This window comes from Rutilus rutilus, assembly GCF_951802725.1.
Source record: "Rutilus rutilus genome assembly, chromosome: 22".
Classification (NCBI taxonomy): domain Eukaryota; kingdom Metazoa; phylum Chordata; class Actinopteri; order Cypriniformes; family Leuciscidae; genus Rutilus; species Rutilus rutilus.
The window spans coordinates 8,811,063-8,883,151 of record NC_140227.1 but is presented as its reverse complement, the minus strand read 5'-3'; the positions used below and the strand labels follow the sequence as shown (position 1 = coordinate 8,883,151).

The 72,089-nt window shown below is 40.0% G+C and overlaps 1 protein-coding gene and 1 long non-coding RNA gene across 4 annotated transcripts; both read left to right on the top strand.

Annotated features, from left to right (window-relative positions):
• Nucleotides 1-12,106: 12,106 nt before the first annotated feature.
• Nucleotides 12,107-18,459, top strand: LOC311282376. Its single transcript, XR_014625930.1, has 5 exons — nt 12,107-12,723; nt 13,794-13,861; nt 14,866-14,978; nt 15,819-17,285; nt 17,516-18,459. It is a non-coding gene; the product is annotated as an uncharacterized lncRNA (long non-coding RNA).
• A 6,169-nt stretch (nt 18,460-24,628) lies between these two features.
• Nucleotides 24,629-69,933, top strand: draxina (dorsal inhibitory axon guidance protein a). Of its 3 annotated transcripts, none has more exons than XM_084395667.1 (7): nt 24,629-24,740; nt 40,531-41,023; nt 48,663-48,859; nt 63,186-63,306; nt 63,573-63,665; nt 65,019-65,108; nt 67,759-69,933. In XM_084395667.1, the coding sequence occupies exons 2-7, from the start codon at nt 40,549-40,551 to the stop codon at nt 67,869-67,871; spliced, it is 1,089 nt and encodes a 362-aa protein (XP_084251793.1). In that variant the 5' UTR covers nt 24,629-24,740; nt 40,531-40,548; the 3' UTR covers nt 67,872-69,933. The 3 variants fall into 3 exon arrangements, with proteins under 3 accessions (XP_084251793.1, XP_084251791.1, XP_084251792.1); XM_084395665.1 differs by having other exon boundaries at nt 48,663-48,895; XM_084395666.1 differs by having other exon boundaries at nt 24,663-24,740; nt 40,528-41,023; nt 48,663-48,895.
• Nucleotides 69,934-72,089: the final 2,156 nt, after the last annotated feature.

Sequence of the window (72,089 nt, the reverse complement as noted above, 5' to 3'; positions counted from 1 at the left end):
ATTACATTTGTGTTAAGTGGTTAGACAGTTTCCATGCTAACGTTAGCATTCTTAAATGATGTTCAGTCATAACTAGTGATGGGACATTTGAACCGAGGCGTCGGAGCGTGTGTCGAGAAAAAGTGGGCGTGCCAGATGAAGCCGCGATTCGAGGCTTGTGTTGTTAACGTGAAAATCACGTGACTAATGACAAACGAGGCCTCGGTTTGTGTGGATACGTCATCGGTTCGGTCTGAGTGTCGCTTCCGGATAAAAGGCGGTTCGAAACTCGCGCCACCTTGTGGGTGTTGTCAGGAGTAGTAGAAGAAGTTGTAGTAGTGTCAGAGAGTCAGAGAGTTAGATGATGTTGTGTCATATGTGAGGGCTGTATATTATTACATTATCAGGTTAGAATTGTTATAGTATATTATTATTATTATAGTAGGCCTAGCTATATTATAGTCTTGTTATATTAATTAGATAAGATTATTTGGATTGCTCTGGATTTTTGCATCTGGACTGGACTGCTTTTTGATTTGGATTGCCTTTTTGGATGTGTTTGCTTTTTGTGACTCTTCTTTTTCCTGGTAATGGAGCCAGCAAGAAAGAGGGAATCCTCCCCTGTCTGGGCTCAACAGAAGCATCAGTGTCCTCATTTGTACCACTGCCATTTTTACGTTCCCCTGCATCCCCTGTTCCTTGTGAAAGGATATTTTCCAAGGCTATATTTTGTCCAAGAAGAGGAATCGTCTAAACCCCAACACACTTGAAATAATTCTGTTTCTCAATAAAAAATCTATTGTAATCCTTCCTTCCGGACTATTCTGTTGCAGTTTACTTTAATCTGTTATCTATAATCTGCTAAATGAATAAATTTACTTTATTACACTCCCTCTAACATAAGCACTGCACTCAACACAGTGTCACTGTTGTTGTTCATACTGTCACTGACACTATCCAAAAAATGTATGAATAATTAATAAACTGCGTTGTGACTCTGCACAAGTAAATTCAGACAGAGAAAGATACATATTTTATATTATACACAGTAATGGACAAATGTCTGATCATGTCTTTTTATTAATGCAAATGAAAGGTTACAGACATCAACAGTGAGTAGCCTACAAAATAAATAAATTAATATTTGTATTTATACAAATATTTTTATAAAATATACATTTAAATAAAAATATACAAATAAATATAAATATTTATTTGTATATTTACATTACAAATAAATATTTTTATTTCTAAAAGTATTTTATAAAATATAAAAAAAATTATTAAAAAAAAGATTTTTTTATAAAATTAGGGAGGGGGGGGGGGGGGGGCGTGGCTCTGAACACTGGTTCAGAATGAATGAATTTGTCTGCTATTTCTTTGCACAGTAGCTAGGTGTCACTAGTGAGCAATGCTGAATGAAGCTTCGAGTAATGAACCTTTGGCTGAAGCAATGGACTGCGAGGTCTCAGTGGTTCAGGAAGCCTCATTTTGCCATCACTAGTCATAACTGGCGTTGAGGGCAAAACACTGAAAATGCAGCATGCGTCTTTCAATTATCGATCTGTGTTAAGAAAGATCAGTTGAACCCACATCTCTAACTTGTTAACTTAAAGATCTAAAACAAGCTTTAGTAGACTTGTTCCCTATCATCCGGTCACTACGACCAGGGGCGGACTTTACCATTAGGCAAAGGTCGGCAATTGCCTTGGGCCCCGAGCTACCTAGGGGCCCCCAAAATGCCCTATTAACTTATGCTTAAGTTTTTTTTTATTATTTTTTTTTTTATTATATATTTCTAAAACTCCATTTGTGAAAAATGGCATCAATCATTAGTGTCGCAGACAGGAGGGGGCCCCCCCGCCTCACAACATTGGACTATTCCATTATCTCACTTTTACTGCGCATCTGTGAAAGAGACAAGGCTGTGCCAAAAAAACTGACGGAGAAAAAGAAGTGATTGACAGACAGAGTGTACAGAGTAGTAGACAGAGTAAAAATGAAGCGAAGCTAGCTACCCAAGCGGTGCTGAAAAAAGGAGGAAGCGGGAGGAAAGCAAAAAGTCCGAAAAAGTGCGCGGCGCGAAAGATAAACAACACGCAGTAACAGGAGGACTGGGAAATAGAGCAATTGATCCCCAGAGCAAGACGAGTCTAAACGCGAAAATTTAAAGTTTCGAAGTTACCCAAGCGGCTCAAATACAAGAAAAAAAGTGAAAAGACGCTGATAAGTATTTGGAAACGCTGCCAAAGATGACAAACTTTTTTATGGCTACTGTTGGGGATACAGATCAGGAACAACAACGTCCAACGCACAGAAAAATCGTGAAGCAAAGAGGACACGGAGATCGACAGACAAAACTGAGCAGTTTATGAATCGTGATATTTAAAAAAATCTCAGCTCTCAGATTCTGTCAATTCTATTACGAAATTCAAAACAATAAATACCGTTTTGCCGTTTTAATGTGACGTGACAGATTCCTATAACGGCACGTGAACTGATCATCTCTACCTAATAGTAGCCTAAATAAACACGAATTAATTAACAATGTTGAAATATACCGTATAACTTACCAAAATGTATATTCCTCATTTATAATATCGATCAATAAGTGTTTTTCAACCGCGGAAAGAGGTAAAACAGCTGGAGAACACTCGTCACATAACATTTAGGCTACCTCAGGAAAGTCATTTAATTGGCTAGAAAAAAAGAGCTATAGAGAGTATATGGCTAAATATGTGTACTATATTACTTATTTTAACCTTAAATTATACCAGCTGATAGGGCTTTTTTTTTTTCTTGAGAAAAAGTAACGCCTGTCTTGTGAAACGTTACCTAATATTTATCCAAATGAGTCAATATTGAATCAAATCACAAGAATTGAATCGAAATGGTGAAATTTGCCAAGCAAAAAAAAACATAGCTTACCAATAGCAATAGAAATTGTACCATGTAAACATTGTAACATGTTTCTGTTTAGGAGTAAAGAAGTGTAGCCTATGCAGGGTTTAAAGGGGACGTTTTTTTCTCCTCTCTAACCTTTACTTCCCCGTAGATTAGCTTTACCTGCCTATCCACCATTCAGTCGGTAGGCCTACATATTTTTTTCGTTCTCTTTTAAACATTGGATGGGTAGGGGCCCATAGCCTACCTTCGCCTTGAGCCCCCGATTTGCTAAATCCGCCACTGACTACGACGTATGTCGTGGTGAACAATGAATAGGAATCTCGCTAGAGAGGCCAATCTACTTCGAATAATGAAAATAAACGAGCCAATGCATATTGGCGTGCAATCATTTGCATCAGCTGTGCAGCCTTGCAGCGCGGGTATTTAACCCTCTGGGGTCTGAGGGGTTTTCTGGGCCCTGGAGGTGTTCTGACATGCTCTGACATTTGTGCTTTTGTCAGTTATTTATAAACATGTTAATGACAAAGGTGTAAATTCACTCTATATAGCACAAACAGGGCTACCATAATATGTGATTAACATGCATGTATATGTTAGAATTTTTAAGAGAATAATGTTTATGCGTGGTTATTGAAAAAAATAAAAATGAAAGTTGCTGAAATAAGACCACAAAACACATAATAAATATGTGTCAACAAGACTTTTGACTAATGAATGTCGTCGCTTCGAGTTCTGGCTTCAAAATGATGTGAAAATCATCCTGCCTAATCGTTCACATAAAACAATACATTGATTTAAACGTTGTAAAACAGTTTTTTTGTCAGAAGAGGTTTATGCATGGGAGTGGTAATGGCCTATCAATATTAATGAGATTCAGACCAGGGGTGTGACATAGACACTCCCCCAATGACTAATGGCCCATTGCAGCCTGAACAAAGAAGTAGAGGAGGTTTTGTTTTTCAATCTGTTTTATTGTAATTCCTCTATGTGGAGGAACTAAATGTTCTAAATTTGCTCTAAGCAAATCAAATGTGAGCAAAATAAAAAAATAATCAGTCTGCTATAAACAAAGCAATTGTGAGCAATAAACAAAAGTAATTTGTACAATCCGACCCCCCACACATGAAAAGAGCTGAAAGAAGTTAAAGAGAAAACAAATAACGCACACTATAACCTTCTAAACAATTATATGTTATAAATTATATGCGATTTTTAATACTGTAGGGCAGTAGCCTATTCCCGGAAGCAACCTCCAGTGGCCCAGCCCATGGTCCCGTGTCGTCAAAAACGCATACGTAAATTCGAAATAGTGCGCGCAGAAGCACATGCGTAAAACCGTTTTGTAAAATGATATATGAATTGTTTTTATTTTATCATATGTCATTTTACAAAAGGACATTTTACAAACCTACGTTTTGCGCATGTGCTCCTGCACGCACTTTTTCAGTCAGAACACAGCAATCAGAGGAGGACGCGCTGAAAACTGTAATGCTGTTCTCTTCCTTCATAACTCTGAGAAGGTTTGAGTTGCAGAGGAATTTGTGACTGTTTCACCTGTTCAACCACATCAAAGTTTCGTAATTAGTAAGTCCGTGCTTTTTCTCTTTTTTTTTTTCTTATGTGCTGAAGGGCCGCTGTGCCTTGGTGAAACGGTGTTTGTACGTGAAGAGCTCTTTTCCAAAACGCCATAAACCTAAAAAGCTGCCTCAAAGATCCACCAAAAGTAATGATTATGAATATGTAAAATATTGCAATAAGACATTTGTTTATTAACTTCTGTGTCGGCTGCAAAGATGAAGTTGACGATAGGCTATCGCGATCTTCGCAGTAGGCTAGTGAACGCACCAGAGAAATGCACATTTATTAGGCTACATAGTTTTTTGTTTTGGATGGTTTTGTTTAGAACCAGCTTTCTGTAAATATATTTCACATTTTTTAGACCACTGAGGCGAGTAGGCTACGGTTCGGTTCATGAAAAGAAATAGACTAGCCTACTCTCTGTAATCCATGATGTGCATTTCTCTCTATCGTTCACTATGGAGATGGCGATCGTCAATTTCATTAAACGAAACAATTCAAAACGAAAAGAAATATAGTCTGATTAATCCATGATGTGCATTTCTCTCTATCGTTCACTACAGAGATGGCGATCGTCAATTTCTTTAAACGAAACAATTCAAAACGAAAAGAAAAAGGCCACTCTCTGATTGTGTAATGATGTGCATTTCTCTCTATAGGCGCGTTCACTACAGAGATGGCGATCGTCAACTTCCATCTTTGCAGAACATTTTTATTAATAAAAATCAATGGACACGCGTCACCGGATTACAAAGGCACTTCTTGCTTGTTGCACGCACACAGATATTATGTTGAATAATGGTGGGCTCAGGCTCATAATAACAGTTAATGCCGTCGGCTGGACTCAGACACAACGTGCACGGGTTGGGCTTGATTTTATTTTTATTTTTTTTGCCCGATCTGGCATTAAGTTTCTGAACGGTGTAGGCACAAGCCCACAGTTTGGTGACGCCGACTGAGCCCATTATGTCATAATTTTTAATTAGTCACGGTAATACCGTATACCCCGGTAAAATAGGGAGGAGGTTTGACGGTATCAAAATTCGAATACCGCCCAAGCCTACATCAGATACACATTGTGTAAGTAACTTCAACGTTTACTCTATTCTATTCCCAGTTCACCAGCCACTTACTTTTAAGTATTTCGGGAGAAGTGGATGAATTCACGTGTTGTAAACATAGAGGTTGTAAATCCAACAGATCCGATTCTCTGAACTGCGTCTGCGGCACAAACTAACACGGCGGCGCCCATCGCGCATACAGCTCAACTAACGCGATCGTTATAAAGGTGTTTAAACAACAATATACTTCCACTTGCATGTATTTGACAATCGGAATATCAGATATTTCATGCCATAGCTAACACATTTGTGAATATTCTGAATAAAAAAGGAAAAATGACATAAAAGCAGATCATCATTCATTCAGCGCTGTTGCTGCTGCGGTGTGTCACGTGACAAGCAATGACGCGTCACCATGGAAACGCCGCCCCCCCTCTCACAATATAGTTCCCACGTCCCTGGTAGTGTGTGCGCGCTGGCTTTAGCGGTGCATTCAAGGGCACTCGTAAAACTGATGTTTGTTGTGACTGCCAGAGTTGTATGCAGGGCGAGCGCGGAGAGGGGAAATCTATATCGTCTATATCGTTGCTTTTTTCGATAGTATTATCTTGAAAGTTTATATCTAGATATAGATACGATAACGATATATCGTTCAGCCCTAGTGTGAACTCATTACAGTTAATTAGATGAGACGGGAGAAACTGTACTTCTCTTTAGTTTCATACAGATTACATTGCAGGAGAACATTTGTTTTGAATGTGAATTGTTTTATTTAAAAGTAGAAATTTAAAGCTTTCTTTAGACGCATGTTTCATGGTTGTGTGATAAGTATTAGCTGAGTTTCAGTTCATTTTCCAGACTTGTTTCAGAAAGATTTTTGCGGAGACAGAGTGAGCTGAAAGCGCACCCTGTTTATTTTATTTATTTAAAAATAAAAACAAGGTTTTGATGTTAATGTGAGTGTACACAAAAAAAGAAGACCCTCTATAGTTTATAATCATGTATTTATTTTATTTATATGACCACAAATTATGGATTTTTTTAAGTTTATGTTGCTGCTATGTGAAAAAAATCCAGCAAAACGCGCCGGCGCGTTTGTCGACCTCAGAGGGTTAACGAGCAGCTGGTGCGATTGCACTTCAGCTTTTTGCTTCGGAGCCGAGCGTTTCGATGCTGTTTAATCTACTGAGTGATCAAACAACGAGCAAGCTCTTCAAGATGATCTCTCGTGTCTGGTGCGGGCGATACAGCGCAGCAGCGGGGTCGACTTCCTTTTTCTCTCTCTTTTGTTTTTGTGTTACTGACTGAGCAAAACAAAAAAGCTGTTTTCACAGCTGGTAACGGTGCGCCAAGAGCGCTGAATAGCCGTTCTTATGGCTGGTAAGACCGCCGTGAAGAGAGATATTGTTGCATATTCCTGTCTATATTCCCTAAAACCCGACGGATCTCTCGCTCCTCAGCGTGTCGTGTGCCGTCGAGCTGCCGGGCTGCAGCGCGGGTTGTCACGGCAACCCAGCGCTCGCTCGGCGCTCTAGGTGTGCGGTCTCCTTGTCTATTCTCTGTTGTAGCGCCCTCCCTGGTAGCCACCAGGAGAGGTCTACTTCAGTAGAATGGCTTGGGTGATCTGAGAGCTGAGGGCTTCTCCTTCGGGGAACCAACCCCCTAGGGCCCCTCCCTCTCCCTCCCTCATTACAAGTTGTGCAGCTTCTGGATGGGATTGCTGGTCCTTCAAAATTGGAGGAACCTAGCGTTTCATTCAGGGCTCCAGCTGAGGGCAGCCATGCTTTCCCGGGTCTTTCTCGGATGTGCATTGAAAACTTAGGAGTATGGAGCTATATTGGTGCCAAAATATGGAACGCCAAAAGTGCCAAATTCTGCTTAAGTTTTCACCTCTCTCGCTACCCTCGATGGTGGGGTGGCTGTGCCTCTGGTGAGCCACCTCTGCCCTGCATGCGAGGCCAAGGCACTTTTATTGCACGAGAGTAGTTCTGAGCCGGAGTTGAGCTGCACTTGTCGACTGACCGTGTTCAAGTCACAGCGCAGGCCCTCGGCCAGACGATGTCTACCTTGGTGGTCCAGAAGCGCCCCTGGCTGTCCTTGCAGAGGTGCGAGACGTCGTCAAAGTACGCTTTCTCGATGCTCCCATCTCACAAGGTGGCCTTTTCGGCGACACTATTGAGAATTGGCCCAGCAGTTCTCCGCAGTCAGCAGCAGACTGAAGCGCTTCCCCGACGTACCACCAGAGTGCCTCAGTCTACTCGTCGCCAAGGGTGTCATCCCCTGCAAAAAAACAAACAAAAAAACACTCCGGCACAGCCTGCTCTACTGTGTCCACTGCAGGAGGATGACACCGCCTGTCTCAGCCACTGTTTAAGTGGTCGGTGAAACAATCACCCCTGAGATGGGTGACCCGGAGATGGGTGGAGCTGCTCTCTTCCGGTGGAGGGCCGGGGAACGAATCTTTTGAGTGTTCCACCACTGGAGTCACAGTGGTACCTAAATTCTCCAAAAAAGAGCAGTTCTTCTATCCCTGGGTCTGAAGAGGGCCAGGAGAGCAGTGGGAGGAGAGAATCCTCACCACTCTCATCCACCTCTTCTATCGCCAGCAGGCAGCAGTGTGCAGTTCGAGAACACAACCAAGCCGCCTCCTGCACCTTCGGCCTCGTGGAACCAGGTAAGTGTTGCACAGCACACTCAGACTCCGCTACGGGCCGTCTCCCAGAGAGAGCCTCCCGAGCCGAGCCCCTGTGTTCCACCTCGCTGCCCCACTACGGGTACGCCTACGGTCCCTTTGGTCCCGCTTGTACGGTCTCTGCGAGCCTGGCTAGCGCTCCCCAGTCCGTCTCGCTGGCTCATTCGGACCATCAGGCTCGGCTATGCGATTCAGTTCGCCCGGCGTCCCCCCAAGTTTCGGGCCATCCACTCCACTACAGTGAGAGCAGCCGATGCCCATGTTTTGCGTGCGGAGATCGCAGTCCTACTGGCGAAGGACGCGATAGAGCCGGTCCCTCCAGCCGATATGAGGTCAGGGCACTACAGTCCCTACTTCATTGTACCCAAGAAAGGTGGTGGGTTACGACCGATCTTGGACCTGCGAGTTTTGAATCGGAGCCTTCACAAGCTACCGTTCAAAATACTCATGCAGAAACGCATTTTCGAATGCATCCGTCCCCAAGATTGGTTTGCAGCGATCGACCTGAAGGACGCGTACTTTCATGTCTCGTCTATATCGTTGCTTACCAACCCTTCGGGCTGGCCCTGTCTCCCCGTGTCTTCACGAAAGTCACGGAGGGAGCCCTTGTTCCCATGAGAGAACAGGGCGTTCGCATTCTCAACTATCTCGACGACTGGCTCATACTAGCACACTCTCGAGATCAGTTATGCGAACACAGGGACCTCGTGCTCAGGCACCTCAGCCAGCTGGGCCTTCAGGTCAACTGGGAGAAGAGCAAACTCGCCCCCGTGCAGAGGATCTCTTATCTCGGTATGGAGTTGGATTCGGTCACACAGACAGCGCGCCTCACAGAGCAACGCGCTCAGTCGGTGCTGAACTGCTTGAACACGTTCAAAGGCAGGACGGCGGTCCCACTGAAATTCTTTCAGAGGCTCCTGGGGCATATGGCAGCGGCAGCAGCGGTAACTCCGCTCGGGCTGCTCCATATGAGACCGCTTCAGCACTGGCTTCACGGCCGAGTCCCGAGATGGGCGTGGCATCACGGCACTCACCAGGTGGCAATCACACCGGCGTGCCGCCAGACCTTCAGCCCGTGGTCAGACCCCTCGTTCCTTCGGGCAGGAGTCCCCTTGGAACAGGTGTCCAGGCATGCTGTGGTATTCACAGATGCCTCTGCCACCGGCTAGGGTGCCACGTACAACGGGCATGCAGTGTCAGGGGTGTGGACAGGCCCCCAACTGCACTGGCACATCAACTGCCTCGAGTTGCTAGCAGTACGTCTCGCTCTGAGCCGCCTAAAAAGGCCGCTACAGGGCAGAGACGTGCTGGTCCGTACGGATAACACTGCGACCGTTGCGTACATCAACCGTCAAGGTGGTCTACGCTCCCGTCGCATGTCGCAACTCGCCCGCCATCTCCTCCTTTGGAGTCAGAAGCATCTGAGGTCGCTTCGAGCCATGTATGTCCCCGGTGTGCTCAACCGTGTGGCCGACGAGCTATCACGAGCTGTGCTCCCGGGAGAATGGCGACTCCACCCCCAGGCGGTTCAGCTGATCTGGAGAGAGTACGGAGAGGCTCAGGTAGACCTGTTTGCCTCCTCAGAAACCTCCCACTGCCGGTTGTTTTACTCCCTGACCGAGGGAACACTCGGCACGGATGCACTGGCACACAGCTGGCCCCGGGGCCTCCGCAAATATGCATTTCCCCCAGTGAGCCTACTTGCACAGACCCTGTGCAAAGTCAGGGAGGACGAGGAGCAGGTCATTCTGGTGGCTCCCTATTGGCCCACCCGGACTTGGTTCTCAGAACTCATGCTCCTCGTGACAGTCCCTCCCTGGCCCATTCCTCTGAGGAAGGATCTTCTGACTCAGAGACGGGGCACCCTATGGCACCCGCGTCCAGGCCTCTGGAAACTCCATGTCTGGTCCCTAGACGGGATGCGGAGGTTCTAGGTGACTTACCCCCAGAGGTACTTAACACCATCACTTCTGCGCGAGCGCCATCTACGAGACGTGCGTACGCCTTGAAGTGGAACCTGTTCGTCTAGTGGTGTTCCTCCAGCAGAGAGGACCCCCGAAGATGTCGATAGGGTCAGTGCTTTCCTTCTTGCAGCAAGGGTTGAAGCGAAGGCTGTCTCCCTCCACCCTTAAAGTACATGCTGCTGCTATTTCAGCATATCATGACCACATAGATGGCAAAACAGTTGGAAAGCACGACCTGGTCGTCAGGTTCCTTAGGGGGGCGAGACGATTAAATCCTCCTCGTCCCCCCTCCATACCCTCTTGGGACCCATTCCATGGTGCTCCGAGCACTTCAGGATGCTCCCTTTGAGCCTTGCAGTCAGCAGACTTAAAGCTTCTCTCCTTGAAGACTTTGCTGCTGATTGCACTGGCCTCGATCAAGAGGGTAGGGGACCTGCAAGCATTTTCGGTCGATGAATCGTGCCTAGAGTTCGGGCCGGTTGACAACCATGTTGTACTGAGACCCTGGCCTGGCAATGTGTCCAAGGTTCCTACCACTCCCTTTAGAGATCAGGTAGTGAACCTGCAAGCGCTGCCCCTGGAGGAGGCAGACCCAGCCCTGGCTTTGCTCTGTCCCGTTCGCGCTCTGCGTATGTACGTGGACAGAACTCAAAGCATCAGGACCTCAGACCAGCTCTTTGTCTGTTACGGAGGCCAGCAGAAGGGAAAGGCTGTCTCCAAGCAGAGGATGGCCCACTGTGTAGTGGATGCCATCGCTTTGGCTTACCAAGCTCAAGGCGTGCCCTGCCCGCTCAGGTTACATGCACACTCCACGAGAGGCGTTGCATCCTCCTGGGCGCTGGCACGTGGCTCCTCGCTAGCAGATATCTTTAGAGCTGCGGGCTGGGCGACACCTAACACGTTCGCTAGATACTATAGCCTTCGTGTAGAGCCGGTGTCCTCCCGTGTTCTCGCCCTAAACGGGTAGAAGCACTGTGAGTACCGGCTCTGTCGGCTTGCTGCACCCTACTGTGCACCCTTATTCCTCCAGAGTCAAAACCTGTCGAGTCCTCCAAACACCCTCGGCCCGGACGTGGCGGAGCGTCCGGTGCCAGGCCTTTATCCGCTGAATCCTTGAGAACCGGGTCTAGGCTGGGTCCCATATGTGTGACCCTACGGGGATCCCATATGTGTATATCTTCCACGGCTGCTCCTAAACGGAAGCCCGTGTCTTTCCCTTGGGCTAAGTCACCCACTATTCATATGCAGTACAACCCTTGGGTTAGTCCGTATGTGTATTCCCACATAACTCTTCTTAAGAATGTGGCTCCCGCAGCGTTCCCCTCCCTCAGATCGGGCACGCTTTCCCAGTGTTATCCAATAATCTCACTGTATGGGTTATCACGGAACAACAGTGAAGGATACTCTCGGTGTAAGCCCTCTCCTATCGTCCTTCCAGGCAAGAAGGTGTACAGGCTTGCTCAGGGCGCTGGATGGGGTGCAGCAGCTGTGGCGCTTTGGTAGGGATTCCTATTCGTCGTTCACCACGACGTACGTCGTAGTGACCGGACGATAGGGAACGTCTCGGTTACATATGGTAACCCTCGTTCCCTGAGGGAGGGAACGGAGACGTACGTCCCGTCGCCACATCTGCTGCGACCCGCCGGGGCAGCCAGCACACCGGCTCGGCTCCTCAGCAAAAAACTGAAGTGCAATCGCACCAGCTGCTCGTTAAATACCCGCGCTGCGAGGCTGCACAGCTGATGCAAATGATTGCACGCCAATATGCATTGGCTCGTTTAGTTTCACTCGAAGTAGCCTCTCTAGCGAGATTCCTATTCGTCGTTCACCATGACGTACGTCTCCGTTCCCTCCCTCAGGGAACGAGGGTTACCATATGTAACCGAGACGTTATTCATATTAAAGTCCATAATTGTGTATAAAATCTTCGTTATGATAGTCACACTCTAAAAAATGCTGGGTTATTTTTTAAACCCAAATGCTGGGTTGAGCATTTTGACTATGTTGCTGGGTTATTTTCTCCGTGATCAGCTGACAATGACCCAGCATTTGGGTTTGTTTTGGAAATTTTGACCCAGCGCCTACCTCCTCGCGAGTTGCGCGCTTTTGTCCACACTTCAAATCACTACGTCAACAGGAGGACGAGAGGTTCAAGCAGGAGCGAGCGTAAAGGTGAGCAACCCTGTTTTATTAAAACTATCCTAACGTTAAGTAACGTTAGTCAAAGAAGTCAGAAAATCAACAAGAAGTTATGTTGAAATGAACTATGAATTTTTGACGACGGACCAAATGCTCTAGTCTAGATTTTGCGTCTGTCGAACTAGCGACCGTTATGCTAACGTTACGTTACACATAACATTCATTATTTTTACACGGTCTGTCATCAATTATTCCACTTATAACACGGTCACAATGTCTGAGTACAGTTGTTGGTGTCTGTTTTATCTCCAGAAATGTTGCGGGTTAACGTTACTTGACTCGGCGGTGTTGGATGGATGCAATGTAACGTCACTGGCTAGTGGCTGGATATGCTAAAGAAGCTGTAAGTCTAACGTTACCTATTATTTAACTGTTTTTGTTAGTCATTTTCGAAAGGTAGCTTTACATAAAATATTTTCTTATGCTGCAGTATGTTCTCTGTGTTTGGGTGCGTGCGCCTTAGTTCCATTTGGCTAAGCATTTCTGCAGAAAACAGTGATGTCATCGTCCAGCTCAGTACAATTCTTATCAAAAACTGTCATTGTTCATTTGAAGTCAGTTCAGTGTTGCTTCAGTTACGTTCAGAAACTATGTAAAGATAATCAAAGTAGTTACTGAAGTACAATTTGGTCTTAAACCGGCTCTGAAAAAAAGAGTAATTCAGTTCAGTTCAGTTCTCATCTGATATTGTCACTGCAATTAAATCAATAATATTGTTGAAAATTAAGTGCCCCTAACTAAGCAAGCCAGAGACAAGTGGCAAGGAACCCACACTCCATCAGGTGACAGAATGGAGAGGAAAAAAAACCTTAGGAGGAACCAAGCTTATGTATTAAAAAGCCTAATACAATTTATTATTTTGGTTTGTCATGCAATTTGGTTCACAATCATTAAAATAACTATGATGATCATTGAATCGTGAAAAAAAAAAAAAAAACTGGCAGGAAGAATAAACATTAACAACATTTATTTATTATTTTAACTTATCTTGAAACTGCAATCAAATAAGTCAATGGGCGCAATGACCTCAGGCGATTGTTATACCGATAGACTAATACATTGGAATGAATAAAAAATATTCTATGAAATATCTACAGGTGATTTTATAAAATATATTTTTTAATTATCCACAAAATTAACATTTCTTCTGTTTACAGTCTTGTGAATTACAATAGTTAATTAAACTGTTAAAATGATTTTGTCTATTTATTTATTTTATTTTTTAATTAAGTAAAGATTCATTAAAATGATTTATATATATATATATATATATATATATATATATATATATATATTTTTTTTTTTTTAAATTAACTGGAGCCAGCATAAAAAATTATTTTAAAGGCATTGTATAAGACATGCTAACTTTGTAAAGATATTACTAATCAGATGTTTCCTTCTTTTCTTTTACAGCAATGGACATTTTTGTTCAACAAAAACTCCTCAACTGGAATCTTGAGTGCCTCATTGAAAAATTGCTGGTAAATATGTAATGAACAATTTAGCATTTCAAATTCTCTTTCTTTGTAGGTAATCTTTTTTTCACAGTTGCATCCAGTGCCAACCCTAACCCTTAACAGAGTTTGCTACACCATTCACAATAAGCTCAAAAACATGAATGGCCAATTTACTTGTCCAAAGTACAAGCACATGACAAGACTTAATGTCAATCCATGTAGGGTGAATTTAAATCAGTTATATTGTAGGGCTGGCATAGGGTACCACTTCTGTGCCTAGTCGTTGTCAGTGTAATTTCATAGATAGCCTTGCTTGTTTGCCCCTTTCTTGGTTTAAGGCAGTGGTTCTCAAATGTCCTGGGACCCCCCATAATTTTGGATGTCTCCCTCATCAGACACACCCAATTTAAATTTTGCAGTCTGTACTAATGAGCTGAATCAGGTGTGTTAATTGAGGGAGAGATACAAAATGTGCAGTGGTATGGGGTCCCCAGGACGGGTTTGAGAAGAACTGCTTTAAGGGATAGTTCACCTGAAAAGAAAAATTCTGTCGTCATTTACTCACCCTCATGTTATTACAAACCTGAATGACTTTCTTCTCCTGAACACAAAAGAAGATATTTAAAAAAATGTTGGTAACAAAACAGTTAACAGTAGCCATTGACTTTTATAGTACTTTTTTCCTATTATGGAAGTCAGTGGCTACCGTCAACTATCTTGTTACTGACATTCTTTAAAAAATCTTTTTGTGTTCAGCAGAAGAAAAAAACTTGTACAGGTCTGGAACAACGTGAGGGTGAGTAAATGAGGCGAGTAAATTTGACATGAGGGTGAGTAAATTTGCATTTTAAGGTGAACTATACCTTTAATAACACTAAATGTTTTCAGATTACCAGAGTACATATTTAACTGTTATATATTTAAGCTAATTTCACTCATTCTAAGTTGACCTTAGTTAGAAATGCACTTTGCTTAATTTAAAAGCTGATGAACGAACAAGTTCTAATTTGCCATTTTTCTATTCTTAGATTCCAAAGGCATACTAGCACTTACAATCCTGCCTGTCATTCTTCCCCCGCCCCACAAAACCTTTCGGCCAACTATTCAAGAGGCAAGAACCTCATTCATTGATGTACAACTGGTAAGTAAAACAACAGGGGACAAAAAGAGCAGGCTCATTTCTTTACACCTGTTTGTAGGGCTGCACGATAAATCGTTTTAATAGTTTATGGTTATTGCTGCTTGGATCTGACACGCATTTCATTTTCTCACAACTCTTTAAAGGATTAGTTCACCCCAAAATGAAAATTTCCTAATAATTTACTCACCCCAATGTCTTCCAAGATATCCATGTCTTTCTTTCTTCAGTGGAAGAGAAATTAATTTTTTTGAGGAAACCATTTCAGGATTATTCTACACAGAATGGACTTTAATGACAACCAACTATCCCAACGTTCAAAGAAGGTTCAAATGTCCGTCTCAATGCAGCTTCAGAGTCTCTACACAATCCCAGTCGAAAAATAAGGGTATTATCTAGCGAAACCATCGGCCATTAGTGGTTTAATAGTATATAAATGTTTTTTTTTTTTTTTTTTTTTAAACGACCGATGGTTTCGCTAGATAAGACCCTTATTTCTCGACTGGGATTGTGTAGAGACTCTGAAGCTGCATTGAGACTGACATTTGAACCTTCTTTGAATATTGGGATAGTTGGTTGCCATTTGAGTCCATTCTGTGTAGTAAAATACTGAAATGTTTTCCTCAAAAAAACTTAATTTATTTTCCACTGAAGAAAGAAAGACATGGATATCTTGGATGGCATTGGGGTGAGTAAATGATTAGGAAATTAATATTTTGGGGTGAACTAATTCTTTAAGTTTATTTAAGACGGTATTTAACTAATTTAAGACTGCTCTTATGAAAACCTAAGACACACTTTTAAATAATTATCTGTGTCTGATATTGTCTTTCTCTCATTTAGTCTGGAACCAACATGGTGCTTTACCTGGAAAGGCAGAGAGAAGCAAAACCCTTCCCGTTTGTCTTGGAGCTTGGAATGGCTGGACAGTTTTTTGGTGAAGGGGAAACTCTGGAACAGTTGACTCAGTTTCTTTTATTAAAGAAAGATAATTTCTAGCTAGGCTATTTTGCAGTTTATAGGTATAGAGTTTCATGTTTTTATTTTGCTACACAGGACTAAATGATTGCTTATTTAAAATGAATTGCAATGTATGTACTTACTGTTTATACGCAGTTTTTATGTGCCTCCCATTTTTGCTACACAGGACTAAATGATTGCTTATTTAAGTGAATTGCAATGTATGTACTTATGTGTTTTTTATTGTATTCATTGTGAAGAGAATCTTTAGCTATAGGCTATTTTACAGTTCATAAGTGTAGAGTTTTGAATTTTGAGAATCTTACCATTTTATAATCTTTTAACATACCAACATTTTAACGCAAATTATTTTTGTAGGCCTCCATTTATGTTGCAGATGTCTAACTGTTTTTTTTATATGAATGTATTTATGATTATATTAATTTCCTGGAATAAACACTTTAATTGAATCAATAAACTGTAGTGTTATTATTGTTATTCATATTTTTGTATTTTTTTTATTCGTTTTTTTAATTATTATTATCTAAAATGAATAACCTGTAGCATGGGTGTGGTTTGACCCAGCACTGATTAAAAACAACCCAGCAGATGGGTTAATGTATAAAAACCCAACCTGCTGGGTCAAAATAACCCAGCATGTGTTCTGTCCAATATTTACCCAGCGCTGGGTTGCCAAATAACCTAAATTGGGTTGTTTTTAACCCAGCATTTTTTAGAGTGCAGTAACATTAAATCAATCTCTTAAATGGTGGGACATTTTGAAACACTGTCTGGAAGCTGAAAACTTTTCTCTTAAAAAACATACTTTATTTTATTATAGTAAAATTGTAGTAAACACGTTTTTGGCGGATTTTTTACCATTGTAATAACCACAGTTTTACTAAAAATAGGCCTACCGTGTTTCTTTTGTTTATTTCGTAATAGTTAACGTGACTAACTTTATTAAGACCGTTAAGAAATCGAAATACTGTAACTTAACGTACTTGTTGATAATGATACAGGAAAGCCTAGAACAGGAAGACTAGAATATGAATAGCCTACAACATGATGAACCGCTAGGTGTAACTGATGCAGCTAGGTCACAGTAAATCACTTAGCTAAACTTAGCTAAAATCACATGGCAACTCAAAATATTACTGTTAGCCTTTCCAGCTCAGCTTCAAGATAATAGTCAGTTGAGTTTTTGCATTGTCCCAATGGAACATATTCTGACATGTGTAAATCTAATACTGAGTTTTAAAATAACTTTGTGTGTGTGTGTGTGTGTGTGTGTGTGTGTGAGAGAGAGATTTCAGGTCACGTGGAAAGAAGATGATCATGGCAAACAAGGTATGGGAAGAATTCATTAAAAAATAAAAATCATAATGGTTCTGATTCCATATGTTCATAACAGTCTTCTGATTCCATATGATTGCACTAAAAGTATGCACAAGGTTTGGATTTGATACAGCAAGATCACAATTGTGTTAGATTCCACCCATTTTTCTTTCTTTTTTTTAACTAGGATTTTTTTCTATCACTACTATCTTAATGACACATATCTCTACCTTTTATTCCAGCCAGATGATCTGACGGTTGCTGCTTGCATCTCAGCCTACCTGATGGAAAATTCTTGCTGGATGAATGACCTTCACCTTTAAATCAGCCTTGCCAAGACAGAACTGCTTATGGTTCAACTTTCAGCCAAAACATACTTGCTGTGATCCTGCTGATTTGCCTTATCATTAGGAGGATCAGGCCCTTCCTATCGGAGCCACACAACTCTCTTGTTCTATCCAGACTGGGCTATTGTAATGCTTTCTTGGCAGCTCTTCCAGTATCAGTCAAACCTCTGCAACTGATCCAGATGCTGCAGCAAGAGTTGTCTTTAAAGGTAGCCCAATGCCTAAACTCACTGCTTCAGATCTATGTGTCCTCCAGAAGCATGTGTTCTGCAAGTGAACGGCGCCTTGTGGTGCCATCATCCCAAAGAGACACAAAACCACTTTCACTGACATTTACCTGGACTGTTTCCTGGTGGTGGAATGACCGGCGCAACTCAACACATTTTCAAGAAACTGCTTAAGATCCATCTTTTTCGTAAACACTTCACCCAATAATACTAAATCTTTGTAAAAAAAAAAAAAAAAAAAAAACTTGCTATGTGTACTGTGCTAGACTAACTGGGACTTGTCACTGGACTTGTTGCTTTTTATTATCTTTAATTATTATCTTAATTGGTAAGTCACTTTGGATAAAATGTAATTGTAAATGTTAAAATAAGTTATACTGTAAAGGTATACGGTAATTGCCTTTTATTGTGGATATTTTTACATGTTCTAAATTATATACTAAGCTTCTATTTCCTATCATTCACTTATCTTGATGTTTAGTGTTTGTTCAATTACTAATACTGTAAATGTGCAGGTATTCTGTACTCATACATTTAGTTAATTTAAAAGAAATTGACTGTACATTTGCTATTATTAAGAACTTAATTAGAGATTGGTCAAAGTTTTGAAATTGGATCTGTACAAATAAAAATTAACTGTAAATTTACAAACATTTGTATTTGAATTTATGTACTTGTGTGCATTTTAATACATAATTTCATTGTTATTTTACACAGAAAAAATATATTAAAAGAAAATTACTGTAGATAAACAGCATTATTATATAAAATAATTTAGTAATATAACAGTATTTAATTGTTTTAAAGGTGTATATGTCTTTTTTAAACGTTAAAAATCCCAATCCCAAAGATTTAATGTAATATTAAAGATACAATCTGTTATTTAATTATGGAAAATTACTGTATTTTAACGAGATTGTTTTTTGCTGTTATTTTACGGTAATTTTTTGGCGCCCCAGCTGCCGGAATAATACAGTTTTTTCACATTTTTTTTTTTTTTTACAGTGCAGAAACCATGTGGAGTATGTTTTAATGCAAGGAGCAAACAGGGAGGCCATCTCACGCAAGCTAAAGACAGACAACAAAATAAAATTAATTTTGAAAGTGAGTGAGACAGAGCAGGTAAAGAGAAGACTAGGGGCAGCTAAACCTACACGGTTAGCAAAGTTTGAGCCAGACAGAACATCAACCTGACCGTCAAGTACTTTTTTTTGTAATAAATAATAGAAATAAATAATAGAACCATCTGTTGACATATAGAAATTAATTGATATCTACCCTTAGCTAATCGTTTATAAATAATAAATGTTGCATCATTGCTAAACAACAATAAGTTAATTATTTAACATACCTCAATTCGTGTCGCTTGTACAGCTTCCCCCTACTGGACGCATCAGGAACAACAGGGGCGTAAAAATGCCTGGGGCGTATATATGAGCCTCGTCCTACTCGATTCTGCTGCCATGTCTTGCTCCATCATGGGTAATATAGGATGGGTGTGTCAAACTTGAATTATCAACCCACTTCTGTACGTCAGTGAACCGTAAGCCGCAAGATGCGTGATTAAACAACAGGTGGCAGTAATGCACAAATTTAGTTTGCAATCTAATAGAGCTCCGGACGTCACGTGACCTATTATGTTTATACCACCATATTGGCAGGCAGGGGACAGCCGGGAGCGAATATGTAATGAATGACGGCAGTATGAGTTTCAAGGCAACAGAGTTCACTGCGCACTTTAATTCAAAAGACATAGACCTGTACATAGCAAAACTTAATATATTAAACATAACAGATCCTTATAATGCCACAAACTGTTGAATGTGTTACTGATGACTTTGCTGCTTGCTCTATTCTTTGGAGTTTGCTCTTCTGTCTTCTGTTAAACACATCTAACTTCCGCCTTCTTCCTCTCTTCTCCGGGGATGGAACATGGTTGAAGATAGATGGGACGTTGTCGAGTGAAGGAGGGTTGTCACTCTTTTTCCCTAAAACAGTAATAAAAAGAAAAGGGCAACAATTTAAGCTTCTTTTAGGCTAGCTACATTAACATCTATTCATTTAACTTACACTTTAATCCATAGCGATTTACAAGTAGACTAAGCACTAACATTGAAGTTACACAGCAATGAACTTTAGTTAAAAAAAAAGAATACCTTCTAGTGATTACTATCAGTTAAATAAATCAGCCTGACGGAGAGATAATCTCAAGCGCTCAGTCAGAGTATTCAGCGAGTGAAAATATATCTATGCTAAACCTCAACGTTTCTTAGCCACTAACACACACACTGGCATGTAAAATCAAAGAATTTATTAGCTAATGGCTAATGATAGACATTATTTAGTCGCCCAGGGTGAAGATTTAGTTGCATATGCGAGTGATTCACTCGCATTGTAGAGGGTTGGAAACTTAAACATAATGGCATTACAATCGTCAGAAACCATTTTAAACATGTTAGCTGAAGTACATGTAAGCGAAATACATTGTTTGATGGCTCCCATCTCTCTGTTTTGTTGTGTTGGTTCGCATGTTTTATTGCAGTGAACCATTTTAGTTGTCTATCAGGATCCTTAGGAATACGCAGGGGCGGACTTTACCATTAGGCAAAGGTCGGCAATTGCCTTGGGCCCCGAGCTACCTAGGGGCCCCCAAAATGCCCTATTAACTTATGCTTAAGTTTTTTTTTATTATTTTTTTTTTTATTATATATTTCTAAAACTCCATTTGTGAAAAATGGCATCAATCATTAGTGTCGCAGACAGGAGGGGGCCCCCCCGCCTCACAACATTGGACTATTCCATTATCTCACTTTTACTGCGCATCTGTGAAAGAGACAAGGCTGTGCCAAAAAAACTGACGGAGAAAAAGAAGTGATTGACAGACAGAGTGTACAGAGTAGTAGACAGAGTAAAAATGAAGCGAAGCTAGCTACCCAAGCGGTGCTGAAAAAAGGAGGAAGCGGGAGGAAAGCAAAAAGTCCGAAAAAGTGCGCGGCGCGAAAGATAAACAACACGCAGTAACAGGAGGACTGGGAAATAGAGCAATTGATCCCCAGAGCAAGACGAGTCTAAACGCGAAAATTTAAAGTTTCGAAGTTACCCAAGCGGCTCAAATACAAGAAAAAAAGTGAAAAGACGCTGATAAGTATTTGGAAACGCTGCCAAAGATGACAAACTTTTTTATGGCTACTGTTGGGGATACAGATCAGGAACAACAACGTCCAACGCACAGAAAAATCGTGAAGCAAAGAGGACACGGAGATCGACAGACAAAACTGAGCAGTTTATGAATCGTGATATTTAAAAAAATCTCAGCTCTCAGATTCTGTCAATTCTATTACGAAATTCAAAACAATAAATACCGTTTTGCCGTTTTAATGTGACGTGACAGATTCCTATAACGGCACGTGAACTGATCATCTCTACCTAATAGTAGCCTAAATAAACACGAATTAATTAACAATGTTGAAATATACCGTATAACTTACCAAAATGTATATTCCTCATTTATAATATCGATCAATAAGTGTTTTTCAACCGCGGAAAGAGGTAAAACAGCTGGAGAACACTCGTCACATAACATTTAGGCTACCTCAGGAAAGTCATTTAATTGGCTAGAAAAAAAGAGCTATAGAGAGTATATGGCTAAATATGTGTACTATATTACTTATTTTAACCTTAAATTATACCAGCTGATAGGGCTTTTTTTTTTTCTTGAGAAAAAGTAACGCCTGTCTTGTGAAACGTTACCTAATATTTATCCAAATGAGTCAATATTGAATCAAATCACAAGAATTGAATCGAAATGGTGAAATTTGCCAAGCAAAAAAAAACATAGCTTACCAATAGCAATAGAAATTGTACCATGTAAACATTGTAACATGTTTCTGTTTAGGAGTAAAGAAGTGTAGCCTATGCAGGGTTTAAAGGGGACGTTTTTTTCTCCTCTCTAACCTTTACTTCCCCGTAGATTAGCTTTACCTGCCTATCCACCATTCAGTCGGTAGGCCTACATATTTTTTTCGTTCTCTTTTAAACATTGGATGGGTAGGGGCCCATAGCCTACCTTCGCCTTGAGCCCCCGATTTGCTAAATCCGCCACTGGGAATACGATAAAATAATTTCCCCTTTGCTTTCCTCCGCCTGTTCACGATGTTGAAATTATAAGGTTTAAACAGTCTGGTTTTAAATGATCATTCGACCACTATCGATCATGCTATTGATACCAATGCCAAAATGGCAGAGTAAGAAGAAGAAGCTGCGCTGCTTCAATGCATCGCAGGCTCGACAAAACGCAATGTAGCTTTTGCTCACGCTACACCGCTACTTGCTGCAAAAAATAGTTAGCTACTGGAAAGCAACACTGTTTAAAAAGCAACTGAGCTACTGCCAAGCTACTGAAAAATGTAGTTAAGTTAGTAGTGTCGCTACTTGTAGTTAAGTACTCCCCAACACAGTGAAGCATGCTGGTGGCAGCATCATGCTTTGGGGCTGCTTTTCTTCAGCTGGAACTCGGGCTTGGTGGGTGAAGAGAATCATGAATAGCTAAGAGTTAAGCAGCTATCACCCTGTAGACCAAGACCGGTTGCCCACTAAAGCTAAGCAGAGTTGAGCCTGGTCAGTACCTGGATGTGAGACCTAGGTTGCTGCTGGAAGAGGTGTTAGTGAGGACAGCAGGGGGCGCTCACCCTGTGGTCTGTGTGGGTCCTAACGCCCCAGTATAGTGATGGGGACACTGTAGGCTACTGTCAAAAAAAGCACTGTCCTTCGGATGAGATGTTAAAAAAGGGTCTTGGAAAAAGGGTAGGGGTGTAACCCTATAGCATCTTGGCCAAATTTGCCCATTGGCCTCTTTCCATCATCATGGCCTCCTAATCATCCCTATATGAATACTGATGTAAAGCGCTTTGAGTGCTGAGAAAAGCACTATATAAATGTAACAAATTATTATTATTAGGGTATTAATAATAACAAATTATACATTTTCGGGTATCTTTGATTTAAAAAAACTAAAAACTAATACTTTGCGAACTAGTCCTAGGTTTTTGGCCCGATCCTAGGAGGTGGGACTTTAACTGATATAAAGGTGGAAAAAAAACATTTTTTACATTTATAAATTACATTTAAATGACTGAAAAATGCTCTACGTAGAACTTCCCAAAATTAGGTGAGCATATTCGCTATATGATTCTGAAGAAGCATGCAAACTTTTAGAGAGATCAGGCCATAAGGAGAGCTATTAAACTTTAAATGAAAAAAAAAAACACACAAAAAAAACACTATACTTCAGTGATAAATGGTCTGAACGTGCAAAAGTGATCTTTTTCCTCTCTGATGTAGCCTACAGTAGCCTATGTGTATTCAGGTGAATTCAGACAAAACTAGACGAACATTAGGTAACGTCCCCCTACCCATAAACCTCATCAGGAGGATTAACAATAAACTGCAGTATCTATAATAATAATAATAATAATAATAATCATAATATATGAAATGTATATAATAATGCAAAATATATAAATATACATATATAAGTATACCTACATGCATGCACACACAACCATAGTACTGTACATAAATGCAAACATGCTCACGCACTCTACAAACTTAATCAGAATCTAGCGAGCAACATAACATAACATAACATAACATAACATAACATAACATAACATAACATAACATAACATAACATAACATAACATAACATATAACATATAACATATAACATAACATATCATAACATAACTGTCCAGGTCCAAGTTTCTCAAAAGCAACCTAAGCCTAAATTGATCGTAGAACAATTGCCACCAGTGGTCTCCACAACCAACTTAGGGTTACGATGCTTTTGGGAAACGCAGCCCAGGCCTGGTCCTCTCTCATCCGTGCTCCTCCGTGAGAGATAAGAGACCAGTGCAGCGCAGGTGACGCTCATTATCAAACACGCCACCAGCCTCGCCCTGCTTGCCACAACCTGAATAAGCCAAATTATATTAGGATATAAGGTCATTGAAAGTAGCAAAATAATTATCAATTAAAAGAAAAACAAACAATGCCTTTATCACTCCAACTTTTAAAAGTGTGATCAATAACAGACAGCAAAAACAAGTATATTGTTTTATTCAAAAAGAAAAGAATGTCATCGTTCAGAATTAGACTTGAATTTGGATTTTTTTCCTGCAATCAAATATTGCATTATATTAGTATAGCTATTAAAGGGCTTAAGACTGCATGTTCTTGTGATGTATAAGCAAACCAGTCTTGTCATGATGTAATGTTCCTACAGCACAACAGTAGCTATATCATTAACAGCTGAGGTGATTGGCTGAAAACAACCTGGCATCAGAACTGAGCTGCCATGAGTAAGATGGCAGGTTTCAAATAGTGTACTAGAAGTTTTTTTTTTTTTTGCCAGTCAAATGCTTTTGAGATGAATAAGAATGCAATACCATATGAAGCTGTTTTAGCAGAATGTTTGGACAGGAAGGAGAATGTACTAGCTAGCCTATACCTACATATTTTACTTTCTCGCGGTGTTATTATTTTCTCTTTAATTTATGCCAAATTACATCATTTTACTTCCAGATATACATTTTAAAGGAGATACACTTATAACTATGCCTGATAAAAAAAAAGAAAAGAAAAAATGATAAATGTTACCATTTATGAGGGCTTTTCTGAGGAGATATGTGAGGAAGCCTGTTTGTGAGAAATTCTCTTCATTTTTCCTGAGGGATAAATATGTGGTGAACTTGTTCGGTGATTTTCTCTCATCATCACTGACATCAGCCTTCCCAGCGGCGCGCATCAGGGAGCGCGCTCGACAATCAGAGACCGAGACAGTTCATCTATGATTTGCTTCTTCACTCAGCTCCCTTTCAACGGATTAATACACGGTAAGAGTCCTGCTCTTATACTCATTCTTATGCTTTAAAGAATGTCTTATCGTATTCATATTTGATTTTGTAAAATCTTTTGATGGAAACATGTGAAGCTTTTTAGTGTGCATTTCGCTCGGTGGTTCATTTATTATTTACTATTAGACCAAAAAAGACACAACTTTTGCCTCTTTTCTATTCTTATTATTCTCATTTTCAGTATGTTCTCTGTTTTCCCCGTTTGTATTATTTTCAAATCGCAAAATGATGTTTGTCAGAAAGATGGTATGGAGAACAGTTTTGTTTTAAAACTAACCAAGATCAGCATGTCCACGTTTTTCTAATCAGGATACACCCTATACACCCTATACCTTCTCTTCTTACTATAGACTACTTAATTGATTTTTAAGAGCAAATATGTTTATTTTCAATTTAGCAATTTAATTTGCGTACTATTTTATTTTCCACAGGCCTGTGTATTTTATAGATTTCATTATTTTAAAGATAATGAATATAATAGGTAAGAAAGTGCGTCTGTGTGTGCGCAAGTGTGAGAACCCAAGCTTGATCATATCTTAATTGTAATAATAATAATAATAATAATAATAATAACAATTAATAATGTTTAATTTATAGCGCCTTTCCAGAGCTCAAAGCGCTTTAGCTACAAATAAAAACATGAACGCCACAAAAACAGTAATTGTGTGACTTGATTTGAGTGGGCAGCTGAGTTTGAAAGCATGCAATTACATGTGGATTTTAATTAGACTCCAAATAAGGATCTAGCTCTTTTTTGCACACATCATTATACAAACTTGATCCATCTTTGTGACTTTAGTGATCGATGGAATACCTTTGGTCAGTCTGATGTAGAAAGAATAATGTAGCAGATAATGTAAATAAGTAATAAAATTAAAACAAAAATGAAAAAGAAGGTAAAATTAAATAGTAAATTATATAAATTATGTAAATTATATAGTAAAAACGTATTAATTGTTGAACAGTAAATTTATAAAAAAAAGTACGTAATTTTACTGTAAACTTTTGTAAAAAATAAAAATTTAAATAAGTTAACATGAATGAAATTTTCAGAAAATTGATGTTTAACAAGTCAATATTGATAGAATTATGTTTTTATAATTATGATTCTTTGACTTCTGGACATTGTTTTAGATGCATTGTTTTCTGGCATCAATAAATGCTGGAATTTCATGTGTGCTGTATAGTTATATTTGCTGAGTTGCAAAGCTAGAAATGGTGCTGAAAAGCATGATTGTCTTGTTTCTTTGTGGTCATTCTCTTGCCGCCGTTGTTTGGAACAATTTTTTTTTTTTTACTTAAATGGCTTCAATATTGCTTGGTAATTGTGTGCTCCAAATGTGCATTCTTCTTACAGAGCCACACTTCTAATCAATAAATGTTTTAAAAGATCACACATATTGATCATGTCATGCCATTCAGTGGTATCAAGACATCGACTGTACAATGCTGACTGAATATCAAAGAACTCATCAATACTATGATCGAATGACCTTCTGCTGATTCTAGCTAGAGTGTGATTGTTAAGATAGAGCAGATGCTCCAAATGTAGGCCATCCCTAAAACACTTCCAATCGCTTCAGCAATTAAGAGACCCCAAAGCAGATCAATAAAGACCTTTGTGTGATTTGTTCTCCAGCGTCAATGTCCTGCTGGCTAACTGGGAATTAGTCTTTGTTGGACACTGGAGACAGCTGGTCTATTGCTTAACAAATGAGACACTGTCCCTCTCTCCCACTTATCTTATACAGAAGCTACTTTGATTCAACAGAGATGTTTCCATGTAGACTAGTTTTATGGTTGATCATATGGCGTGGTTCTCCACGTTGCCTTCTTTTTGTTGTCTTCACGCCTCACAACGTGCCAATAAAGACTGCAGAGTGTGTATGCTTGTGCATCTGTCTGTTTTTTGGGACAGTATGAAGGAGTTTTCCCTGCTGTGAGGATGAGGAGCATTCTGCCAGGATGCTTAGCTAGAAGATAACGGGACACATTGCAGGGAGCCAGTTGTGATATCACTCTCTCACTTTTCCTGAGCTCTCTTGGCACCAGATGGATTCTCTTTATGGCAATTTTAACACTTAGCCTGTTGTTACGCGCTTTGTATCCTTGACACTTTTAGAGCTGCCAAAACGAACAATGTGAGGTGTGAAATTGCTGAAACTGTTTGTTAAGGGATGGCTGCTCTCATTTTGTAGATGCGTTTATTTCCCTCTTTTGAAGCATTCTTTTGTTTTATTTTGTTTTATTTTAGGAGGCTGGGTGTGAAATCTTAAAGGAGAACTCCGGTCAATTTTAACATTGAGCTCATTTTTTTTGTAAATTTGGAGTGTATAATGTGCTTATACAGACCTGCTGCAAAATATCTGACAATAATTGAAAATAAATTATGTAATAAAGCAATACTCTTTTCCTGCATGAAGTATGAAATTGTACTTATGACATCACTGTTACAGGGATATTATTGGTTTTATTATAGACGGTGGCTTTGGGTTTTATTATACAATTTTGGCTTTGGTACAGTATCAGCCCCTGTCACTTCAGTATTGATACTAAATCAATACATCAATACAAAGAACAGTATATATATATATATATATATATATATATAAAAACTTTGTAATCATGTGGTCTTCTACTAGGTTATTATTATCAGTCCATTTTATGGTAAGACAGATTTGAATAGCTCAAATATTATATTAACATTATATAATTGAATGGCATATTAATTTAGGAACTGCATATAGTGAAAAAAAATGCTGTCCTGTAATACTTATAACAACAACCTGGCAACCACAGCTGGTAGTTTTTATATCTTAAGTTTTACAACCACAAAAACTTGATTCTCAGACTTCTGGACAATGTTTTAGATGCATTGTTTTCTGGCATCAATAAATGCTGGAATTTCACGCACGCTGTATAGTATGGAAGTAAAATAATGTCAAATGTTTTTGAAACAAAAAGCCTGTTGAATTGCACTACTTTAAAAAAATATGCATTGCATTAAACATGCTTGCATTTTAATGCATTGTATTTTTAGGGCTTGCATTTTTATGGGCTGAAATTCAGCATGGTTGAATATTTAAGCAGTGAATATTTCAATTCAAAACATCTCAAACACATTTTCATTATTAAAAATTCAATAATCCATATTTACCTTTCATATTTCACTTCCAAAATATTCAAACTGTTTAAAAATACAACCTATAATATTCAACAGGCAACATTCGCTTCCACAAATTCAGTGGTTAAAATTTGACAGTAAATTCAACATTGACATCCAGGAACTGCAGGAAAAGCAGTAGATTGCCGAGCATACTCTCCATCTGCTGTTAGTCGACCTCACCAGCAGGAGGTACAAGCGCGTGTTGTTGACGAAGACCAGCAACAGTTAGAACAAGCCATTCATTCATAAAATGAAAATGATTATCTGGGTCAGTATATGCGGAAAAGATGATAAAGACACAAAAGTTTTGTTTATGTTTCATTCAGTAACTTCATTGTTACTTTCCCTGTGTAGCCTACGTTATCAGCTTTCTCTACCATGAACGGGATTATAATCGGTTTCCCTCAATACCTCATACTCAAGGATTCCCCTTCCGTCGGGACAAAACGCTTAACGTAGCTTAATGGACTAATACAGTGATATAAAAGACCAAACTCGCACCTTATTTGGGAAGTAGGCTGTAGGCTACTATAGGCTACAGGCAAGCAGAATATGAACTTAACGCGCAAAGTTTAATGCTGAGCATTTCCCAGTGATATACTGGCATAAAATCAACACTTGAACAATTAATACTAACACTTTCTACTCTCTCTCTCTCTCTCTCTCTCTCTCTCTCTCTCTCTCTATATATATATATGCCTACATTTGATTAAACTGGGAAGAGCCATAGCACTTGCATATTGTAGTCCTATTGTTAGTTTAGTTTAACTGTAAGTCGCTTTGGATAAAAGTGTCTGCTAAATGACTAAATGTAGCCTAAATGTAAAATTGGCTTGACATTGGGCATTCGCACATTTAGGGACCGTCTCTAAAGTTTCATACAACATTAGCATACACGTTTCTAACTTCAATAGCAAATTTTAATTTATTTGAATAAATATCAAAAATCTAAAGGGTGCGCATTATGCCTGACACTACATGAACACTTTACAGTTGGTTTTATGACTGTAAGTCGTTCTATTCAAATGCTATTTAAGTTAGAAATGTGTATACCAATGTCGTATGTAACTTTAGAGACGGTCCATAAATGTGCAAATGTCCAATGTCCAATGTCCAATGCGAGTTTGGTCTTTTATCACTGTATTAGTCCATTAAGCTACGTTAAGCATTTTATATGTCCAGAAGGAGAATCCTGAAGTATTGAGGGAAACCCTAATAGCCTGCATGCAGCACATCGCAGCATACAGTTAAGGCAACTAAACAACCAAGAGAAATATGTCAACCTCAAAAATGTAACATTGGATCTGTATATCCGCATTGGGAGAATAACATTATAATCTCGTTCACGGTAGAGAAAGATGCATGTAGGCTACACAGGAAAAGTAACCATGAAGACACTGAATTTAACATAAAACAGCCGTCATAATAATCACAAATACACTTACATTTCTGTAAATGAGTTTTATGAATGAATGGCTTGCTCTAACTGTTGCTCTGTCTTCGTCAACAACACGCGCTTTTGCACCACCTGCTGGTGAGGTCGACTAACAGCAGATGGAGAGTATGCTCGGCAATCTACTGCTTTTCCTGGATGTCAACGTAGAATTTTCTGTCGAATTTGAACCACTGAATTTGTGGAAGCGAATTTGCAAAGAGAAAGAAAATTGCCTGTTGAATATTATAGGTTGTATTTTTGAACAGTTTGAATATTTTGGAAGTGAAATATGAAAGGTGAAAATGGATTATTGATTTTTTAATAATGAAAATGTGTTTGAGATGTTTTGAATTGAAATATTCACTGCTTAAATATTCAACCATGCTGAATTTCAGCCCATAAAAATGCAAGCATAAAAATGTTTCAAAAACATTTGACATTATTTTACTTCCATAGTATAGTCATATTTGCAGATTTGCAAAGCTTAGAAATGATGCTGAAAAGTGTGATTTTCTTGTGTCTTGGTCATTCACAGTGCTCCTCAGGCAAAGAACATGTGAGACTTATATATATATATATACTGTATATATATATACACACATGTTCTCTGCCTGAGGAGCACTGTTTCTAAGACAGACATAGCTGGCTATTGCATTCCAAATCCATCACTTGAGGCTCCATTTCACTGGGGATGCTACCTATGTAGGTAGTAGACAGCAAGAAAGCTCACTAGTTTTGTAGCAGAATATTATTGAGGCTCTTCAAAAGTGCCACCCTTTCTTGATGACTATTCTTGTCTTCACGGTCTGGGAGATTTAGTGGGTCTGAATCTGGCATGGGCAGCATCCCCTCATGTCATTTAGAGTCCAACCAACTGCTTCTACACATCAAACATGACCCAATCCACACACAAACTCAAGCAAACCCTAACTGAGGTAGACCTACATATACTTCCCAGAATAGAAACCAATTAGAGTTAGCTAGTAACGACTCAGAAAATATTCTCTGTCCCGTATGTGGTCTATATCCACCTCATTCAGTATCAGACAACTCTTAAAAAGTTGTAATTTTCTTAGATCTTCCAGTTGAGGAAGTATAGAGAAAAAGCTTCAACCTTTCATCTCTTTGAAAAGCTTTTTTTTCTCCTGCTTTGGGTAGCAGGGGTGCAGCAGATGGCTTATGGAGCCCCAGATCTCAGCAGGAGGAGATGTTGAAGACCTCACAGTGGAAGCTCTCTCCCTCCTCTTGAAATGTCACTGAGTTCATTAGTGAGCTTCACATTCCTTTCAAACTTTTGCACAATATCATCCAAGTCGCTTGTGGAGGCTTTTATCAGTTATTCACACAGTGGTAGGATCTGAACACCATGTTGTGCTCACACATATCCTCTGTGGTTACTCCACCCCCCTTGCTTTTTTTCTTTCTGTTTTTCTTTCATTCTCTTTCTGGTTCTGGGTCTCGTTGTCTTTCACTGAATTTCCAGCACCATCCCAGGCTCCATGCTGTGACCCTTTGCTGAATATCTTATATAATCTAAACTTGCCTGCCGTTGCTCTACAGACTACTGAAGTACTACTGCATGAATCCACTGAGATCTCTGTTTGTTGTGGCTATACTTCTATGTCTTGTATCTCATATGAATGTGTCTGACATTGAAGCATGTGTTTGTGATTTGTTTCTTGTGTTACTGCAGAGAACTAGGTTACTGGAATGCTTTTCCATAGGATATATATTTGATTATTTCAGTCAAATAGATTATTAAAAATATTAACATATTCAAGATATACTGGAATAATTATTTTGGTTGATGACCAGTGCTATTTTAGTATAATTCAGACACTATGATAGTTACATACATATTTTTTTAATTCGTTTTTATTAAATGTTTTTTTATCCATTTTTAGAATTTTTTTTACTAATTTTTGTGTTTTTGCTATTTTTTTTTATTTATTTTTTTTTTTTTTTTACTATAATAACCCTGCTGATGACAAATTTGACTATTGAATATATTCTTGTTTCCCCAAGCCAGGGATTCCCAAACGTTTTTGTCAGCCGAATACCTTATATTGACCGCAATATTTATTTGTAGTAATTTAACAACATATTCACATGGTCAAGATTTTCTGATGTCGGTTGATGGTCACATGACATGCAGGTAAACAAGTATAATATTTAATCTTTTTTGTGTTTTATTTTAATAGTTTTAGTTTGTATGATTGAACAAATTATTAGCTTTTCATCAACTCACACCATCACTATTATTATTAAACATCACTATTATTATTGGTCATACTAGGGTTAGTGATTTGAACATTTAACTCCAAGTATTATGCTCAGGGAATTAACTAACTTGCTAACTTGGACAAAATCTCAAATTCTGCAGCATTTTGAGAACAGGTGTGTTATTACACACACACACACATACATATATATATCCTGTATATTTACAACCATATATTTCATTAATTTATATCATTTTAATTGCTTACTTTAATCTGCTTGAAGCTTTGAAACTTAAAGTATCACTATTTTTTTATTGTACTGATGACCACCATAACAATCAACACAGGTTCATTGGAAAAACATGCCTCTACAAAATCAGAAAAAGCTTTATTGCCAAATGTGCTTGCACAAACAAGGAATTTACTTTGGTAGGCTATTGAAGCTTCTAGTGCACACATATACAGTAAATATAACAAGACACATAATAACATTCAAGAATAACAAATAAAAAAAAAGTATAAAGACACAGGTTTAGTCAGAATAAACATTTACACACTCTAAAAAATGCTGGGTTGTTTCAAGCCAAATGTGGGTCAAATACGGACAAACCCAGCCATTGGGTTACATTTTTTAATTACAATTTTTAACCCAACGGTTGGGTTTGTCCATATTTGATCCAAATTATAGAGATACAGATACAGATAATGTACATACATATACAGATAATGTACATATTTACAGTATTGTGGATAATAATATGAATAAATAGGACTAAATGAATTTACAAGGATATTGCACAAAAAGTGGGGTATTGCATTTGTAAGGCATTTAACTGTTCAAGAAGGAAATAGCCTGTGGGAAGAAACTGTTCCTGTGCCTAGATGTTCTAGTTCCTAGTGATCTGAGGTGCCGTCTGGACGGCAACAGTTCAAACAGGTGGTGTCCGGGGTGAGTGGAGTCTGTGATTATTTCGCCTGCCCTTTTCCTCACTCTGGAAGAGTACAGGTCATGGAGGGTGGGCACCAATAATTCTCTCAGCAGTCTGTACTGTCCGTTGTAGTCTCCTGATGTCTGATTTGGTAGCTGAACAAACCAGACAGTTATAGACGAACAAAGGACAGACTCCATGATAGCTGAGTAGAACTGTGTCAGCAGCTGCTATGGCAGGTTGAACTTCCTCAGCTGGCGAAGGAAGTACAACCTCTGCTGGGCCTTTTTCACAATGGAGTCAATGTGATTGTCCCACTTCAGGTCCTGAGAGATGGTGGTGCCCAGGAACCTGAATGACTCCACTGCTGCCACAGTGCTGCTCGTGATCTTGAGGAGGGGGAGTGATGGGGTGTCCCTCCTAAAAAGTCCACTCTCATCTCCACAGTTTTGAGCGTGTTCAGCTACAGGTTGTAATGACTGCACCAGACAGTTGTATGACCTCCTGTCTGTCTCCTATGCAGACTGAGTTTCCCCAGTCTCACTAGCTGCTGCCTATCTGTCAGAAAGCTGGTTACTGACAGATTGGTGTGGACACGAAAAGCTGGGTCCGTTTGTGTGATAGAAGATCTTTGAGTGCAGACAGAGTGACAAATCATTCATGATGAACAATCATTCACTACTACTCGCATGCCGCATACTCTTCATACAGCTTTGCTTCTCTGCATTGGTCGTCGAGTATTTTTTTCTTCTCAGAGTTTAAAAGGATATGGCGGCACAATTATTTAGTCTATTATTTTCTTCACTACCGCCACAGCAAAATCTGCACATTGAACCCGGTTTTAGATTTTTTTTTAATGCTATACAATTCCAAATTTAGGGGGAAGCTTGTTGACACGGGGGCTTAGGTCACTTTAGATTAGGCCACGGAAAACCTGAAAAAGTTCTTTAAACAAATCTTTATTGGACATTAATTGCATTAGTATTAAGTGTTCCTTGTTTGGAACACACACACACACACACACACACTGGGTATCCATGTTTTATGGGGACTTTCCATAGAAATAATTTTTATACTTTATACAAACTGTATAAAGTCTTGCAATAATTATTAGTACCGAATAACCGTTTCTTACTGTCAAAGTCCAATTTAGCATTGAGAACTGGTATACAAATTGGATATTGTTTTGATCAAGTTCTTTTAGAAATCACATAGCAATTGTGTGTAGAACAAATAGGCAAAATTTTTACAGCCAATGGCTGTATTATTGATTTTGCACAGCCCAGCATCTTTATAAATCATGCATTGGATACATAAGATTCCCCACTCCCTCAGCATCTCTCCTCTCTTGTCATCTCACGGTCAGCATCTTACCTTAAGGCTGAGCACTGGGCCTTTGCCATATCATGCCAGATGTTGTGTATGTTTACCATGGCTCCTATTTAAATGATGTGTGGTCTTTGTGGGTGAGGTCCTACTAAGCCCCGCAGGGTGCACGAGTCACAACCCCCACATCTCAATATTTAATTTCATCCTTCAGCCCCCTCAGAGGTCCACCTGTTAGTCCCATGACAGTGGGCAGTTTTTGTATTGGATCACCCAGACTATACATTTGTAAGGCCCTTTCGGGAATCTGAGCAGCTTCATTTTTTTCTTCATTTTTTTTTATGTTCGATTGCTGTTCATTTCTTTAGTTGTCTTCAATGTTGTTTTTGTGTGGTGGATGAGAGACTAATGAACTACCAACGAACACATTTGTCATACTAAAAATTCTACGGGGGAGCGCTCATACTGAATAGAGACTAGCAATTGTGTGAAAACTAAAGCTCAGCAGTCGCTCCAAACCCTCTCCGGCTGTAACAAGCACACAGTGTGTACAACTGACTGATAGTCCAAAACAGTCCGTGTGTATTCCCAAATGAAGCGCCTGCAACTCCTTTTTTTGGCAGGAGATTTGCTACCCAGCCTCATATGCAATTTCCTTCACTTAGCCTTTGTAGACGAGTTCTTAAATAGTCCACAATAAAGTCCCCTGGTTAGCAACCCTACACAACTATCTCTGCAGGGTGTGAGGTGCATTTGTGCATCTCTGGCTGATAAGGCTAGTCCAACTATCGACCCACACAAGATCAATACCCCATCCTTATTAATTTATCATATGTCGCTGTCTTAGCAGAGCAGAATGGCTGCCTGAGCGGGGTGCCAGGTTGATGAACTACCCCTTTCCCACATTGAAGAAAGTCTCAGAGAGACCTAAATATGCTAATGCTGACATCAACACAATGTAAACACACCCCTAATCCCATTAAAGCATGCCATAAACTCAATACAAACACTAATTCATACTAATGCTAATGGTAGCACTAACACAATGCTAAAACCGATATGTACACTGCCATTAGCAACTCAAAATGAACACTACTTCTATGATTATGTCCTCTGACTTTCATTAATTCAAATAAATTCAATCTAATTGTAAACTTTAAAGTAATTTTTACATGCATCCAAACAAAGTGTCTGCACATGTAAAGAGCATTACATGTCAGTGTAGCATAGAATTGAAATGTTTTCAGGTCCTGTTAATGAATACGTTTACATGCACATCAAATTCTATATTCGGGTTGCCGCCATAATTCAAATATAATGTTTATGCATAAAGCCATTGAAACATTCTTGTGTAGTGTACAACGGGGCCAAAGGCGCCCCAGGGTAAAAGGCGCATTTGAATTTATTCTCTTATAATATCACTAGATGGCACAAAAATTCAGCTCAGCACTTTTCTTAACAACCGATTTTTTATGATGCACGTGGAAATTTGGCTGATCCTTGACGCGATTGCGGACAGCAACGCAAAGTTTATTCTGTGATGATTTTAATGTTTTTTAAAATGTTGTAGATTTATGTAGCAAATGAGAATCGATAAAATGATTGACTATATTTATAACGGTGGCTGTTTCAGAGGAATAAGAGTGGGATCCAGATGCAGCAAACATTTATTCAAACAAACATAATAAAAGTAAATCCAGGCAAAACTGATAAATGCAGACATGGGCAAGGAAGGCAAACAAAACTGACAATAAGCACACGCATAAGAAGATTCATAGAAGGACAACACCAGACAAAGAACATGAGAAACACTTGGGTATATATACACTCAAGGGGAGATTGGCGGACAAGACACACCTGGGAACAATCATGAACTAATCAACAAGAAAAACTACAAAGGACTACAAAACATAAAAGTCCATACAAGACAAGGGGAACACAAGACAGGAATCATGACAATATTATTGATTATATCTTGTTAATGTTTTTCAGTTTTGTTCAAGGTAATTAAAGAAAAAGTTTTCCAATAAAAATCAAAACTATTTCCAAAGAATGTAGCGTCCACCAGTCAAACACGAATTTAAAAAGAAATCCATAGAGCATGACATATAATATTCCAGAAGGTCACCAAGCACCCCAGGGTGACACGTTAAAGTAAGAATATATAATGTTTTTATGCAATATAGGCTCATTGGAAAGACATGCCATTACCTATATTTTTCGTAAAATACCAAACGCATACCAATACATAAAGTACAATTCACCGCAGCGGCAGTAAAACATCAACATCTTTTCCATTACATAATTAGCTCCACATGGCTTTTCTGACATAGTAAACATGTTCAGAAGCTCACCTTCTCACCTTTATCAGACTTGAAACACAAGTCTGATAAAAGAGCTCAAGGACTTGTGGAAGCAAGCGAAAATGGCATGATTGCTTCAGCAAATAAATTTGTATCTTACATTTGCTTTTGTTAACACTATCGGTTAAGTTTAGGGAAGGGTTTAGTGTAGTTGGTATTTTCTAACACAGTAGAGTGCTGCAGCTGTGACGTCAGAGGGTTAATTTGCCAGCGGTTCCCTCAAGATTTTCCTAAGGGGTTTTATAGTGTTTTTTGTTTTGTTTTGTTTTTTAATTTATGAGTAAAATTAGGTCTGTGGTAAACAAAACTTGACGGTACTTGGGACGTTTTGTACTTAAACATAAACTGCACACACTTACACCCCAAACATTCTTCTAGTTACTTAAACATTTTTTTAAATAAACATAGCTTAAAAATTCAATAAAATGTTTTCGATATATGTGTCATTTATGTTGTAGAGCAAAAGGTCCAAGTATCATCAAGGTATGTTTACCACAGTCCTTACTTTATTTATAATTTGAAAAACACATTATAAAAACCCATAGGCCTACTGGCAAATTAGTCTTTGGGGTTTTGACGTCACGGCTGCAGAACTCTATAGAACTTTTTTTGTGCCACTCTTTGCAGAAATGTTGTGACAGGCCCATTTTTCAATGAGCCTGTGTTGTTTGCGGTTTTATAGTTATATTACTTAAATAAATGTCTAATCAATATGTAGGCCAAATATGTGGAGCAATACAGGGTTCTAGTGCCACTGTAGCTCCTAAAATAATTATCTATGGATGAGAGTACATGGCAGAGATTGGTGGGAGAAAGTTGTCCTAAACCCTGCTGTGTGTGCAAAACATTTTTGAATCTGATTGTGGAAGTGAAAGCTCAGTTGCTAGACTCCTCACTGGGACTTGTACATTTGAGCCAGTAACTCCTATTTTATCTGCACTGCACTGGCTACCTGTCAAATAAAGAATTGATTTTAAAATTCTACTATATGTTTATAAAGCACTTAATAATTTGGCCCCTCAGTACCTGACTGATCTGCTCCGCTCCATCTGTACACTCCTTCTAGAACTCTGAGATCCAGTGATCTCTGCTTACTCATCGTGCCTAGATCCAGGCTTTAAAAACGAGGCCATCGCGCTTTTGTTTTCTCTTGATATTTATTTTCTCTTGCTTTCAATACTCCTTGACCATAGGTTGGATTATTGTTTTACTATTGTTGTGTACTTTTTAATTGTGGTAGTTTTATTTTTTATTTTTATTCTTTTCTGTGCAGCACTTTGGTCAGCCTTGGTTGTTTTTAAATGTGTTTTATAAACAAATTTTGTATTGCGTATTGTTATATAAACTATGGCATATTAAACTCTTCTCATTACCGCCAGTTGTACCAGACTCTCATTAAATTCTGCTTTATTTCATTGAGCTTGATTCATTACCTAAATCAAAGCACTGAGATACCAATTAAAATGCAATAATGGTATGAGATGGAGCTGCAATCTAAGTCTTCTTAATGTGCTCTCCAGTCACCAAGGCAATGAAGAGCAATGTCCTCCAATGATAGTTGTACATGCGTCTTAAGCGGCAAAACATTTTTGGAGCTTTTTTCTTTAATATGTACTATATGTTTAATATAGTACAGCCAATGCTGTAAAGATTGTTGTTAAAGAATTAAAGATTGCTGTAAAGAAGAACATATTATTTCTTTAATATGTACAGCCAATGCTGTAAAGATTGGGATCTTCATATATTCAGCCAGCCCAAATGAATAATGGGTGTACTTTAATTTTCTCAAAACTTTCACATACTGTATAAAGAAATTAATAGGGTAGTGTCATTTGTGCATGTTCCCTCCACTTTTTGAAAAATAAAAATAAAAAAACACCTGGCGAGACCTATGTGTTACTTTTTGCTTGTATATTCTTGTTTCCTGTGTTTCCTTCTGGTTTCCTTTGTTCTAGTCACTAATTTGTTTCCATAGTAACTGATTGTGTTGTACACCTGTTTCTAGTTTAGTGGCTCGTTATTTTCTGTATATTTAAGACCTGCGTTTGGTTCAGCCCTTTATTCAGTATTGTCTTCATACAGATGCCAAACTACATTATTGTAATAATTGCCTAAGTAGTCATAATTGCCTAAGTAGTATTTAAAAAAAGATGACATAGGCAATTATGCTATGAGGCTAACGAAATACAAGTTACATATTTTCTACTCCTGTGATTTATATTACCTTCTTTGTTTATGTTTATAAATAGTTAAATGGCTGCTGTTTGATCCACCTCTCTGCCACCAAAATCTCCAATCCGTCGTTTAATTATCCGTATAATTTAATTCATTAATGTACCACAAAAAAACATTTGTGCCAGGTAAAATGGATCTGGTGACAAAACTGTAAAATGTCTGCCTAATGAGGATATCTTAATATGTACATCTTAACAAATGAGGATTTCACTTGCATATTTCTACATGTGTAGCTACCTTTTCAGTGCAGCCCTTAGGAAATCAGCATGCAGTGTATTTGGTTGTGACTGCATCTAATAATTTTTTCTATTATTATTATTTACAGTCTGTTGGAGTCATTAACCATGCCTTTAACCGGTTAAATTAATGGTATTTTCTGGTAAGCTTCATTGCTAATTTCCTCATCAACAATACACAAAATGCCTGCAAACTTTACTTCCAGAGTTTCCCACAAGTAATTATTGGTGACATTCTTTAATCATTCTGACATGACTTGAATCCATCATAAGAATAGCCTTACTCTATCATTACAAATATGACAAATAATCAGAAAGATAAAGACATCTTAGGTGTAAAGTTAGCATGTTTGTATCAGTCTTAAATGCAGGGATAGATGCCTGCTGTTTGAGGCAACGTGAGCAGCTCTCAGGGACAAAATACAGAGTGAAGGGGCTAGATTTACTAAGGGGAAAATCTGAGGATGAGAGGAGACCTCGGATGATCAAAGTAAGACCCATGTCACTGATTTGCATGGTGAGATGCATGGTAAGAACCTCCTCATAAGCTTGACTTTGATATGCCACCTGAGGAAAGATTCTTCCTTTGGATCCTCTTATTCTTGGCCTAGTGGGAATCCAAACATGATATTTAGTCTGGCAAGTTTTCTCAACACATTTAGGTTGCCTTTGAGCTCTTGTTTATGTTAAAGCAAAGCAAAGCAAGGCTATTATTTAAATATGTAAGTATGTTTGTGGGTTTGTGGGTACTATGATGCTCTGGTTTGAGATGTCCTGATTTTAACTTCTAGCCAATATAGTCAAAAGTTTTTTCCTTAAAAATGTGTCTTTTTTTCCAGTTTTGATGAATTTAAGCTTAGCTAACTAAGATAAGTTATAATAAGCATTATTATGGGGATATTGGCCATAACATCCAACATTTGTGTCAGGGCTGGATTCTTGTACACAAACATTGAGAAGTGCAGTTGGATGTTATGAGTGGTCTGTCAGTCTAATTGGATATAATGAATAAGTGTGTTAACAACATGATGATGATTAATCTATTCATTCATTCAAAATACATTAAAAATGTAATTTATACATAAAGTGACTTTAATAACACCTTTTCCATGATGAGCATGTTTTCAGGTTTTGAAATTATAATAATGATATTTTTTGTATATCCAAAAGAAACTACAACAAATATATAAATATTTCTTTGCGTTCTCATTTCCCCTAATAGCAAACTCTACGATAACATTTCTATGAGGAAAAATATTGAGAGATAACATTTTTCAGAAGATTTGCTGTCTCTCCCTCAAATGTTATATTAGATACATTCATTCATAAGGTTATTGCACACTGAGTACGAAATTATCGTACGAAATTTTCGGATCGGGTTCGATTTTCTGCGTTTTTTGCATCCGTAGCAAGCATTTTGAGAGGTATTTTGACAATTCAGAGCCACCGAATGACGAAAAACACATACGAAAATTTCGGACTCAATGTGACCTTTAACCAGTTTTCAGTGATTTTATGCAAAGGTAATAAAGCACAAAGTATAGAGTTATAAATGTATATTCAACTTTTTAAAAATGAAAATAGATTTATGATCTCCAGCTTAACTGTGGAAACGTGTCATGACAGCATTTGAAAAGGGTCCATTAGTCTCTTACAATATCAGATAATTTGATGACTTTATGACAAATCAGTGTTAGTTCTACACGTCATGTCCCAATAGTTAATGATATTTAGGAATTAATGATTAATTATATGTAATAAATAAGATGTGTACACTCAAATGTATTTAAAGTACAAATATACTGTATCTATCTGTCTGTTTTCTATCAGCTGACCTGATTGTGCCCTAACCAGCAGGTGGCGCTGTGTTTGAAGATGGCAGCTCCGGGCTTGTGTCACCTCTTTGCCCTGCTCCTTATCACACTGTCCCACACCTCGCACAGCTCTGAGATCCCATCTGAAAATGCCAAACAGAGTATGACCAGGTCTTCCACCTCCACCACTGACTCCAAGCCAGACCCTGACATGGGTCTTCTGGGCGACAGCCAGCGAAGAAGACACTGGTCACGCAAAGAGAGTGATAATGCTGGACTGCTCTCTCAAAGGCCTGTGGACCGACCGGAGGATGATGGGACAAGTCTAGAGGGCCTGAGCCCTGTAAGGCTGGAGATGGGGCCTGGAGACAGTATGAGGGTGGAGGTTCACGATGAAGTCAGGGGTCCTGCTCATATGCGGCGGGGAAATCATCCACCAGAGGGAGAGTTCAATCGTAAAGGCAGGAGACGTGGCCATGGGCATCTGGCTGAGCATAGAAAGCAGGGAGGCAAAAGAGACAAAGGTCGCACTAAAGGTAATAAAGATTTTCTGAACATTCTGAAAGAATATAAAATTTTATCTGACTAACTAAGTATAGTTAGCCAGATAAGATTTTACATTCTACAAAGAAAGGTTAACGGTATTGTTCACAGAAAAATGAGGTTCCACTTTATTTCGATAGTCCAGTTTAGAGATTCTACTAACTATAAGTAACTTTGCAACTACATGTCAACTAACTCTCAATAGAGAATTAGTAGCCTGTTAGTAGACTGTTAGGTTATGGTTAGGTGTTAGGGTTCGGGTTAGTAGAATAAGTTGATTTGCAGTTGCCAAGTTACTTATAGTCTGTCGGGGGACCATCGGAATAAAGTGTTGGCAGATATTAAGCAAACAGTCTACTAACAGTCTACTAATACTCTAATGAGAGTTTGTTGACATGTAGTTGCAAAGTTACTTATAGTTAGTAGAAAGTGGACTATTTAAATAAAGTGTTACCAAAAAGGACAATTCTGTTGACATTTGCTCAGTCACATATTGCTTCAGACTTGAATGATTTTCTTTTCTCCGTGGCAGGGATTCCCAAACGTTTTTTTATCAGCCAATCCTCTTTGACATAAAAAATATTTTCTTAAAAAAAAAAAAAAAAACTGAGATTTAAATGAAAATGTATATAATAATTTAACAACGTACTCGCAAGTTCATGGTTCTGTTGTTGTATCTTTCTTTTTAAATAATTTTGTAAACATCCAGGCAAAAGAACAAAGAAACCACTCTCAATGGCAATAGTTGCATTGGGTGTTCACAATTGGCTTCAATCTTTACAAGAACCTAAAATAAGACTTATTTTAGTGATCAGATTGAACAGAGAGAAAAAAAAGGAGAAGACTCTTTTTTAGTTATGATAGTGTCTGTGTTCACATTTATATTCACAGTTTTTATTTTATTTTATTTGAATAATAATATATATATATATATATATATTATTATTATTATTTAAAGCTAACTACAAAAAATGAAGACAGACATTTTTATTTTACCTTACAAGTTAAAATATTCATATGTCTTAAAGGGATAGTTCACCCAAAATGAAAATTCTGGCATCATTTACTCACCCTCAAGTTGTTCCAAACCTGTATGAATTTATTTCTTCTGCTGAACACAAAATAAGATATTTTGAAGAATATGGATAACCAAACAATTGATGGGCCCCATTTGGGGATTTCGCACTGGAGGGACCTTTTCATAGTTACTAGGACTAATGGTGGAAGTACTCGCTTTTTGGCGTGTTCGCATTGCAGGAACTAACGATTTTAGTTCTAGAAACGCCTTTTGGGGTAACTAAATTAGCTCATACTTCAGAGTAGGGTCTAACCCAGCACTATAGGAATTACCAGAGATGGAAGTGTATGGTGATTGGCCGAACAAATGTGAAACACCAACACCCAACATTTTTAATTTTTTTTTAAATGTATTTACTCCAGAAACTAACTCTACGAACAGTGATAGATGGACCTCTCAACATTTACACTAAGGAGAAAATCCAATGCAACTTTGAGGGGAGAAGCGAAAAATTATTATGTATTTCTGCTAAGCTAGCGTCATTGGACATCAACCACACGGCAAAAACGAATACTTTTTCATATACTGTCTACTTTCTTTGTATAACAGTTATATCTAATAACGTATTAGACAGGACTGTTAGACAGATCGTAAACTAATGAAGACGGAGAATGTGAGCACTGTGTGCTCAGGCTCTGACGTTCTTCTTCTTCTTCTTTGGAGGCTCTGACGTTCTCAGCGCTGTCAAAATAAAAGGGGAACATTTAGTTCTCGGGGAACCACCCTGGCTGCTAGTTCCTATAACTAAGTTCCTAGAATTACCCAGAGCGAAAGAGGCTATTGACTTCCATAGTATGGAAAAACAATTGTTGGTTAATGACAAACTTCAAAATATCTTCTTTTGTGTTCATCCATCCATCCATCCATCCATCCATCTTCTTCCGCTTATTCGGGGGCCAGGTCACAGTCTAAGCAGAGATGCCCAGACTTCCCTCTCCTTAGACACTTCCTCCAGCTCTTCTGGGGGAATACCAAGGCATTCCCAGGCCAGCCGGGAAACATAATCGCTCTAGCGTGTCCGAGGTCTTCCCCGGGGTCTCCCCCGGGACCCACAGCTCATGACCATAGGTGAGAGTAGGAACGTAGATCGACCGGTAAATTGAGAGCTTCGTCTTACAGCTCAGCTTCTTCTTCCCCACGACAGACCGGTACATCGACCGCGTTACTGCAAAAGCTGCACCGATCTGTCTGTCAATCTCCCGTTCCATCCTTCCCTCACTTGTAAACAAGACCCCAAGATACTTGAACTCCTCCACTTGAGGCAGGAACTCTCCACCAACCTGAAGTGGGCAAGCCACCCTTTTCCGACTGAGAACCATGTTCAGGTTGCCTCGGACTTGGAGGTGCTGATTCTCATCCCAGCCGCTTCACACTCGGCTGCAAACTGTCCCAGTGCACGTTGAAAGTCATGGTCTGATGAGGCCAACACGACAATAGCATCCGCAAAAAGCAGAGACTAAATTTTGTGGTCCCCAAACCGTACACTCTCCGGCCCCTGGCTGCGCCTAGAAATTCTGTCCATAAAAATTATGAACAGAACCGGTGACAAAGGGCAGCCCTGCCGGAGTCCAACATGCACCGGGAACAAGTCTGACTTACTGCCGGCAATACGAACCAAGCTCCTGCTCCGGTCGTACAGGGACCGGACAGCCCTTAGCACAGGGCCCCGGACCCCATAATCCCAGAGCACCCTCCACAGGACGCCGCGAGGGACACAGTCGAATGCCTTCTCCAAATCCACAAAACACATGTGGATTGGTTGGGCAAACTCCCATGAACCCTCCAGCACCCTGGAGAGGGTATGGAGCTGGTCCAGTGTTCCACGACCGGGACGAAAACCACACTGTTCCTCCTGAATCCGAGGTTCCACTATCGGCCGAATTCTCCTTTTTCCAGTACCCTGGCATAGACTTTCCTGGGGAGGCTAAGGAGTGTGATCCCCCTGTAGTTGGAACACACTCTCCGGTCTGCCAGTCCAGAGGTACTGTCCCCGACCACCACGCGATGCTGCAGAGGCGTGTCAGCCAAGACAGCCCCACAACATCCAGAGACTTGAGGTACTCAGGGCGGATCTCATCCACCCCCTCATCCACTGCCTTGCCACCGAGGAGCTTTTTCTTAACTACCTCGGTGACTTCAGCTTGGGTGATGGACGAGTCCACCTCCTAGCCCTCGGCCTCTGCTTCCTCAATGGAAGACGTGTCAGTGGGATTGAGGAGATCCTTGAAGTATTCCTTCTACTGTCTGACGATATCCCCAGTTTAGGTCAACAGCTGCCCACCTCCACTCTTTTGTGTTCAGCAGAAAGAAATTCTTACAGGTTTGGAACAACTTAAAGGATGACAGAATTTTCATTTTTGGGAGAACTATCCCATTAAATTCTTCACTTTCAAAAATTAAACCTGCAAGCTGCAGGGAGACCTTTAAGTCTGTGTTTAGTTTACAACAGGTTTATAAACAAATTGTTACAAATCTGATAAAATGCTGAAAATATTTACTCAAAATTGGCGATTCTGCGAATGTAAATTTATTTTAACAGGACAACAGGCATGAAAGATAAGATGATAGAAAAGGTGGAAAAATATATATAGTCATGGACGATCCTAGCTAAAAAAGTTTACAACACAAAGATTAGAGATATTGTTTGTGTGCAACACCTAAGGTATTGCATCTATTCAACATTTTACTGAGCCTTGTTCATCAGGGATTTAAATTCTAGTTACTGTGAGTATGAATGACATGATTTATTCAGTCCACTACTAACGCTCTCATCTAACAGACATACAATAGCGAGTACCACACCATTCAGAATCACTAAAAGACTTCATTAAAATACTGTCCTTTTAAACAAAAGCACAGACCTTTATGTTCAGATTATGCATTAAATTGTAGCATCATGAAGATAGTTTTTCTTGTGCTCACTGTCATAGCCTAATGCGACATGCTGTTTGAAGATGCTGAATGGAGAATGACTTGACTGCTGCAGAGGATGGAAAAGTTTCTGTCAACTTAAATTTAACATTAACAAACTTTTTTGTCCTTTGTTGATCAGTGTCACATCAGAAAAGGCTTAATATTTTTGTGAAAACAGTAATATTTTTTTCCAGGATATTTTGAAAAAAAAAGAAAAGAAAAAAAAAAGAAAAAAAAAACTGCATTTATTTGAAATTATTAAATATTTTGTGACATTATAAATGTCTTTACTGTCCCTTTTGATCAATTTAATGCATCCTTGCTGAATAAAAGCATTCGTTTTTTTTTTTAGGGTCTGAATACTTAGGACCATGTGATGTTTCAGTTTTTCTTTTTTAATAAATGTGCAAAAATGTCAACAATTCTGTGTTTTTCTGTCAATATGGGGTGCTGTGTGTACAATAATGAGGAAAAAAAAAGAACTTAAATGATTTTAGCAAATGGCTGCAATATAACAAAGAGTGAAAAATTTAAGGTGGTCTGAATACTTTCCGTACCCACTGTATATACAGTACTGTGCAAAAGTCTTAGGCATGTTAATATCCCCCACCCCAAAAAATGGTTTTAAGTCAGTTATTTATATCTTTTGCTGTAGTGTGTCAGTAGGAAATATCAGTTTACATACATGAGACAGACTAAATCCAGAAGAACTGCGGGAACGTCTACGAGATGCTTGACGAAACCTTCCTGCAGAGCTGCCTGAAAAACTATGCGCAAGTGTACCTGGACAAAAGCTGTTTTAAACGCAAAGGGTCGTTACACCATATATTGATTTGAATTAGTTAATAGAAGGTTTTTTTTTTGCGTAATACTGTTTTTATTGCATTTTCTTAAACACTTACACAACAATGTACATCACATGTCTGTAACATCACATATAATGTACAAAAACAAAACAAAAACAAACAAACAAACAAACAAACAAACAAACAAACAAACACCGGGGCTCATATTACATGGAAAGTGCAATAGCACAAACCAACATTGGATAAGAAAGTATGTACTTTGGAAGTCAGAGTTAACAATACACTGCAATCAATAATAGCCACAGATGAGATAAATAAAATAAAATAGGGTTAGTGCAAATTAAAATATATTTTCAAATGAATATAATACCTAATCAAGCATTTTGTTCCTCCTCTATTATATTGTTCATATCCCCTTGCTCAATAAATAATAAAAAGGGACTCCAAATCCTCTTAAATTGGTCTTCTTTACCCTTAAGAATATATGTTATCTTTTCCACTGCAATGCATGAAGATATTTCTCTTAACCATCGAGTTATAGTAGGCCTTTCTATCTTTTTCCAATAAATGGCGATGAGCCGTTTGGCATGTAGAATACACATGTCTATCAATACTTGAGTGTCCTTTTGAATGAATTTAATTAATTGAATACCAATAATGAAAAGCCCAGGATCCAGTGGCAATCTCACTGAGACTATATGCCATATCATATTATTAATTTCTTTCCAAAACTCTTTTATTTTATCACATTACCACATACAATGAATTAATGTGCCTTTTGTACTGTTACATTTAAAACAAGTATCTGGTATGTTGCTATAAATTTTATTTAGTTTTACCGGAGTTATATAAATACGCATAAGCCAATTGTACTGTAACAGTTTTAGTCTGCTGTTAACTGTCTGTGTTTGAGCTTTTGCACATGTTTGCTCCCATTTTTCCTTATCTATCTTCAATCCAAGGTCTTGTTCCCACATGGCTAATCTGGGTGACTCCTGAGAACCTAACAATAACATGTTGTATAAACAAGATATGTGTCCTCCACCAAGGCTTGGTTTAGATACACATTTCTCTAGATTAGTTAGCTCTGGCTCAGCAAGTCCTTGTCCCCGGGCAGTACGTATAAAATTCCTAATTTGCAAATATTTATAATAATGTTTTTTAGGGATTTTGAACTTATCAGTAATATCAGTAAATGACATTAGAACGCCATCTTTGTATAGATCTTTAACTTTCCACACACCATTCTGAGCCCAGAGTCGAAAGCCTAAATCTTTTCGACCAGGTATAAAATTATCATTCCCCCATATTGGGCTAAATACAGATAGAGACTCTTTTTCCTTTAGATGAATTCGTACTTTCCCCCAGACATTAATCATGTTCAGTACTATTGGATTAAATGATATTCCACTCAAAATTTTCTGTAATATTTTTATATTGGCTGAATAAAGATACAAGTTAAAAGGAATCTTTGATTTCACAAATAAATTTTCTATTTCTAGCCATTTAGGAGGAGCACTTGCCGAAAAATGAAACATTATCGCTCTTAACTGGGATGCCCAATAGTATGCTTGAATATTTGGGAGTTTCAATCCTCCCCTATCGTATGGTAGGTAAAGCAAAGATGTCCGGACTCTTGGGTGTTTATTATTCCAAATAAACTGGATAAACATTCTTCGTAGAATGGTGAAAAATGAGGTAGTGGGGGGCAAAGGGATATTTTGGAAATAATAAATTATTTTGGGTAGTGTATTCATTTTTAATATATTAATGCGACAGATTAATGAGATTGGTAAACCTGACCATCTATCTACAGACTTTGTTAGGGCATTGTAGTTCAATGAGGTTATTTTTTCTATATCTGCCACAATCTGGAGTCCTAAGTATGTAAATGAATCTGTAACATTAAGACTGGAAGTTAAGTATGATAATTTTGACTTTTCCTCTTGATTTAGAAATAAAATAGAGGATTTAGACTGATTTATCTTATAGGCAGAAAATTTCCCGAACCTTTTTATGAGATTGAGTAAAGCTGGAATAGATTGGCTGAGCTCTGTAAGAAATAATAAGTTAATAGAAGTTAAATCATAAATAAATTTAATTTGTGATTTTATTTTTGAAAGCATTCTCACTTTACAGCATTTTAACACAAGTGCCAGTACTTTTCACAGTACTGTAGCTTTGCAGGAAGGTTTCTTCAAGCATCTTGGAGACGTTCCCGCAGTTCTTCTGGATTTAGTTTGTCTCAGTTTTTCCTGTTTCTTCATGTAATCACAGACGTACTCGATGATGGTGAGATCAGATCATACCGGCTGTTGTCAGACTCCTTGTGCATACACAAATCTCACTGGATTATTGCAATTAATGGCAAAAAGAATGTTTGGAAATGTAAACTGATATTTCCTACTGACACACTACAGCAAAATATATAAATAACTGACTTAAAACCACTTTTTTGGGGGGACGGGGGGTGGGGGATATTAACATGCCTAAGACTTTTGCACAGTACTGTATATATATATATATATATATATATATATATATATATATATATATATTAAAATAGACAACAGTTATTTTAAGTTGTAAAATATTTCATCAACATTACTGTTAAAATGAAGAGACTTCTTTCAAAAACATTTTTAAAAATCATAATTATTCTAAACTTTTGACTGGTAGTGTATGTAAATTAATCATATTAAACAATAAAGTCCTGAGGTGTCCAAAGGGCCCTAAATGGAGTAGAAAAGAAAATTTCTGAAAATTGCCAGGTCTGGACTTTAAATGCTAATTTGATTAAAAACCAACCATAGTTTCTCTCTCTTTTTCTCTTAGGGGATCTCTATGACCCTGAACCAGAATTAGACTCCTTGTTGAAGGACATGAATGCATTTGAGGATCTTTATACCTCCCCTCCTAATTACGACAATGCTCCACTCACTGAAGCTCCCTCCCGTCTCTCCCCCATTTTGGTAACCATGGCAATCGAGGAGCATCCCCCAACACTGCCCCCAGCCTCCACCAAACCCCAGGTACCCTGGCTAGCAGAAGCGTCCTTGAATACGAAGGTCTGTTGTGTTGGTCAGAGTGTTTAGTTTTCTAAGATGCTGTTATTCCTCTCATTGCCTACAAAATTTGCTGAAGTGTTTTTGCATTGTTTGGGGGAAAAAGACAGAGCAGATTGACTTTTTTTTTCAAGATCTTGGTTAAACAACTCACCAGCATCCTTATTTTATTGTAAAAAATTTAGCTGCTTGGGCATTTTAGTCTTTTTCCACTCTGTCATTTTGTTGTTGGATCCCAAAATGAACATCTTCATTTGAACTGCGCATGACGCAGATATAGATACTGAAATGCTGTTTGGAGCCAGTAGTGGAGGTACTTGTCATCCTTGTGGTGTGAGGTGCTTCATCACACAGATTTATTTACCTGTGCTTCTGTGCCGTGCTTATTACAGAGTGCCGCCTGGGGCTGGATTGTATACAAGCAAAATTACCCAGCTCGCTTTGCACTAGGGAGGAGGTGGAGGATGGGAGCTGTCAACAGAGCGAGTGAGGGGTGAGATGTCGCTCGCCCATCCTCCTGCTCCTCTTTCTCACAGCCATCTGTTCTGCTCTGTTCTGCTCCCTAGATATCTTTTAACCACTCCCTGTATTTATTTAAATTCCCTTGAGAGGCATCACTAGGCCTGGGTACTGATATTAATAAAAACTAGATTTGCATTTCCTCATGGAAATATAAATGCTTACAAGGCAGTAAATCATCATATTTTTGATAAAATAATGCAGAAAAGAAAATGAAAGCTGGCGAATGTGATACCAAGAGATCAGGGCTTAGTTGACATTAGCATCTGCGGGTGAGCCATTATGATGGCCAATTTCAGCATAAGCTGATTATGGTGAACATTCTGGGCCCTATCATACACTCGGCACAATGCAGCGCCAGGTGCGACGCAAGTGTTTTTTTCTTGTGCTAGTTTCAGCCCGACGCTGTTATCATTTTCACGTCCTGCGCCACGTTGTTGAAATAGCAAATGCATTAGCGCCCATCTGTGCGCCCATGGGCTTGCTGGTCTGAAAACGAGGTGTGTTCGGGCGCATTGTTGGCGCGTTGCTATTTTGAGGCAACTGAAATACTCAGGTTTTTGTTGGTCAATGGCGCAGTATTTTTTTTGTTATTTAAAGGACACATTATTAATATGCGCCTATAGGCGGATGCACAACGCGCTTACACTCTGCTTATTACACACACAGGGTCATGCAGCAGCACACAAACATGCTAAATATTAAAAAAGGATTACAATGTAAACGATTATTATTGTGTACATATGGTAGATACGGTGGAATCCAACTTGTCCCGTAGATGGTCTGCTTGCACGCTTTAACCTCGCACACGAGCAGATGCGTTTCCTCTCTGCAGAAGCGTTCAGTCTTTCCGCTTGCAAATTCCGCCTTGTAAGTAGCAAATCCACCATGACGCGAGCACAACTGGCTTTTAAATGAAATGGGAGATGAGACTTTGATTGTTTTTATGCACATTATGCCCAAAACACACCCATTACTCATTAAGAGAATAGGGACAACCCTTTTAGACCATACACCGGGTGCGCCAACCATTTTTCCCGTCGTTAAACTAGCAAAAGTGGATTCGGACACGCCCTAAGTGCACTTGCGCTGTGCGCTTTAGACCATGCACTTTTATCGTTAAAATAAGGACCCATTATGTCAACAGAAGTCGCTAGTTTCCAAACTTAAATCTTAAATAGATCATATCTTGAGGAGACTTTTAGGATCTTTTAAGATAAGAGTTCAATGTATTTAAAAAAAAAGTCACAGTGAAGTAATAGAGGTAAGATAGATACTATTTACTTTTATAAACACCAGAAGAGCAAAATATGTTAAAGTCAAACCTTCTGCTGTTTCTGTGTATAGCACCAACCCGATCTCATATAATGCATCTATATAGCATGCATTGTATTTATTGTGCAGTGTATTTATCATATGCAAGTAAAAACTCATTTTTGCGTATAAATTGTACGATAAATACAATGCGTGCTATAGAGACGCATTTCATAAGATCAGGCTGGTAGCACCTGCTGCTCTATACATTATTCCAAAAGATCCCAACCAGGATGTTACCCCCTGGCAACAATCAGATGAAGGCAATGGCATGTAATTTTGCTCATCTAAGTGACTGTATGAGACTTGTGAGACATCTCAGAAATCTGACAAGAAATGCTGTTATTTAGATGCAAGCAACAGACACACTTGAAAAAACACATTTTATTGCATCTTGATGAACAGACAGAACAAGAACTGACGATTCGCATGTATGAGAAGCTGTTTGTTCAGATTTTCAGCAGCACACTGCCACTCGATCACATTGCGCAAGAGCATTTCAGAGAGAAAAAAAGCCCTGAAAATCGTGCAAGTGTATGTGAAACCTCCAAAATAACTCAAACCATGTCAGGAGGTCTTCTTGAGTTTAGTTCACTTTGAAACTATGGCATGGTTTGATAAATGGTCACATGCATTAAACACAAAACCCTGCAGGTTCACTTTATCTTCACATTGTCTAACTCCAAAAACGTACTCGGTTACCTAATGTAACCTCGGTTCTCTCTAGAAGAGGGAACGAGTATTGCGTAAGTTGCTTACGCTACGGGTAAAGTCATCTTTTCTCGAGATATGAAGCCAAAAAATTATCCTTCATTTTTGTATTTATTGTCAACGCAGTGCAGCAGCCAGCAGACCCATAGCAGGCTATCTAGCGTGCTCATTGGCTGCCCTGCGGCAACTGCAGCAGCCTACCACTGAGCCCTGCGTGACGTCACGCCCTCACGCGTCACAGCCCGCCAGAATGGGAGTGGCTTAGCGTATAAAAGGACGGGCTCGGGGGCTGCTTCCCTGGTTTTCATCGACTGAAGCGAAATAACCTCGTGGCGCGAGCACGGCAGGTTACGCAATACTCGTTCCCTCTTCTAGAGAGAAACGAGGTTACATTAGGTAACCGAGTACGTTCTCTTACGAGAGGTTCTCTCATATTGTGTAAGTTGCTTACGCTACGGGAACCCCTTGTCAACGCCATGACAGGGCTATCAGAAAAACGGTTTTGAGCGAGAGGTATTTTAGATCTACGGAATCTAATGGTTCAAAGGGATATGTTTTCAGGGCCTCTAGGACCAAAGAAAGATCCCAAATAGGAACCGACGGGGGCCGCGGGGGATTCATCCTCCTGGCTCCTCTAAGGAAGCGGACGATGAGCTCGTTCCCTCCTATTGACCGGCCGCACGTCGACTCCGCGAACGCTGCAATGGCCGCAACATACACTTTGAGCGTGGAGGGGGACCTGCCCTCGTCCAACAGCTCTTGAAGGAAGCAAAGCACCCACGAGACCCCACAAGTTCGTGGGTCTAGACTTTTGTCGGCACACCATTTGGAGAACACAGACCATTTAGACGCATATAGCCTTCTCGTAGAAGGAGCTCTAGACTGCGTGATCATGTTCACAACCCCTTCTGGCAAGGCAACGGGTATCCGTTGATTATCCATGCATGCAGAGACCAGCGCTCTGGATGAGGATGCCAAATTGATCCGCCGGCTTGAGAGAGAAGATCTCTCCTCACCGGAATCGGCCATGGGGCTACGTGTGACAGCCTCCTTAGCTCTGGGAACCAGGTTTGGTTCTCCCATCACGGGGCTATGAGGAGCACCGAGTGGCACGCTTCCCTGATCCTCTTGATTACCTGTGGTAACAGCGAGATTGGAGGGAAAGCATACAGAGGGCAGCTGGGCCAAGTTTGGGCCAGCGCATCCTCGCTCTTCGAGAGGAACCTTGGGCAATGAGCGTTGTCTTTTGACGCAAAAAGGTCGACTTCCGCTTTGCCGAAAAGGCGCCATAGCAACTGGACTGTCTGAGGATGCAGGGACCATTCTCCTGGGGGAACATTGTCCCTGGACAGTCTGTCTGGGCCGTCGTTCAGGTGGCCCGGCACATGCGCGGCTCTCAACGAGCGTATCGAGTGATGAGCCCAAACGAGTAGGCGTTCTGTCAGATCGCAGAGATTCCTGGATCTGACACCGCCCTGGCGGTTCACGTAGGACACCACAGACATGTTGGCCGTACGGACTAGAACGTGGTGGCCCCATATGTGTGGGAGGAAGCGCTTCAGCGCATTCTCAACCGCTATCATCTCCAGACAGTTTATATGAAGGCGTTTCTCCCGGTCTGACCACAGGCCAAAGACCGGTATGCCCTCAAAAAGAGCGCCCCAACCTAAGTTGGAAGCGGGCCGTCATAGCCACAGAGTCCAGCTCTATTCCCAGAAAAGAGACTGACTGACTGGGCAGTAATGAGCTCTTGGTCCAGTTGACCGTGAGACCCAGGCTTTCCAGATGGCTGAGAAGCACTGTTCTGTGAGATATAAGTTATATCTCTGACTGTGCCAGAATCAGCCAATCGTCCAAATAGTTCAGAATCCGCATACTCTGATTTCTCAGGGGAGCGAGAGCTGCGTCCATGCACTTTGTGAATGTACGGGGTGCTAAAGACAGGCCGAACGGAAGGACGGTGTATTGATATACCTGACCGTCGAAGGCGAATCTCAAGAATGGCCTGTGACGGGGTATTATCTGAATCTGAAAGTAAGCGTCTTTCAGATCGAGAGAAATAAACCAGTCCCTCGGGCGAATTTGCGCGAGGATTTGTCTGGTTGTGAGCATTTTGAACGGTCTTCTCATGAGAGCTTTGTTCAAATATCTCAGATCTAAGATAGGTCTGAGAGCTCCGTCCTTCTTGGGCACGAGGAAGTAACGGCTGTAAAAGCCTGATTGAAGGAGGTACCGGTTCTATGGCCCCTTTGCACAGCAGTTTTGCTATTTCTGCGCGGAGTAGGTGTGCTACTTCCATATTCACTCTCGTCTCGGTCCGTGCTCGAAAGCGTGGGGGACGGCGAGCGAACTGCAATGAATAGCCCTGTTTTACTGTGCTTAGCACCCATTCTGACACACCTGGAATCGCTTCCCATGCTTCTGCATGCACAGCTAGGGGCAGAATGGCCTCCGGGTTTCGATCGCCGCACTTCGTGGGGTCGAGAACCTGAACCAGAGGTATGGGCGCGGAGCGCGCGCTCTCTGTGCTTGAATATGGCGGCTCGCTGACAGCGATGGCTGACCGTTTTACACACGATGTCCCGGTTGCTTTGGACAAGGAGCATTTCGTGAGAAAACCGGGACACACGAGCGGCGCCGGGGGTAAAGTGTTTGTCAGTAAGTGTGAGCGCTTGTGAGCGGGCACAGGACTTACATTCATAACGTGACCGGTATGAGGCAGTTTTGGCCGTGTAACAGAGCGGGCAGTGAGTAGGTGTGGGCACAGGGTCGTGGGCACATTTCCTACATCTAACACTCTAGCGGCATTTGCCAGCTTTATGAGAGTGGGCTCTGTGAGAGTGAGAGACACGGGGGTTATCGTGCTTGTGTGTAGGGGTGAACACTGAGACGTGGGCAGATTTTCTACACTTAAAACACCAACGGCGTGAGCCAGATAACCAGACATTACACTCTTTTTGAGATTTCTCTGGGTCGCCGTGAAAACGGCAGTTGCGTGCAGGCGAGCGGGTTGTATTAGCGGCTCGTTGGCTGCAAAATACACTTCTGCAGTAGCCTTTCTTAAGGGGACTGACAGAGCGGAACGTTTTGACGGTGGGCCGGCCGCGGCGGGACTCAACCGTCTCTTCCTCCTTGCGGCCGCTAGGAGGACTTCGCATGCTCAGGTTTCAACGCGATCTTAGGCCGGGGTCCCCGCGGGGGAGGCGGCCTGTGATGGCTGGATGAGCGCGATCTAGGGCGGCTGCCCTGTCGTCGCTGCGAAGACGGAGGCTGGGCTGGACGCTGGGTAGAGCTTCGCGCAGGAGGCTGATCTTGAGAGCGGCCTGCAGCTGAGCTCGAGCGTCGAGGCAGGAAGAGGTTCATGGCCTGCATGGTCTTTTACAATCCCGTTTACTGCTGGGCCAAAGAGACCAGTGGGGGAGAGCGGGGCGTTAAGAAATACGGCTCGCTCAGATTCCCTCATGTCGGCGAGCGTCAACCAAAGGTGCCTCTCCATGACGGTGAGTGAGGCCATGCACCTTCCAATAGCCTGGGCCGCGGATTTGGTGGCACGAAGGGAGAGATCCGTCGTGCTCCGTAAATCCGTGATGGCAGCCGGGTCCAGGCCTTTCTCGTCCATTTCACGGAGGAGATCGGTCTGGAGGATCTGCAGGACTGCCATGGAGTGCAGGGCGGAAGCAGCCTGCCCGGCGGCGGAGAAAGTGCGGCCGACGAGAGCTGATGTGGTCCTGCAGGCTTTGGACGGGAGGGCAGCCTTTGAACGCCATCCCGCAGAGGGGGTTGTTTCTGTAACTGTTTCTCTCTCATCAAGACAACATCAGCAAAAATCAACTGGAGCCTCAAAAAACGCTCGAGGACCTCACGCTACGACGTAGCCTCAATTGTTAGCCATGCAATCGAAGCACAATAGGAGGCTATGCACCAAATGGTTTCCCGCATATTTATAGAGGCAATAAAGATGTCCCTTAATCCCTTCAATGACAATATTATCGAAAACGTCTCGGTTACTGTGGCGAGCAGTACGAGGTCGAGGGCCGTGGGAGGATGGTGTGAGGCCGGTGTTGTGATTAATGATAACGGTCACTTGCGCGATGAACCGGTCTCGTATCTCTCATGGAGGAGCAGAAGCATAAAAGGAGGAGCGACGACAGTGAAGATCGAGAGAGGCCAGGCCCGGATTTATGTTGTGTTTTGTTATATGTGACAGCAGTCGTCCGTGAGGGGCTGCTGTCTTTACTTTCATTTTGTATTTGTATTTCATTTTCAAAGTCTTTAAATGTTTGCCGGTTCCCGCCTCATTTTTCCCATAACAACAAACTGTGTTACAGTTACGAATGGCAACCCTCGTTCCCCCAAGGAGATGCGTACGTCAGAGATGATCTGACAGAATGGGGATCTCGCTTGAGAGACCAGTCCACTTCGAATGTAAACTAATCGAGCCAATGCACATTGGCATGCGATCATTTGCAACAGCTGCTCTGCCTCGCAGCGTGAGCATATAATGAGCAGCAGGTGCGTCACATCTTTATTTTTCCGCTGAGGAGCCGGACCTTGTGACTTGGCCGTGCAGTGGAGGCTCCACAACCATGGTGACGGGACGTACATATCTGTTCCCTCCTTCGGGGAAAGAGGGTTACCATACGTAACCGAGACGTTCCCCTTCAGTCAGTCACTCTCAACGTACGTCAGAGATGATCTGACAGAATGGGGATATCTACCAACACACCACTGCTGCTGGCCCTTCCAGCGCTCCGCTTGAGTCTCCTGGTCTGCCCCCAGTGTTGGGCAGACAGTAGGAGCTCTAAGCAGAGAAGGTCAGTCACTGCTATTCCGCAAGGCCCTCTCAGTTTGACTTATTGGATAACGCTGGGAAAGTCTGCCCTGGAGAAGGGGACGCTGCGGAAGCTACATCCTACCCAGAGGGAGGTACTGTGGAGGTTACACATATGGACTAGCCAAGCAGGATAGTGCAACATATGGCAGTCTCTGGGGTGGTTCCAGCCTAGTTCTAGGGGGGAAAGAACACCAGCAGAGACGACAAATCGGACGCTGTCGAGGGAAAGGCACGGGCTCGTCCGCAGAGGAGCTGGACCGTGGAAGAATACACAAATGGGGTCACCGCAGGGACCACTACATATGGACACCCAGCCTAACACAGGTTCCACAATGCATACGATTGTAGGCCTGGTATCAGACACTCCGCAACGTCTGACTGCCGCAGGGGTGATGGAGAAAATCAACAGGGTTAGCCATTTCTGGGGAACTCTACTGAAGCAAATAGACACACGTATCTGGCCCAGCGTTGCAAGCCGACACTAAGAACGGTCCTTTGCACTACTGGCCACTGGGGGCGAGTTCACAGGAAGATACCGGCTCTACACAAAGTCTATAGAATCTATCGAACGTCAATTCAAGTCAAGTCACATTTATTTATATAGAGCTTTTTACAATACAGATTGTTTCGAAGCAGCTCTACAGAGATAACAGGAAAATAATGCAAAAAAGTTTGTTTTCAGAAGAAAATAGCATCACAGTCCAGATTAAGTAAGTTCAGTGATGTTTTATTTTTGTTTTAAAAAAGTTATTAATTTATCACGGTTTACTCCAGAGCGGCTATATAGAAATTAACTAATTTAAATATAGCCGCTCTGGAGTAAACCGTGATGTCATCGTCAAGCTCAGTTCAGTTCTTATTTAATAGTGTCAATGCAGGCAGATCAATATTATTGTTGAATATTACATTAAATGTTAAATTTAATGTCCCCAACTAAGCAAGCCAAGCCAATGGCAACAAAGGTGGAAAAAGGCGACAGTGGCAAGGAATCAAAACTGCATCAGGTGGCAGAATGGAAAAAAAAAACCTTTGGCAGAACCCAGGCTCAGTCGGGGGGCCAGTTCTCCTCTGGCCAATGAACGAACAGTGTATGATTATGACTCAGGCAGCATTATAGGTAAGAAGTCAGATTGGTTTGGAACAATCAGAATATTATCTGAAACTGGATTGGAGTTGGATCTGGCTGAAGATCAGAGTCACGCCGGTATGGAGATGGGATGTGGATGAGGCCTTCACAGGGGAGAGTCTAGTTGCAGGTGCAGGGTAGGGTGCAGGTCCTCCATCTGGTCTGGATACGGCCCGGATCCGGCTGACTACATCATGCGTTGTGGTCGTGTCTAGGCGCAGGTCCACCATCTGATCTGGATACGGCCTGGATCCAGTTGATTACAGTAAACCTCGGAATAAGCAGAAAGACCAACATTAGTGTAGATGCCATTCTTCTTATGATGTAACGAGTACATCAGGTGTTATAGGAAGTGTTCCCGGTTCCGGCTGACCTAATTTATGCAGCCTAAAAATCATTTAATGGATTTGAATTGAATTTGAATTTATTTTTTTATTTGATCAGGGACAATGCACAAACAACATTAGTCTAAAAAAGAAGAGATGTCATGTGCCAGGTTATAGCAAAAAAATGCTAATTTCCACCTGCAGTCCCTGGACAGGTTGATATTATACTTACAAAAATTCATAAAATATATACAGAATAATACATAGAAGCATTACTTCACTCACATCATAAAAACACTATGCACTTAAGAAATCTATCACTCATTTACTCACAGTTTACATCATTCATATCACAGTCATTCAGTGCGTACAGATTTGCTTTGATAATAACCATTGTTTTTATATAGGATGAATAATAGGATTGTAGAATTTTCTAAGTGTATGCCAGGTTAAAGAGATGTGTTTTTAGTCTAGATTTGAACTGACAGAGTGTGTCTGCTTCCCAGACAATGTTAGGAAGACTGCTCCAGAGTTAAGGTGCTAAATAAGAAAAGGATCTACCGCCAGCAGTCGATTTTGATATTCTAGGTATTATCAACTGGCCAGAGTTTTGAGATCGCAATAGACGTGAAGGACTGTAATACGTTAAGAGCTCGCTCAAGTACTGGGGAGCTAAACCATTTAGTGCTTTGTAAGTAATCAGCAATATTTTAAAATGTATCCGATGTTTAATAGGGAGCCAATGCAGTGTTGACAGAACCGGGCTAATATGGTCATACTTCCTGGTTCTGGTAAGAACTCTAGCTGCTGCATTTTGGACCAGCTGTAGTTTGTTTATTAAGCGTACAGGGCAACCACCCATAATAGCATTACAATAATCTAGCCTTGATGTCATGTCATTTTTCATTGAGAGCATATGACGTAATCTAGGTATATTTTTAAGATGAAAAAATGCGGTTTTACAGATGCTAGACACGTGACTTTCAAATGAAAGATTGGTATCAAAGAGCACACCCAGGTTCCTAACCGACGACGAGGACTTGACAGAGCAGCCATCAAGTGTTAGACAGTTATTACGTGCTAAGTGAATATAAGTCAATATAATGAGCACTTTCACACAGGGGGCCCTATCTTGCACCCAGCGCAATTGACTTTGTACACCGACGCATGTTTCATTCCTATTTTGCACCCGCGCAAAGCGCGCTTTTCCCTCCACAGAAGCACGTCGCTAAACTAGGGAATGAACTTGCGCTCCCTGGGCGGTTCAGCGCAAAAAAGGAGGCGTGTTCCGGCGCAAACAATCCCTGGTGCTATTTTACTGTTCCATAAAACAATTGCGCCACTGGCCAGAAAAAACCTAGTCTAAAGTCAGTGGCGCGTTGCGCGTTGTTCATTATGCTATTTTAAGGGCGCATGCTTGACCATAATGTATAGCGTGCACAACGCGCATACACTTTGATTCTCTAATCTACACAGAAGCAGCAGTTTTCATTTTTCCAAATCATATTATTACAAACGATAGATAGATAGATAGATAGATAGATAGATAGATAGATAGATAGATAGATAGACAATTTATTATAAAAGCATACATCTAGCTTACACATTTACCCACATTATTATATGCCTGTTTAACCGAAGCTAATTTGGGTGTGTTTCTCCATCCCCAATGTCACTTCTCTCTCTTTTACGGCCGTGACGAGAGCGTTGCTCTCCTCGGCTGTGAACCGCTCCTGGCGTGCGCCTGGCAAATCCGCCGTTATAATAGCAATACGCCAAGGAAAAAGCGCGTCTGCTCTTAAAGGGAATGTGAGATGATGCTCTGATTGGTTTATTTCACGTTACGCCCAAACCACACCTATGAATAATGAAGCTACTTCAGACCAACCCCTTTTAGATTTGCGCCGGGCGCAAGAGTCATTTATCCCGCCGGGAAAATAGCAACAGCGCCGAGACCCGCCCACAAAGTTACTTGCGCTTTGCGCTTTGACACTTGCGTTTCAGATCGTTAAAATAGGGCCCAGGAAGTGCTCATTATATTATGGTCCTATACTTTCCTACACTCTCCAAATATTTAAAAAGATAGAAGCCTGTTTTTTATCTAAAACTATATAGCACACTCATACTCATTTTTGGCACAATTTGAACTTACTTTCTGATGGACAACCTTTTATGTACCCATCCTGGTCTATAAAATGTATTCCAGTGTAAAATGACATAAAAGGAGAGGAATCAATCATGGGTTTTCGAGACTTAATTAAAAGATTCAATATTTCTCATTACACTTTATTTTTATATTTTAAATTACGTGCTGTGTTAAAGGCCCATAAGGTATCATGGGGCACAAATCTTCAAACTCCCCCGGTGGTGAATTGGATTTCCAATGCAACAAGCACAGGAACTGTTTCTTATTTTTATCTTTGCTATTTAAATCTTAATACAGACAATTTCCCAAAAGCTAGAGCTTGGTTATTGGATTTGAACACTTCTAACAGAATCATCGAATGGGATCCAGTGTGGGATAATCCATTCCATGCATCCACGAACCCTAACCACCAATTTTTCAAACCACAAGTTATTCAAAGGGCTATCTAACCACACGTGTACAATATGCTAAGGGTCTATCACCCCATTCATAGTTATAATTTTTGTGGACCTGGATGCGTTGACTAGCCTGACGTCGTCATACTCAGATTCTAGTCAGAATGTGAGTCTGATACTGCTCCATAGAGATTTGATTATGGGGTGTGTCTCAACCAAACCAGGAAAAAAAAAACCTCTGCACTCAATTGGATAGACCTACAACCAATCAGAGCAACGGAGTAAATGACGCATGTTCTTCATTCATATTTTCAACCAACAAAATGTCGCGGCTCTCTGTTCCTCTTTTAAAATGAATGCGCTGTGGATATATTCTATAACAGACGCGATGGCGGAATCTACACATGATGTTTCATAAACAAAGTTCGGGAGGAGCACGTACAAATAATCAATCCAATATCAACTTGTCATCAAACAATACCATGTCTAACGTTACCCTATCTATCAGCATGAGGAAGCATATTCACTCTGTCAACTTACCTAACACTCCTTGACAGTTTTTCAGCATCCCTCCACCACCCCGAATCCTCACTCTTGTCTTGTTCTCTCACAACCAGGAATACGGGGGAGTATGGCTACCGAGCCCACAGCCCTCTCCTCGGACAGCACGTCATATACGCATTTATTCTATCGACTTATTTGTGTGAAATCTTATATACGCATTTATTCTATCTGACTTATTTGTAAATGTGAACTCGTGAAATCTCAATTCCCCAGCAGCAGTCGTCTTTGTTGTAAACTAATTCAAATCAAGCGCTCTTTGGTGACGTGGATGATTACGTTACCGTTGCTCATCTGTCCATCATCGTATAAAGCCCGCCCTGACAATTTGATTGGTCCGAACAATTTTTGTTCGGGCATAATAGCTCCTCAACGGAGCGAGTCCAGACTGAACTTCCCGACCAAAAAATGTTGTGGGCGGGGTTCGGGCTGGCACCCAGGCTATGCGTGGACACTTTGATACATTGGAATATGGTGCTTAATATTTTGTACAAGGCTTCTACTATTCGTTTTCCCAAAGATCCTGTCATTTTATTGCTGAATGACAATTCTCAATTTCCTCTAAGTAAGAAGGTACAGGAATTTTGGCTAGCTGCCAGGGGTGCTGCAAAGAAGCTACTTGTTCAATGCTGGAAACCTCCTCATGACTTTTCTACAAAGCATTGGCTACAATCTTTATTGGAGATACTATATCTGGAACTGTCATCTGCGCGGACTAATGACGCTAAACCTGTGACCTTGTCTATGTGAAAAAATTGGATATTTGCAGTCAAGGAAATTTTTGATATTCAATCTGCACTTTTCCCATACCCCGGAAATAAACATTTCTTAGAATTAATAAACAATTAACACTGAGTGTTCGCAGGGCGAACAGGTTAAATGATCATAATATTAATTCTGCTACATTAAGTTAATTCTATTAACTGATCAAAATATTTATAATTAATTATAATGAGTTATTATTAATAATTAATATTTCCCTTGAGCTAATTTGCTACACTAAAGTATTTAAGTAAAACGTTTATTTGTATAATGCTTTCATAATACATATTGTTTCAAAGCAGCTTTATGGAAAATGCATGTTTCAATGTTACAATGTCTTTGGGTTCAAATAAATAGGGAATCTAGTATTGCATTTCCTTTAATCTCTTTAACCCCACATAAGCAGCCATTCTTTGGGGTATTGCATGAGGCACAAGTAATTTATAATGTAGGTTTTTCTATTTATTTATAATTATGTAGGAAAAAGTGTCACAGGCTTCTCTTGTCGCAGCAAATTTGATTTATTTATTAATGATACTTTCCGCCAGTTTCCCAGCTAGTAAAGGTTTTATTCTCTTGAACACATATGATGGAAAGGGTGCTTTATTCGCATATGTGATATTACAAATTTTAAGTTTAATTTCGCAACTTTGGATGGAAACGTGTCAAGCTTGTGTCAAGAAAAGAAAACTCCACTGGTGGAGAGGTATTGGAGAAAAATATTAAATGGAACCTAACTCATCTGTGGAAGCCCATCCTTCGCTGTCCATATGACAATAATATACAGCTCTAAGAAAATACAAGTCATGTATTTAGTTAAACAGAAAGAATTGTGCTCACCTTCAGTGCATTAAGGTGATGATTTCAGCTTGTGAATTGTGATGATTATGATATAATTTGCCAGTCTGGTAAGTCATCCATAGTTGACGTCATCAAGTTTTCGCAAGTAAGGCTAAACCCAAAATGGAACTTGTGCAGTCTCTATTAACCCCACTAAAGAGGTTCTCAGACCATCCTCAGACTATGCCAGAACTTAGGAGCCAAATGCAAATAAGCTCTACCTTCTTGAGTGGGCTTTGATATCGTGTTGTAGTGTGATGGAAGATTGGTTAAATTCAAATGAGCTAAGCCATTTAATTTAACAGTTAGCCAGTCTAGAGTCTCAAGCTTGTTTATGGAGGATTCAGGGCAGCCAGCTTGTAGTGCATTACAATAATCTAGTCTTGAGGGAAAAAATGCATGAACTAGCTTTTCTGCATCAAAAACAGATAACACTTTCCATAGTTTGGCATAAGGTGGAAGAAGTTTTGGTAAAATCAAAAGTATTATTTTCAAAAAACAATTTGCTGCCTAATGTAACACCTAGATCTTTAATTATAGAAGATGAAGTAACATAACATCCTTTTACTATATATGCAGGGTTTTGGTCTAATGAATAATATATGCCTAGTTTTTTTCCCCATAGTTGTCCTGTAATGCAAATGAATGCAAAGTTGTCATATCACAGGTTTTGAATTAGCACCTTGCTAGAAAGTGATGCCAATTTGATCACCCAGAATAAACCTGTTTAAAACCATGTTTTAAATCTGTCTTATTCAGAAGTCTGGTCGAGGGAAGATTCAAGGGGAGGTGTTGCCCACTCTGGACATGACGCTCTTTGACTGGACTGATTATGAGGATATGAAGCCTGCAGACACTTGGCCATCCAACAAAAGAAAAGGTATGAAAGCACATTCTCATGGTCTAAACAATAACAGATATTGTATTGTCCATAAGATTTGTTTCCAACAGTAGGTTTTTTTCCGTTTTTTTTCCTTGGAGTGTTAAGACCAAGATATATTCAACGATCAGGATAAATAGTTGATTATAAGATTGGATAGATCTCCCAGATATTTAAACCTCCGTGCCTAAATAATTTGCAAACTCACAGCTGATTTCTGAATAAAGGATTTCATAGGAGGCCTGTGTCTGTTTCCACCTATAAAGATAAACGCCGCAGCAAAAATAAGAGCAATGGGAACACAACGCTTGATTCGGAAGTCATTGAACCATGTGACCATCATCTTGACTGCCTTCCTGGTCAGTGCACCCCTATAATTGTTTAATAATACCATTATCAAAGGCAGTGCTTCTCAAACCAGTTCTGAGGACGACCCCACCCACCACTGCACATTTGAATGTCTTCGACGTCAGACACACCCAATTTAATTCTCGCAGTGTCTACTGATGAGCTGGTGAGTTGAATAAGATGTTAGATGAGGGAGATATCCAAAATGTTTCATGGTGGGGGGTCCTCAAAACTGGTGTGACAAGCACTGATCAAAGGAATAGCTCACTCAAACATGACAAATGCCATTATTTACTTGTCATCGTGTTTTTACAAACCAGTATGTTTACTGTTTGTTTTTTTTTTTTGTGGAAAACAAAAGGCACTCTTTTTTTCAGAGGTGTAAAGTGTACCTGAAAACCATACTTGAGTAAAAGTACAGATACCTTACAGCGAAAATGACTCCATTACAAGTTACAAGTAACGAATTCCAATACGACTTAAAAGTCAGAGTCAGTTAAATACTTAAGAATTTTACTCATTCGTCAAAGCCTACTGTTACCGGACGTGCTGGTTTCAGCCTCATCCTCAGCTGCAGCCATGTCCTCATCTCATATATGAAACTCCTGTGATTCAGCAAATACCTGCTCATGCATTTGCGTAAAGTTGCCTTGTCGACAAGTTTGGGTGAGTAAAGGCAAAATGCACAAGATATAGTACCTTCAATGCCCTGTAGATAGCGATATCACTTCTTTTGTAGCAAAAATAAACTGCTGCAGAAAAAAATGTCTTCTTATGTCATACTTGGTAATGTCATACATACATAATTGATATCTGGCTACAGTATATATATATATATATATATACACATTTATTTATTTATTTTATAAAGTATGGCTTTTCTAGCACATGGGATGTGCATGAATGTGGAGTGTAGGCACCAAGACGATTGTGGAATAATGAGAACAAAATGAAATATACTGTATATCTGTTGCTTGCTAGCTTGCTTATTTTGCTCATGAGCATCATCTATTTAAGGCCACATGTTATGAAACTATGCTATTAAACACAGGTTATGAGTTGTAGTTTTAATCACATGACTTTGCAATGTTGTTCGCAAATGTTCGTTGCAACTATGGTTTTGGGATACGCCAAATTTATGAACAAAAGACAATAATAGCCCCTCTGTTAAAAAGTTTGTTTTCCCCAAAAATTCATCTTCTGTGTTCCACAGTATCATTTAAAATTATATGAGGGTGAGTAGATTACACAATTTTAATGTTTTCAGCAAATTATTTAATTAATATGATATTCATTAGCAAAACATACTAGAAAATACTTGCCAGTGTTTACCTTTGTGGTTTATCTCATTGTGCTACGATCAGGTTCTTGTTGTGACCTCAGAGAACATGAGTGCAAACCTCACAACCATGGTCTAAACAACAAGTGTTATGATGACTGCATGTGTGAGGAAGGTGGGTATGACTTTTCTGGTTTTCTTAGAGGCAAATTAACATTCTAGAGAGATACTAAAAAGTATAAAAAGGGATCTCACAAAACCCATCAGGAATATGTCCAAGTCACATTTCACCAGTAAATCAAAACATAGAAATACTAAACTGTAAAATGACCTATTTTAAACATTACATAGTCAAGTCACTTTTATTAATGTAGCTCTTTAGACAATACAATACTGAACTGAGTTTAGTTCAACAACTGTAAAAAGTTCATGAGAAGGGGAACGAGATACTGTATCCTAGGACGCTAATGTGAAATGCCTCTGGCATGACCGGTGTCTGAAGCACGTCAAAACACGACAATAACATTGACCGGCGACAGCCTATGATGTCACTACTAGTGTGACCAGAGTATAAAAGGGCACCTGTAGTACACGTCATCCATGTTTTTTCTGAAGCGTGGGCAGACATGCCTAAAGCATGGCAACGAGACGCAGTGTCTCATTACCATTCTCATGGAACCAAGGTTACATTCATTACCCAATACTTTTTCTTTCGAATGGGAACTCACTGCATCCTAGGACACTAATTGGAAACAAATACCTACTCTGCCATGCTGAAAGAATAAGTGCCATATGGCTGACATTAGTCAATGACTTCAATGGCACTGATCCGGAGTCACAGTTCCCTGTCCTAGGGGTACGCTCCTGCAGTCGTCGTGACTCTATTCCCTAGGGCCAGAAACCCTTACTACATTGGGCAGCTTAGCTCAGAGCCTGGTATTCAAAGAATACCTTTAGCAGAATATGACCAAGGATTAAAAATATATCCTGCCTGTCACCACAGGGGACACACCCCTGATGAGTGGAGGTGTGACAAGAGGAGACCTAGCAACACTTAGGGGAAAAAAAGGAAGGAGGCAGATGTTGGCCTCTGTATCCCGAGAATGCTGGGTGTGTCTGCTCTAGATTATTTCCCTCAAATCCTGTTTTCTATTTTCTTACATCTCGCCTTCTCTTCATTTTACTCCTGTGAGGTGGAGGAGCGCAATTGGCAACGCTTACCTCAGACCTCAGACCAAGACAGGCCAGGCCTCTTTAGAGTCTTGGGGCGGTGACCTGGCCCGGCATGTTATAGAGGTCTTATATATAGGTCTTATATATAGATATATTGGCCTCTTTGAAATTCCTGACCACAGTCTCAACAGATGTGTCGAAGAGCTCAGAGGGCGAAACTGGTGCATCAAGGAGAAAGTTTCTCTCTTTCTCCCCGATGTCTGCCAGGTTCACCCAGAGAAGCCTCTCCATGGTAATGTGATTTCTACTCAAGTCACAGATGACATAGTGATTTTTTAGTCCGGCAGTAGAGACATCTTCCACTGGTAATGTGGGTAGCATACAATAGGAAGGGCGCAGATTTGCGATCCAGTAGTCATTGCCATGCTGGCCTGGAGGATGCTGAACTTCAGTTGAGCCAAGAGGGACCTTACAGAGTGGACTGGGCAGCTGGGTCAGTTGAATTTTCACAGGGTCCTTTGCAGGCTGGCTGCACCACTGAGGTGTGTGGGAAAGGCAATGTCTGCTGATGCAGAGGTCCTTTGTGGACTGGGCTGCACTGCAGGAGGAGCCATAAGGGTCAGATGAGGTCCCTCAATGCCGGGGCCCTTTTGCAGCTAGTGTGCAGCTGAAAGCTATATAAAAGAAACTCAAGACATGGTGTGTCTGTAAGTGTCTCCTTTCCCATCGAGTTGGAAACGCAGAACAAGGGTGTGTCTACCAGGGGGACATTTATCCCATTCTGATGAGGAGGAGATTGATATCTGGTGCCTTTCCAATCCTGGATTGTGATTGGCCAATGGTGTCTGAATTAGCCACGGTGTTGCTGACCCTACTGAGGAACTCATTTGCATATTATAAAGTACAGTATTAAAACAGTGTTATATTTTACCCATGCACATTTCTTTACCAAACCTCTTTTTTAAAATCATTAAAGGCATTGAATGGAACAGATAGAGACCAAACACTATGAGAAATGGTTAAGTCAGTGTCCATGCATTTGTTTATCTGTTAATAGATCTGTCCCGTGAACTGTTGTGTTAACAGTCAATAACCATTACCATAAACTGTGCTTTGCATGAAGATAAAGTGGATGTGTGGCAACTGACCCTGGTCCTGGACGTGGGGCGGTCAGGCTGTGAGGATTCAAAAACATCATCGTCCTCAACAACCACATCCTGCTCTTCTTGGCTTGAAGCCAGGAGCGCACTCACTGCCGGATCAGAAGATGTGAGCATAACACATCCTCATCCAGCAGCTCGCCCTCATCAGCTACAGAAGAAGAAGAAAAAGCCATACCTTTCTTGAATTCCTCTGCAAGCTCCATCTGAGAGCCGCATGATCTCAGTTTTCTCCTCGCTTCAGCTGCAGCAGGTCCTGATTTGCAGGGTTCTTCATAGAAAAACTCTTGCAATACTCGCACAAGCAAATCAGGTGTCAGATAGTGCCAGATATCAGGTGATAGATAGTAAAATGTGACCTGGAAATTATTTCTCATGATTCAATTGAAAACATCTTGACTTCCTTATTCAATCAAAGAATACATTTATTTGTAAGTAATTTTGGATGAAAAATTCTGCTAAATGAATAAATGTAAATGTAAAATTCTTTAGGTCTGCGTTGTTATGCCAAGTTCCACCGCAAGAGGCGGGTGACCCGAAGACGTGGCCGCTGTGTGGAGCCAGAATCAGCCAACAGCAACCAAGGGGCCTTCATCACCATCTGACATATAAAGAGATGCATCCTCATACCCCATGACTGATAATGGACTGAGCCTTAAGAATGTGGGCCAAAGTTAAACATCCATCAAAGCTTGCTCTAACTCAACCCACAGTATAAGCAATAAGGTTACAAGAGGCCATGCGGTATTGTGAATACAGTCACGACTGAAAGGTGCTGTTAGGCATGACGCGAAGCAGAGTGCCTGCAACCCCTTCATCCGTGACTGTATTCAAAATACAGCACACCTTGAGTAGGCTACCTTATTGCTTTTTTAAAACGATTACCACCCCAACAAAATATTATATACATTTTTGTTTTGAAGGAAAATCATTCAATTCCATCCTTCCGCCATTAAATGACAGTGACAGTAAAAAAGCAAGAAAATATTTCAAGATGTAATGCCTCATCTAATGGAGCTCAAATAAAAACAAGGAACTAGGAACTGTTTACATGCGCTGTCTTTTATTTTTAACACAATAAGATATTTTCTCAAACACTTATCTCTCAACATTAAAAAAAGTTGGTTTTCAACCTTTTAATTTAAACCAGACCTGTTCGCAGCACAGCACAAGTTTGCCTAAATTCCATTCAACAGTATAACTCAATGAAAGTATAACTTTCTGAAACAGAAAATAGTTACTTTTGCTGAAATACATCATACATGGAACAGTTTTGACAGTATATTGATCAATTGATATTGTACCGAAACACCAATCTGTTCAATGAAGCGTCATAGCCATGCTTTATTGTATATAAAACATGGCTAATGACCAATCAGCATCATGAACCGGAGCTATCTGTTTTTTAAATGTACCTATGCTATACTAACCTGTCAAGGTTGTGCCCCATTCAGAATTAAATTTAGAATGGCTTATAAGGAGGAATTGAGAAATCAGGATACAGAATTGGAATTTGAGACAGGAAGTAGAATTTCGCCCGTATTTTTTTAGAAACACTAGAAGATATTAATAAGGCAATTTTGAAATGCCGCCTATTGGAATTTGTCTGAAATTGGTCATTTAATCAAATGTCATCAAATTACTTTTTTGGACTATGGAATTAATCAAGCCAACTAATGGACCATTGAATTGTCTGCACATTTATCGCTTTTTAACACAGAGGCCTCAAACTCAAGGTATGCAGGATTACTAGAAAGTTGAGTTGGAACTAAACTCTGCAGGGCTATATGGTCTCACTTTTTTTTTTAGATCACTTTATTAACATGTGTGTAGTTACAGCTCAATAGGTTACAGAATTAATAGATTCAAATTTGGCCAGTATTTTTTATTATTTTTTTTATTATTATTATCTGAAAACAGTGTGGTGAATTTTTGTGATGCTGGGTGGCAAAATAAAGATTTGTTTTACAGAAGTGAACGACCTTGGCTTTTTCTCTTTCTGTCATTCAAAATCCAATTCAATATCCATGACTGTATCCACTTTAATTTCAAAGCTTACACTAATGACTTGAAAAGACACCAATTCTTAAATTATGAATTTTGCCCAAACCTTGCTCTTTGTCAAAAGTTACTTGTTAAGTTTGTACAGATTAATTTGTGTCTGAATGAATGGCTTTTTCTACTGCTTTCTAATGTGACACTATACTATAAATAACTACTGCTACTCTTGTATTCAAATTAATGTGGATTTGTTTGGTTTATTTATAATGTATACTTTATTTATTCCTATACCAAACAGCTTTCTTTAGAGATGTTATTGTGGATAGGATGTGTGCTATAATGACTGTGTTCTGACAGAAAGATAGAAGGTTTAATGAGTGATTGTTACCTATATGGGTTAGAGGGATAGAGATGGACAGAGGGGAGAGACGGATAGGTTGTCATTTTAAATGAGCTTCTTTATGGTCTGAAACACCTCTGCGTCCCATCACTGTCTTAATTTAACTGATTAATAGACATTTATGTTTATGAGGCTTTAGATGCTTTAGTCTTTGTAAAGTCTTATTGGTTATCTTGTTTTCATCTTGAGATTTCTCAAGCTCCACAAATTGTTAATTATTTTTAACTGAAATGGCTAAAATAAACTTCACTAGGGACACAAGGATACTAACAGTATTTTTTTTTCATCACAGATGTTCTAAGACAATAGCCGACTGTGATATATTGTACATGTTATTGCAAATATTTAGGTCACCACAACAATCTGTTCTTACCACCTTCTCTATAAGTTTCCTTACAACCTTTCTATACTGTGTGATTTGAAAAGGTGATTTGCAAAGACAACATCTACCTAGGTGAAAAAGACATGGGGCCCTATTTTAACGATCTGAAACGCAAGTGTCAAAGCGCAAAGCGCAAGTAACTTTGTGGGCGGGTCTTGGCGCTGTTGCTATTTTCCCGGCGGGATAAATGACTCTTGCGCCTGGCGCAAATCTAAAAGGGGTTGGTCTGAAGTAGCTTCATTATTCATAGGTGTGGTTTGGGCGTAACGTGAAATAAACCAATCAGAGCGACATCTCACATTCCCTCTAAGAGCAGGCGCGCTTGTTCTAAAGCGAATTCCTATTATAACGGCGGATTTGCCAGACGCGCGTCAGGAGCGGTTCACAGCCGAGGAGACCGACGTTCCCGTCAGGGACGTTGGGGATGGAGAAACACACCCAAATTAACTTCGGTTAAACAGGCGTATGATAATTTGGGTAAATGTGTAAGCTAGATGTATGCTTTTATAATAAACTATCTATCTATCTATCTATCTATCTATCTATCTATCTATCTATCTATCTATCTAGCTATCTATCTATCTATCTATCTTTCGTAATAATGTATGATTTGCAAAAATGATAACTGCTGCGTCTGTGTGTAGATGAGAGAATCAAAGTGTATGCGCATTGTGCACACGCTACATTGATTAAGGCCAAGCATGCGCCCTTAAAATAGCATATTAATAACATGCGCAACGCGCCACTGACTTTAAACTGTTTTTTTTCGGTTAGTGGCGCAATTGTTTTCTAAACCTGTAAAATAGCATGAGGGAACGTTTGCGCCGGAACCGCCCCGGGGAGCGCAAGTGTATTTCTTAGTTAACCGACGTGCTTCTGTGGAGGGAAAAGTCCGCTTTGCGCGGGTGCAAAATAGGAATGATACGCGTCCGTGTACAAAGTCAATTGCGCTGGGTGCAAGATAGGGCCCATGGTATTAAATGTATTAAAAATATACTTGAAATTCAAGTAGTATGTTTATAATACATTTGTATTCCCAAAATGCTTATTTGAAGTGCATTAAAAATACATTGAATTGCATTTGAATATATTTCTAAAAAAGTAGGCCTATACTAGAAATACATTGGTAATACATATATGCTTAATTATACTTTTAAGAAATATGCTAAACACAAGAATACTTTTAATACATTTCTAACAAGTGCACTAGAAGTACATTGGTAATAAATATATGCTTAATTATACTTTTAAGAAATATGCTAAAAAGAAGCATACTTTTAACATATTTCTAAAAAGTGCACTATAAGTGCATTGGTAATAAATATATGCTTAGTTACACTTTTAAGTGTAAGGCTAATGCTAATCGTAAATTTTCTAAGATTATTATTCACGTTGGCACTAATGATGTTCGACTCCGCCAGTCGGAGATCACAAAAATTAATGTTAAAGAGGTGTGTGAACTCGTGTGTGTGATGTCAGGCACTGTAATTTGCTCTGGCCCCCTTCCTGTTCGCAGGAGTGATGAGATACTTAGACAACCAGCCATTGAGTTAAGACAATCAACTAAGTGGTGTCCGCAAAATAATATAGAATTCATAGACAATTGGAAAAGTTTTTGGGGCAGACCTGACCTGTTGAAAAGAGATGGTATTCATCCCTCCTGGGATGGTGCTGCTCTTCTCTCTAGTAATATTGTATAGTGTAATATAGCACATTGTCTTAGAGCTCAAGCATGAATTGGGGCTCAGGTCAGGAAGCAGACAGACTGGCTAAACCGACCGTCTGCTAGCTGTCTCACGTCACCAAGGTCAGATAAATCCCATCACATAGAGCCTCTTTCACCTAGATATCATCATATAGAGACTGTGTCTGTTCCCCGAATTAGGACATACAAACTCCTAATCCCATCTAAGGGTACAATTTTAATTGATGTTCAACAAATAAAAAACAGATATAATACAAATGAGCAAATGATAAAGCTTGGGTTGCTAAATATTAGATCCCTTACTTCAAAAGCACATTGTTAATGATATGATTACA

What these genes read in the sequence shown, in the direction of transcription:
- draxina (XM_084395665.1), top strand. Translation starts at nt 40,549, where the DNA reads ATGGCAGCTCCGGGCTTGTGTCACCTCTTTGCCCTGCTCCTTATCACA. An exon ending in AGACAAAGGTCGCACTAAAG is followed by an intron (nt 41,024 to 48,662) that starts GTAATAAAGATT and finishes TTTTTCTCTTAG; the next exon opens with GGGATCTCTATGACCCTGAA. An exon ending in TCATCTTGACTGCCTTCCTG is followed by an intron (nt 63,666 to 65,018) that starts GTCAGTGCACCC and finishes TGCTACGATCAG; the next exon opens with GTTCTTGTTGTGACCTCAGA.